General features: G+C 40.9%; 3 protein-coding genes across 9 annotated transcripts; 2 read left to right on the top strand and 1 right to left on the bottom strand.

The window, feature by feature from the left end:
- Nucleotides 1-14,509: 14,509 nt before the first annotated feature.
- On the bottom strand, nucleotides 14,510-17,297 carry MOCS3 (molybdenum cofactor synthesis 3). The gene has a single exon (XM_036064685.2). The coding sequence runs from the start codon at nucleotides 17,092-17,094 to the stop codon at nucleotides 15,685-15,687; it is 1,410 nt and encodes a 469-aa protein (XP_035920578.1). The 5' UTR covers nucleotides 17,095-17,297; the 3' UTR covers nucleotides 14,510-15,684.
- A 44-nt stretch (nucleotides 17,298-17,341) lies between these two features.
- DPM1 (dolichyl-phosphate mannosyltransferase subunit 1, catalytic) lies at nucleotides 17,342-37,015 on the top strand. 2 transcript variants are annotated; one of them, XM_078057308.1, is made up of 9 exons: nucleotides 17,345-17,548; nucleotides 20,330-20,429; nucleotides 25,489-25,522; nucleotides 27,064-27,140; nucleotides 27,225-27,250; nucleotides 29,551-29,646; nucleotides 32,336-32,404; nucleotides 33,910-34,024; nucleotides 35,102-37,015. In XM_078057308.1, exons 1-9 carry the CDS (start codon nucleotides 17,388-17,390, stop codon nucleotides 35,204-35,206), a joined length of 783 nt encoding a protein of 260 aa, XP_077913434.1. In that variant the 5' UTR covers nucleotides 17,345-17,387; the 3' UTR covers nucleotides 35,207-37,015. The 2 variants fall into 2 exon arrangements, with proteins under 2 accessions (XP_077913435.1, XP_077913434.1); XM_078057309.1 differs by lacking the exons at nucleotides 32,336-32,404; nucleotides 33,910-34,024; nucleotides 35,102-37,015 and adding an exon at nucleotides 31,966-32,306 and having other exon boundaries at nucleotides 17,342-17,548.
- A 132-nt stretch (nucleotides 37,016-37,147) lies between these two features.
- ADNP (activity dependent neuroprotector homeobox) lies at nucleotides 37,148-69,602 on the top strand. Of its 6 annotated transcripts, XM_078057307.1 has the most exons (6): nucleotides 38,961-39,080; nucleotides 41,084-41,257; nucleotides 42,601-42,672; nucleotides 61,300-61,412; nucleotides 63,198-63,290; nucleotides 65,174-69,602. In XM_078057307.1, the coding sequence occupies exons 4-6, from the start codon at nucleotides 61,305-61,307 to the stop codon at nucleotides 68,279-68,281; spliced, it is 3,309 nt and encodes a 1,102-aa protein (XP_077913433.1). In that variant the 5' UTR covers nucleotides 38,961-39,080; nucleotides 41,084-41,257; nucleotides 42,601-42,672; nucleotides 61,300-61,304; the 3' UTR covers nucleotides 68,282-69,602. The 6 variants fall into 6 exon arrangements, 5 of the variants coding, with proteins under 5 accessions (XP_077913433.1, XP_035920564.1, XP_035920566.1 ...); XM_036064671.2 differs by lacking the exon at nucleotides 42,601-42,672; XR_013442087.1 differs by lacking the exons at nucleotides 61,300-61,412; nucleotides 63,198-63,290; nucleotides 65,174-69,602 and adding an exon at nucleotides 37,148-37,830 and having other exon boundaries at nucleotides 38,669-39,080; nucleotides 42,601-42,666.
- Nucleotides 69,603-70,969: the final 1,367 nt, after the last annotated feature.

The raw sequence follows: 70,969 nt of genomic DNA, 5'->3' as shown, positions 1-70,969 counted from the left end.
CTTGGTGACCAGTAGAAATCATGGATATTTTTATAATGCGTTAGAGTTGTCACAGGTATTTCAAAATACTGCTTCTGCTCAGAGTTAGGGTGGTTGACCTTGCCATTGGATTGTTATTCAATGCATCAATAACACAAAAACAGGGCGCCTGGGTGGTTCAGTTGGTTAAGCGACTGCCTTCGGCTCAGGTCATGATCCTGGAGTCCCTGGATCGAGTCCCACATCGGGCTCCCTGCTCGGCGGGGAGTCTGCTTCTCCCTCTGATCCTCCCCCTCTCATGCTTTCTGTCTCCCATTCTCTCTCAGATAAATAAATAAAATCTTTAAAAAAAAACACACACAAAAACACAAGAAGCACAAATATTCCACCTCACAAATTTGTTTCTATAAAAATTTAACTGTGTTTCACTGGAAACCACACAGAGGCTTATGAAGGAAGCCAGCTGGATATTCTAAGGAGGGATTCATGGGCGGCCATAAACTGCCAAAGGCACCAGGGCACCCCCACAAAATTAAAAACCCCTGTTAGCAGAGTGTAGCCCACTCCTGCAAAAAAAAAGGGAGGCTGGAATATCCTCCTGCAGATGAAAAACCAGACCTTGACATAGGTTCTCACCAAGAGCCCAAGCCAGCTTCCCATAAAGGCTCTGGAAACACAAGGTTCAAAGGGGAAACAAACATAAAGAGGCTTTAGGCCAGCTCAGACTGCATGGTCCTATCTTTACCTCTACCTCCCAGTTGTGTAGACTTGGACCCAGTTATCTAACTGCTCTGTACTGTAGTTTCCTTCCCAGCAAAACTGGAATAATAACAGAATCTACTTAATAAGTTCTCATGAAAATCATTAAGTAAATAAGTATAAGGCACTTAGACCTGCACAGGTCCAATAGCTAGATCATTATTTGCTAAGTAGGAAGGAAAAGACCTCAAATAAGATCCTCATGTCTTAAAACTTGGCAAAAAAGAAACATTTAATGGTTACTCTCAGAGGAAGGAGTCACATGAGTTAATGGATTTGGCCCCCAGATATGGTAAATGGCTAGTGCCAAGAGTAACTTTTTGGTGGGTAATTCCTCCCAGTTAAAGGATTGGCGGATTACAGCCCATCCTGGTTTTATAAATAAAGTTTTATTGCAACACACTCATACCCTTTGGCTGAATACTGTCTGTTGGTGCTTTCACGCTGCAATGGCCAAGTTGAGTAGTTGCAAGGGAGACCATATGCCTTGCAAAGCCAAAAATATTCCCTTTCTTGTCCTTTACAGAACAAGCTTTCTGATTCTCTTTCCAAGTGGATTTACATTTACTAGCTGTGGGCATGTGGAAATTCAGCCTGGCTGCATTGCATCCTAAAGAAGCTGGTGTTTTCTGTTCTTGTCATTAGCAATAATAACGAGGGCCTGGGTGATGCCAGGAGGTGAGTTGTGGCACAATCATTCTGCTTGAAGAGCTGCTCAGAGTGGGAATTGGTTTCCTCAGAAAATGTTGTGGGCATGGGGCTGGTGCTGCCATATGCTGGTTTCACTTTCCCTCTTTTGGACCCTGAAGCAAGGGCCCCAGGAGACTAATTCAACCTGTGAGATCCTTCGGGAACTACACCTGTTCAGGAAGAAACAGCCCAGACCGCAGCTCCTGAAGGACCCCCAGCTCTACCTGCCATAGTAATGAGACCCCTCGCGGCTGAGACTGAACCGAGTAAGAAAGTAGGGAAAATGAATTTGGAGCTTAACTGCTTTGGTCTTACAACTTAGAAGGCAAGTGGATTGGAGCTCAGCCTTTAATTCCTTTGAATTTCGATTTATTTGCACTTCCAGTTACAAGGAATCTTTGGACATTCGTTCATTCCAGGGAATATAATAAAGACTTTATCTTCAAATGCGGGGGAACATAGTATCGGCTTTTATGCTGGGAGTATATATAACCTCATTACTGAACCCTCAATGAGCCACATTGGATAACAAGGCTGAACATAATTTGAGATAGAAAAATAAATAGGGAATTCATTTTTGGTGAGGAGTACTGAGTAAGCTTTGTGTGGTTTTAAAGACGATACTTTTCCCAGCCCCCTGCCGAGCCAGGAGGATCTTCAAGGAGCACTAGCTGATATTGGAGTTCAAGAAGGCAGGACTGGTCAGAGAGGCTGCTATCCCCCCATGGGGCGAGCCCAACCCTGGTTGTCCACAGGCTTAATAGTTATGTTTAATGGGTCAAGGGAACCAAAGGCAGGAAAATGTAGGACAACAATTTCCCATGCTTCCTGCTTCCTTGGTTTAGTGGGGCTTAAACTTGACTGCAGGTGGAAATCATCTGGGATCACAGGGTTGCCAGATTTAGCAAATAAAAATACGAGATGCCTAGTTAAATTTGCATTTCAGATGAACAACACATGCATTTATAGTCTAAGTCTGTCCCATGGGATCTTTGGGATATACTTGAACTAAAAAAATGTATGTGTTAGGGTGCATGGGTGGCTCAGTCGGTTAAGTGTCTGCCTTCAGCTCAGGTCATAATCCCAGGGTCCTGCGATCGAGCCCCACGTTGGGAGCCTGCTTGTCCTTCTCCCTCTGCTGCTCCCCCTGCTTATGTGCTCTCTCTCTCTCTCTGTCAAGTAAATTAAAAAAACCTTTAAAAAAATGTATGTGCTGCTTATCTGAAAGTTAACTGGGCATCGTGTGGTTTTTCTGACAACGCTGGGAGGGGGAGCTTTAAAAAAAAGTGCCTGACCCCTTAAATTCTGGCTTCATTGGGCTTGAATGCTGCCCCGGCAACAGGGCTTTTCAGAGGTCTCCAGGTTATTGTACTTCCCTTGACCTTCACTTACCCTCTCGCGCCAGCTGGTGAGTGGCAGGGGGCCGGCAGAGGGGGACTACTGGGCATATACGCCTTAGCCCCTTCCTGTCTCCTCTTTTTGAGACTGGTGGGGGGGTATACTCTGGTGACCACCAAGCAGCTCTGTCCCTCGGGGGGAGGCTGCCGGCTGGTACAACAAGTGCATGGCCGGAACAGCAGATTAGCAAGTGTGGTCCTACCAAAGCACAGTCCCCAAGGAGCTTTTCGAGTGTAAAGGTGGAAGTGTCACCTTTGTCTACCTAAACCCCGTGTCTCTTTCTTGCTTGGTTTTGAACCTCCGTAGGGATGAAAAGGATGTTAAGAATTGACACCCCCCCCCAAAGATCTCAATCGCTGCCATCCCCTCTCCCCTCGGGCTTGGCTAATTCATACCCATTCTTTGTGTCTCAATTTAAAGGGTCTTTCCTCCAAGAAGCCTTCCCCAGACTAAGGCAGGTACCCCGGCTGTATGTTGTCAATAAAACCCTCTGAGTTTTGGGGGGTTTTTCTGGCACATATTAAAACTGTCATTGACTGAAGCAGGATTTCTCAACCTTGACACAACTGAAATTTGGGGTCAGATAAATCTTTGTTGTGAGTCTGTCCTGTGCATGACGGTATGTTTAGCAACATCCCTGACCTGCCAAGAACCCACTCGCCCGCCCGTCCCCAGCTGTGACGTCCCACATAGCTTGCACACGGTATTTATGCTCAAGGCCTGCTGCAGGTGCAGTCTCGGAGTCCCACGTACGGTCTACTGCTCTCCCGTCTCCATTATGAAATTCTCGGCAGTGTTTAAATAAAGGGCCCCGTAAATTATATAGCTGGTTCTAGTTATGTGCCTGTTTTTTTTTTTTTAATTTTTTGGGGGGTTTTGTTTGTTCATTTTAGTGCTTCTCTCCCACTACAACATGAGCTTTGGGAGTGAAGAGTGTGTCTACCTTATTTACTGCTGGACCCCAGCGCTGGCACAGAGAAAGTGCTAAAAAAAAATATTTGAAGAAGACAAGGAGCAAGGCAGAAACTGAATGGAGGCCCTGCAGCCTCTCCTGGCTGAGGAACAGAAGGGAAATATAACCTCAGCCAACCTGCTTAAGTTGCTCTATTCAATAGCCTGCCTTCCCAAGGCTGCCGGAACATTCTTCCAAACTCCTCATGCGTGTCGAGTGGCAAGTGTACCCTGTGTGGTCTGGAGGTCTTTCACGTGGCCCTCCATATGCCGTGTCAGCTGGACTGAGCAGTAATCCCCAGATGTAAGGAGACAGGGCCGAGGCGAGAGTCCTAACGCTGAATTTCTAAACTCTGCCCGTTCAAAGCAGGCTTTCACTTTGCATTAATTCTGGCCAGTTTAGCTTGTGCCCCCATCCAAAAATCTGGGTCCACCAGGTTGCAATTCTGAGAGCCAGATGAGCTAAAGACAGCAGGCCCTTGTTAGGTGAGTATGGCTAGGACCAGGACAGGCTGTTGATAGTAAGTCTACTTAAAAGGGAGACCCGCATCTCAGAGTAAATAGTGGAGGGGAAGAAATGTGACTGGGGCTTTATCTTGAAAAATGAAAGCAAAATTTATTTAAAAAAAAATAAATCTATTTATGTTCACAGCAGCTTTCTTCATAATCGCCCCAGACTGGAAATAACCAGATGAACGATTAATCGAGCAGCTCTACCATCCGTGCCACAGACCCCACTCAGCAACGAAAGGGATCCTCGCAACAACTTGGATGGAGTTTCCGTCAGTTTCCTAAGGTGGCTGTAACCAATTACCATGAATTTAGTGGCTTTAAAAAGAGGAATTTTATCCTCATAGCTCTGGAGGCCAGAAATGCAATACAAGGTGTCGGCAGGGCTGGTTCTTACCCGAGGCTCTGAGGGAGAACCTGTCCAGGCCTGTGTCCCAGCTTCTGGTGGCCGCCAGGGACTCTTAGCATCCTTTGCCTTGTGGTTGCATCATGCCAATCTCTAGCTCTGCCTCCCCGTGGCCTTCCCGTCCGTGTGTCTCTGTGTCTCACATCTCCTTCCCTTTTCTCTTATAAGGACACCAGTCATAGGACTTAGGGCCCAACGTATATCCAGCATAATTTCATCCCAAGATCCTTAAATTAATGCTATCTGCCAAGACTCCATTTCCACATAAGGTCACATCCACAGGTTCCAAGGGTTAGGACTTAGACCTATCTTTTGCGGAAAAACTATTCAACCTGCTAGCGACCTCAGGGAAATTATTCGGAGTGAAAAAGAGCCAATTGCTAAAGGTTACATACTGTATATTCCGTGTATATAACATTCTTGAAATCACAAAATTATTGGTGGTTTCCAGGGTTGGCACTGGGGGAAGGTGGGTGTGGCTATAAAGGGGTAGCTGAAGGGATCCTGGTGGTAATTGAATAGCCTTGTATCTTCGCTGCTAAGAATCTACACCTGATAAAATGGCAGAGGTACACACAAATGAACGCAGGTATCTGGTGAATCTGAATGAGCCCTGTATTGTAATAATGTCATTTCCCAAGTTTTGATATTATTGAATAGTTATTTACGCAAGATGGAAACCGGGGAAGGGTATGTGGACTCCCTGTACATTTTCCACAACATCCTGTGCATCTATAATTCCTCCAAAATAAAAAATTCTTAAAATAATTTTATTTAATAAAAGTTAGGTTATTGCAGACTATGACCTCATTCTTAGAACAAAGGCTAGAATAAATCAGGAATAGATTTTTTTTTTTTTTTGTAAGTTTTCAACAAAAACCATCCCATGGTCCAACAAATTATCTGCTTCACTTTCGTAGCCCAAACAGAAGGAGGGTTGTTTCGGGAATATAATTTCTGGACACTCCTGGATATTACACGAAGGTTAGCTGATGTTCTAAAGGACTCCCTTAATTGTTATCACATCATTCTCCTAAAGAAGTGCCACTTGGAGCATCATCCATGTGGATTTCGTCTTTGCTGTTGTCTGCCAAATCCTCATGTAGTACCTTTGGGAGTTTCAAGCAGTTCTCCAACATCACCTTTATTAGCCTTATGAGATCCTGCATCTTTTGTGAGATATTTGCAGTAGATTTGATTTGCTGGGTGACTGTCATTGGTCAGTCTCTTGCTGACCATCCGATGTCCCCAGCATCCAGCCAAGCAAATCTGCCAGCCTGGAGCAGCAATGGGCATGAGAGGGCATTTGTTTCTGTCTGACCACTGCATTATTGAAGAAGCCAGTGATGGGACAGCTTCTGCCTCCCCATGCAACCTTGTGGCTGGGGGGCCCAGCCCAGGTATGGGGGGGAGCCCCAGCAGAAGTCCCTTCTGTGTGCTTCCTAGAGGCCCCAGGAATAAAGTTCCAGAGGAGAAGAAGTTCCAGTACCTGGCATGTAGAAGAAACCAGAGTATTTGTGGAGTGCATAAAATGTAATGCAGTCCATTCAGGTAAAATCTGGTGTGAACCAAGACAAATATACTCTCTAGTCCTCCTTTTAAAAAGTAAGTCAAAACCAAAACAAGAAGAAATGAAATCCTAAGCTTCCATGCCAGTCTTTCTCTATATACTTCAGCTGCCAGAGGCATTGGTTCAAAGGCTTTCTGGACACCTGCTGAGTGTCGGGTCCCAGAAGAGAGTTGAGTGAGAGGAGGGGTCCTGAGACAAGAATCTGGGGGAAGCCATTGCTGTGGGAGGAGATCCCAGATCTAGTAGGGCAATGGAGGAAAGAGACACAACGACTTGGAAAAGTGTTAAGTGCTAAGCCATTATCCTGGTATATCCAGCTTTCAGAAATCCAACCAATGAGAACCAGTTCCCACAATACGTTTGTTTTCAAATCAAGAAACTCAAGTGTGAAATTATATCATAAAGAGGTACATAGGGAATCTTAAATAAAGTAGTATATGCAACCCATGCATTGGAAATAAAGAATGTGTGTCAGAAATATCTGAGCTTAGCTAATGGTCTAAGTGTCCCAAGTGTCCTGACCCCAACCATCTCCTCTTAAATTAAGACCCAAGATGGCACTGACCTCATCAGGAAGCCATCAACAATGGACCAACAGGACACAAGCCTCATTACAGTGGCATTCATTGCTTACAATGACCCACTGTGGCTCCAAGAAAAAGATTTTCTGATGACGATCAGAACACATAAAACACTTGGGAACAGCTGAAAAATTCACCCAGGCTACAGTACAATCTTTTCTAAAATGCTATACAGGGACAAGAGAGGCTGACCTCATTAGTGATGGAAATGTTCCACTTTGAGAATAAGGCTCCCCACCAACTAAGTTATTTCAAGGAAATCTATTACTGGTAAGAACACGTAAGAGGAACCTCTGAACAAGAGATAGTTCTCTGTATCTCAGATAAAGGACTGAATCCCTGTTGAAGGATTGGATGAAACAATGTAGGTGGGAAAGGCTCTGTAAATTACATGTATAAAGTTGTAAAATGAGCTATGAACACCTGGAAGGCAAGCCTCACACCCTAACTATCTTGTACCCAGAATGTGGCCAGTGGCCTGGTACATAGTAGACTTTCAATATAAATCTGCAAAAATGAATTCATTCAAAACCGTTTTGCTAAGGAATACAGATTTTTTCCCCCGAGTGGTCTTTCTTAACTATATATGTCAATAAGAAGAGATCACACAACTCAGTAGAAAAGTGAGCTAAGAATAAATAAAATTTTTATTCGAAAGCACTTTTAAGCAAATGAAAAACTACTCAAACTTATAGTAAAACATGTAAAATAATACAATTAGATTTTTTTAAACCATCAGATTGGCAAAGATCTAAAAGTCTGAAAAGACTAAGTTGGCAAGGGTGTTGGGAAACAGCCTTTCTTGGGCATGTTGGGATACATTAATATAGCCCCTTGGGAAGGGAATTTGGCATGGCCTACCAAAATCAGGACTGGGCATACTCTGTGATACAATGCCATGGCAAGGAATTTATCCTACACGTATACTCTCACATCTGTTCCTAGAACCATACTAGGCACATGGTAAGCACTTGACTATTTGTTAAATGTATTTGTACAAAGATATAAATATCAAGATATTTTTGGAAGTACCATTACTAATAGCAAAAAGACTGTAAAAATCCTGACTGTCCTTCAGTGGGGGAACTGGTTAAAGAAATTGTAAGGCATGTATATCATGGTGTTCTAAATGTTGGATAAAAAGCATGAGGCTGGTCTATGTGAATGGAGAGCAAAGTGGCCAATATATAATACTTTTTTATAAAACAAAGTACAGGGGTGCCTGGGTGGCTCAGTTGGTTGAGTGTCTGATTCTTGATTTTGGCTCAGGTCATGATCTCAGGGTCTTGAGACCAAGCCCCACGTTGTGCTCTGTGCTGGGCATGGAGCCTGCTTGAGGTTCTCTCTCTCCCTCTCCCTCTGCCTCTCCCCTCCCTGGGTGTGCTCTCTCTCTCTCTCTCTAAAGAAAAACAAACAAAAAACCAAAGTATACAGGGGCGCCTGGGTGGCTCAGTCGGCTAAGCATCTGCCTTCAGCTCAGATCATGATCTCAGGATCCTGGGATCCAGCCCCATGTTGGGCTCCCTGCTCAGAAGGGGACCTGCTTCTCCCTCTGCTCCCTGCTTGTGCTCTCTCTCACTATCTCTGTCTCTCTCTCTCTCAAATAAATAAATAAAATCTTTTTTAAAAGTATAGAAACAATGTAAATACCATTCATATTTAAAAGGTATATGCACAGGGCGCCTGGGTGGCTCAGTTGGTTAAGCGACTGCCTTCAGCTCAGGTCATGATCCTGGAGTCCCGGGATCGAGTCCCGCATCGGGCTCCCTGCTCGGCAGGGGGTCTGCTTCTCCCTCTGCCCCTCCCCCCTCTCATGTGCTCTCTCTCTCTCTCATTCTCTCTGTCTCAAATAAATAAATAAAATCTTTAAAAATAAAAAAAAAAATAAAATAAAAATAAATAAAAGGTATATGCACAAAACGGTATATAGGAACACACCAAAATTGGTTACGGAGATGGTCTCTGGGGAAGGAACTGAGAATAGTTAGGAGTGGAAAGGAAGACACACTTTCTGTGTGTATAGCTGACCATCGAGCAACATGGGTTTGAACTGTGTGGGTCCACTTACACGCAGACTTTCTTCAATTAAGATACACTACAGTACTGCAAATGTATTTTCTCTTATGATTTTCTTAACATTTTCTATTCTCTAGCTTACTTTACTAGAAGAATATAGTATATAATGCATATAACGTACAAAATATGTGTTGATCAACTAAATATTGGTAAGGCTTCCAGTTAACAGTAGGCTATTAGTAAAGTTTTTGGAGAGTTTTTTTAACCGCACGGGGATTGGTGCCCCTAACTCCTGTGTTGTTCAAGGGTTAAATGTAGTACTATTTTTTGTTTTGTTGTTAAATTTTTATTTTCTAATAATTTTAGAGTGGCAAAGATAGTAACGAGAGTTCCCTTCTACCCAGCTTCTCCTAATGTTAATACCCTGTAACCCAGGGTGCATTTGTCAAATCTAAGAAATTAACTGAACTAAACCACAGACTTTACTTGGATTTCCCGTTTTTCCATTAATATCATTTTTCTGTTGCAGGATTCCATCCAGGATCCCACATGGCATTTAGTGTACATACTTTTGAGCTGTTCAAATTTTACCATGAGCATCAAGTATTTTTTTTAATTAAGCCTTTTTAAAAACTGAGTGTATGATCATATCACTCATGTTATATTGATGCTTTGAAGGTATATTTTGCTCTTTAAAATTAGAAGTAAGGGGCGCCTGGGTGGCTCAGTCGTTAGGTGTCTGCTTTCGGCTCAGGTCATGATCTCAGAGTCCTGAGATGGAGCCCCGCATCAGGCTCCCTGTTCGGTGAGAAGCCTGCTTCTCCCTCTCCCACTCCCCCTGCTTGTGCTCTCTCTCTCTCTCTGACAAATAAGTAACATCTTAAAAAAAAATAATAATAATAAAGGCTTTATCCAGCCTACATATGTTTCAACTGGTAAAACAGTTTTGGAATTTTAAAATTCATCTTTAACATTTTTTTTTAAAGATTTATTTATTTGAGAGAGAGAGAGAGCAAGTGGGAGGGTCAGGGAGAGGGAAAGAGAATCTCAAGCAGACTCCATGCTAAGCACTGAGCCCGAGGCGGGGCTCAGTCTCACGACCCTGAGATCATGACCCAAGCCCAAACCAAGAGTCGGATGCTTAACCGACTGAGCCACCCAGGCGCCCCTTCAACATTTTAAAATCAGAAGATTTCACAGAAAACTCCAAGAATCAGATTTCAGATCTACAAATGTCCAGATTTTTCCTTAATACAGAAAGACTTGGGAATATCCTACCCACATTCCTGCATGGCAAAGTCGGCTAAAGCTGTATCGGTACTTTAGATGTGCTGCGTGCTCTTGGTCCACCACCTTCCCTTGCTGGCCGCTCTTACTCATGTCTTTATTTGGCTAGCCCCTGTAGGTATTGAGCTTACAAATCTCTCTAAGCTCTGTGCAAAATAGATATTTAACTATTGTTCATTATGTCGAATGAAACTTGTGATCTTAAAGTCCAAGGACACTTACATTAACATAAATTTGAGTCTGTCGTCCCTGCTCTACAAAGGTACCTCTTTTATTATCTTAGGACCTAAGATCTATAGCACTCTTGGCACTCAACCGTGCAACTGATGGTGTGTGTGTGTTTCTAAAAGCTATACATTTGATGGAGAGATGGCTTGACTAGGGTGGCAGCCGTGGAGATAAGTGAGAAGTGAACAGATTTGAACTGTATTTGATGGAAGAAATTGTTTAGAAGGGTAGGTTCAGGGAGCCTGGGTGGCTCAGTTGGTTAAGCAACTGCCTTCGGCTCAGGTCATGATCCTGGAGTCCTTGGACCGAGTCCCGCATCGGGCTCCCTGCTCAGCGGGGAGTCCGCTTCTCCCTCTGCCCCTCCCCACCTCATGTGCTCTCTCCCTCTCTCATTCTCTCTCTCAAATAAATAAATAAAATCTTAAAAAGAAAAAAAATAGGACAGGTTCTTCAAAACTGCAGGGGAGGCTAAGAAGGGATATTTTCAGCCCTGCCAGCGAGGAGGAAAGTGGGAGTGGGGAGGCTGTTGGGTAGGCAAGCCAGAGTTTACCCCCAGGGGATGCTTAAGTCCAGGTTGTAAAATACTACTTCCCTTTGTTCCTACATAAAGCAAACCTTGCTTGGGAGTTTTACGGCACTTAAGAGTCCACTGTTTTAACTCATCTGAACTTTGGGCTGCTAAATTCTACTTCGTTTCTGGTCTCCCTCATCTGGGAAGCATCGGGGAAAGAAAGCACTGTTAATTTAAAAATATGCCCAAAACACCTTCCATCAATGTCACCCTACTCTGGCACCTTGGTTAAAAAGGGAAATTTTAAGACCTAACACTTTTCTCTTTCCTTACCTTTAGCACCCTGTCCAACAAATGGCATTAAGAGTAAGGAACGAAACACCTGAACAATTCATGATTCATTGTTATTGTTGTTTTTTACATTCTGAGTAATTGGGCTGAAGATTAAAAGCCAGAATCAGTATCACTACATAGGACTTCATAGTAAACGATATCCTATTTATCAGATAACCCCAATTCTGGGCTGGCTTAATTAGCTTTTCTCTCACATCCTGAGTGCTTCAGAGATTATAGTTCATCGAAGGCATGAATTAACCCTTTTTACCATTTTGTTTGCAAAATACTTTACCACCCTGCACCATTGTTTTCCTAATATTCCGAACTGACTCCAGAATTATCCTGAATCTGAAGGCAGATGCATGATTTCAAATGATGAGATTTTATTCTTACCTGGACAGGGCTACCTCCTGTTACATATGGAATCCTAAGATACAACCTACAAAAGCAAAGAAATTTTCTCCTGGGTAGAGCAAACTGGGCTACTTACCTGACCTCAGGCTCTGAGGGGCCCCTCTGCTGCTGTAGGAGGGAGCAGCTGATTAAAAATAAACAACCTTGAAAACAAATAATCCCTCCTCTCCGATGGGAACAGTCTCGGGAGATTTCCTGCCCTTTTTTGACCTCCCTCCTTGGCAACCCTTCTATTTACCAGCTGTGGCTCACGTTGAGACCTTATTTCTCAATTTCCTTGACCAAAATGGGTCATTATTAACTGGACATTACCTAGGTAACACATTGGTGTCAGCAGGCTCCCAGGGATTTCACTCTGGGTTTCCTTCCCTAGAGAGAAGTCTACAAGCCAAGTGCATTGGAGTACATTTCTGCATCTGAAATCCAAGCTCTTCTCATCCTGAAGCTTAGGGCATAGGTGAAAACATATAAAACATGTACAAAGTTTTTCAAAAGTGAAAACATATAAAACAAGTACAAAGTTCTCACCGAGAATCAGTACAGTATATTGCTTAGAGCATGGACTCTCTAGCCAGACCATCTGGGTTCAAGTTCCAAATCACATAGTAAGTGCCCAATAAATGTTAGCTGTTATTTCACTTGGAATAAAAACCAAACTTCTGGTCTACAACCTACTTGATGTGTTCCCAATCTCCATAAACCTCACCTTGTTCTATCTTCCTCAACTGTTCACAACCCACTTGCCTCTTCAGTTTCTCGAACATTATAAGTGTATTTGCCTCAGGGCCTTTCCACTTGTTTTTCTCCCAGTTAGGGGGGGTTCTCCCAAATCTAACTGGCTCCTTATCACCATTTAGGTTCTGGGTTTCATGTTAACCCTTCTGCAAAGAGCTTTCCTCTAATTAATCTACCCAAAATACATCCCCACCCCAATACATCAGTTTCATTTCTTTTATGACACTTAACACTAATTTATTTGTTGTCTCCCCCCATTTACATGTAAATTCCAAAATAGGAAATCTCTTGTTCATCTTTTTTTTTTCTTGTTCATCTGTATCCCAGAGTTTAGAATAGTAACTGGTACACTTCATGTCTGTTAAATGAAAAGGAAAATATTATGTATCCAGTTAAAAATCCCATCTGAATGTAAAAAAACTGGCCACAATCCCCAGAGAAAACAAAATTTCAAAGAATAAAAAAATTTGGATCCTGTAATAGATACCGGTCATACTAACATCCCAACTTTTGAAAAAAAAAAAAAATCTTTCACTAATTTGAGAAAATGCCAGATTGGGCTCTGTCTCCCAGTTGTAGATGTCAGGACCCAAATTCCCAGATGCTCTTGCAGGTAGGACGGAGTCATGTGACTAAGCTCTCCCTACCAGACACACCTCAGAAGACTGAATCAGAAGAGCAATTGATGTAAAGCGATTCTGCTTTCTGTCCCCTGAGCAGTGGCTAAAGTTCTGAGCTTTCTGGGAGAGCAGTGAGACTATGCTAGCAGTTTCCTCTAGTGCTAGATGGGGCAGCATAGCATAGAAAGTGTTCTCAGGTCAGTTCTGTGCATGGTTTGGGGCATCACTCCTGGAATTACAGCTTTAAGGCTGTCCCCAAAATTCTCAGAAGCACCGTCTTACTTTAATAAGTCCCTTTCCCTCTTAAGCAGCCAGAGTCGTCTTCTGTTGCCTGTCCTATTGAGAACCAAGTTTGCAGGAACTACCGAAACTGTTTAACTTTAATTTTTTTTTATTCATGAAAGTCAGAGAGAGAGAGAGAGGGAGGCAGAGGGAGAAGCAGGCTCCCCGCCTAGCAGGGAGCCCGATGCGGGACTCGATCCCAGGACCCTGGGACCATGACCTGAGCCGAAGGCAGACGCTTAACCATCTGAGCCACCCAGGCGCCCCGAAACTGTTTAACTTTAGGACGTCAGTCTTTAGAATAGGAAATAGTTCCCATGTCAGTCCCCTTTGTTTCTTGGTATGTATGAGAAGCGACTTTTGTCCTGGTAGTAAGAAGCTGGGACGCAGGCCAGCCATCTTTACTCTCCTCTCCTGGTCTCGGTCATTTATTTCCACAACTCCTTGGGAAAAACAGTCCAAAAAACCTGCTCCACCTTTACAAAAAAGGTTGAGGCATACCCATTCAAAACATGGGTTACAATGTTTCACAGTTAAAAGGCAAGGACTATCCTAATTTTGAATGTGAGTGTTAAATAATACCATCCTTTTATGATAAAATAAGAGTCTATATCAGAGGTTGCAAACTGAGTAATCTGACCAGCAAGGGTTTTGTCTGGTCCACAAGCTGTTAAACTTAAAAAAACTGTAGCCAGAGATACAAAGATTTCACATTTACATCCGTGATTTCTGAGGATTATAGACCTGCACGCAACAATCAGCTGAGAGTGGAGGCCCTTTTGACATGGCAGGTATTCTTCAACTTGCCATGGATACCGACCAAATCTTTGCTTTTAATTCTGTATAGATTAGAAGTTACGCAGACCTGCCATTTCATGAAAATGTTAATAAGTAAACATAAAAACACCTACATTGTGTACTACTATAAAATATGGGAATAAAATAGATGAAATAAAACAGAAAAGGCAAATTGAAGGGAAGAATTGGGGAGTGGTTTGGTGGGTGTCAAGGTTCAGCCATGCAGGATGGAAGGTTCTGTGATCTTTTGCACACCATGTGCATGTGGTTGACATTACCGTATTGCACACTTGGAAGTTACTGAGAGGGGAAATTGTGTGTGTGTGTATTTTGCCACCAAATAGAATCAATGTAATCCACTGCATTAACCAAAGAGAAAAAGGCAGCCTATAACGCAGAAAAAGCACTTGATGAATTCAACAAAAACTTAGCAAACTATAAAAGGAAGGAAATTTCTTTAATCTGATAAAGGGTTGTAGCTACAGTAAAGCAATAACAAGTAATATTGGCCAAATAGTCAGAAGTTTTTCACCTGAGATCGTGAAGGACATAAGAATGCCCACTATTCCACTTTAATTCAATATTGCATTTGGTGTACTTGGCCAGTAAAGCAAGAAAAAAAAAAAAATAACAGATTGGATTAGGAATAAAGGGCACGGGAGAGCAGAAGGTTGGGACTTAGGCTTGAAGACTCCAAAGCAAGCCAAAGCACAGTATACAGTGTGTACAATACTGTAAGAAATTTTTTTTTTAAATCAGCAATTTATAAGAGAAACTGACAGACTACAAAGGAGGTTTCCTTTATCTTACTAAATATCTCACTCTGATACTAATTCAAATACTTAATAGAATGACCCTTTCCCACATAATTAAAATAATTTACATGTTAAACATTTCTGTAGAATATATTCTATCATTTGAAACAGAAAGAAGACCCAAACAATGTCTTAGCGAACAATAAACTGACCTTAAGTATATCATCTGTGATCAATTCAGGAAGACTAAGTTTACTACACCTTTCCAAGCATAAAAATAGATGATTTAAAGTACTTTTGATTGGGGGAGGTGGGAAAAAAGCAGAACAGAGAAATGACCTGTCAAAACACAAAATCCTGTCACTTAACATTATAACTCACATGTTCAAGACATCTTTCAAGTGCTGAAAACACAAGACAGTTCTCAGAAATAGTATTAAAGCCCATTAATAGGGGCGCCTGGGTGGCTCAGCCGTTTAGCGACTGCCTTCGGCTCAGGTCATGATCCCAGGGTCCTGGGATCGAGCCCCACATCGGGTTCCTTGCTCGGCAGGGAAGCCTGCTTCTCCCTCTCCCACTCCCCCTGCTTGTGTTCCCTCTCTCGCTGTCTCTGTCAAAAAATAAATAAAAATCTTTTAAAAAATATATAAAAAAATAAAAAAAAAATAAAACCCATTAATAACAACAGCATCCAAGACATTACAACAAAAATGCCCTTAATAAAAAGGAGTCCATGTATTCAGTTATTGGACAATCCCAGTCTCTTCCATGCATTCCTGGAAAAAAAATGCAAATAAATGTATCTTTTGGGTAACATGGCAATCCACATCTGCCTCAGGTCAGACTCTCCCATCCACCTCAGTACTGCGGAAATGTTCCATCGATTTTGGCAGCCCAGGCCATGAGGCCCCCCACAACATCCTGAACTGTTAAAGATTCTAACTCCTGGACTGCTGTCAAGGACTGCAGGATCTTCACGGCTTTCTGGGAGTCATTGCCAAGTTTGCAAATCACATAAACTGGCAAAGCTACCCCTTCCTGTGTGCCCTGCTTCCTTTCCCGGATTGCTTCTCCTAGGAGTTCCATGCTCTCCGCATTCCTCCGTTCCAAATGTTGCAAAGGGATGTGTAGGGCATGAGGCAAACGACAGATGTCCACCTCCACTTGAGGCCTGACGTCCAGCAACAGGTGGGGTGAGCCTGAATCCAGAAGTCGCTTATAGTCGGAGACCGAAACTCGCTCCTCTGGGCTCAGCAACTGCAGAGAGCGGCACTTCTCAGTGGCTGAAGAGCCACAGAAGGCTTCGTAGTCCTGCAGGTCAGTCACGGTGGGCCGCTCGCCGCAAGCTGCACAGTCAGGCCTGCGGCTCCGAAGCTGAATACAGCGAAATTGTCCTCTGAGGGCATCAAAGATCAACAGGCTGCGACTGTAAGACGGACCCAGACCTGCTGCGATCTTCAACACTTCCAGCGCCTGCAAGCAGCCCAGGACCCCGGTTACGACACCGAGCACCCCGCCATCCGCGCAGTTGGTCACTGTCTCCGCTGGAGGTGGTTGGGGGAATATGCAGCGATAGCAAGGCCCGCCATCATAGTGGTACACTGTGATTTGGCCTTCAAAGCGCAGGGCGCTGGCTGACACGAGAGGCCGGCCGGCTAGCACACATGCGTCATTAACTAGGTAGCGAGTGGGCACGTTGTCAGAGCAGTCAGCCACCACGTCATAGCGGCGGATTAAGTCTAGCGCCGTGGCTGGCGTAAGCGCCTGAGCATAGGGCACGCACTCCACCGCAGAATTGAGGCGGCGCAGCGCGGCGGCGGCCGAAAAGACCTTGGCTTGGCCGGCCAGCGCCTCGCCATGTAGCACCTGGCGGGCCAAATTGCTCACTTCTACTACGTCGTAGTCCACAAGGCCAAGGCGGCCTACGCCGGCCGCTGCCAGGTACTGCGCCAGTGGGCAGCCGAGCCCACCGCAGCCCACGACTAGCACGGACGCGGTGGCCAAGCGCAGCTGTCCGTGCACGCCCAGCTCAGGCAGCACTAGCTGCCGGCTATAACGCAGAATCTCATCTCGAGACAGGGCGGCCTTCGGCGGCAGGGGCGACACCGGAACCAACCTCTCTGACTCCTGCTCCGCCAAAAGAGCCGCCGCCAGCCTCTGCTTCAGAGAACTTAGCTCTTCCTCACGCCGGGAAACTTCAGCCTGCAAGGCGAGCACCTCCTCCCTGGAAGCCATGGCGCCCCTCTCGGAAGTTGTCTTGAAAAGCATTTCCTTTTCCGGCTTAGCGTCTCCTAGCGACTGGAATAAACTAAAAAATTTTTACGGAGCATAGGAAAAAGTGATAAGTAAACATGTACTTCCTGGAGAAACCCGCAGATTCAACTTTAAAGATTCATAGTGCCTGGATATTTCCAATGGAACCACGAAGAGAGCCTTAGGAGAACTAGAACCCAACCAAATAGCCTGTACCCCCTCTTCCTGGATTTGGTACGGTCCGACCCATCCCCTTCCCGCGCGCCGCGTGACGTCATTCCGTTTCCGGCGTCTCGCGCAGTTCCACCATGGCCTCCGAGGAAGCGAGCGGTAGTCCTCGTAGGTCTCGGCGGGAGCCGGAGGGGCGCGCCCCGCGACAGGACAAGTATTCAGTGCTTTTGCCCACCTACAACGAGCGCGAGAACCTACCGCTCATCGTATGGCTGCTGGTGAAAAGCTTCTCCGAGAGGTAGCGTGCCCGGCCGCCCTCCCTGAGGAATGAGATGAGCTGGCTTCGCCGGCCTGGGTGTCGGCAGTTGGCTGCGCGAGGCGGCCCTGCGCGGCCTCCCTTCGGCTCTTGAGGGAATCCTTGGGGAGAAGGCCACCCTTGGAGAAAGCAGAGGCGGATACTTCTGGGGTTCTGTCCGTGTCTCGGGTTCATTCCTGCCCTTGGGTTTGTGAGACATTCCCTTATTGTACAGTTCCCACCACCTCCTTCCCCCCTCCCCCCCGGCTGCCCCCCCCCCCTTTTTTTAAAGTAGGGTTGGGCATCCTTTGACTTGGAGCGAGGTTCAAAGCTTGACCCTCACTCCTACTTCTGGATGGTCAGGATGCGGCAGGAGCCGGGAGTCTAAATGAGCACGCTCACTCCCGCCCCCGTGCTGAGTGCTTATGTAAGCATGAGGTTTGATCTCTGTGGGTTAGGGAGCTGCTGCTGGGCTGGGCAACTTCGTTGGTCACTAGTGGATGTTTGATGTGGTTGTTAGAAACTAGGGCTTTTAGAGTTTGAATTTGAAAGTGTTATACAATATTTTTTAAATTTCGGAATCCTGGTATCAGTACGAAGTTACTTGTTTTAGGGTTATACCAATGGGATCATGTATAGATCCCTGAAGATCTTTCCAGATCAACATACACCAATTTGGAAAATTATTTTTTTTTAGTTCGATAATATTCCATATGACTTATAATTTAACTAACTGGGTCATCCCAGTGAACACAGATTATTTCTAGAGCTTTTTTTGTTTTTCTTTTTTGACTTTTGCTTTATAAATGAAAACAGAGACTTTGTTCACCCCATATTTTCCACCATTTAGAAAAGTGCTGGACACATAGTGAATGCTCCTTTAGAAGAATGTTGCAACAAACACGTTCGTACTTTTACTAGCGTACTGGGGATAAAGTCTTGAGGATGGAATTGCCGGGTCAACAGATGTGCTTAAGATTGACAGTTATTACCAAATTGCTTGCAAAAAAAAAAAAAAAAAAAGGATTGTACCGCCTTAGGACTGGCATTATTCGGAGAGTGCTTGTTTCCCCACCACCCAGCCAACCCGGGCTTTAGTAAACTTACATTTTTGGAAATGCTAATTGGTGAAAAACATTGCTGTTTTGACTATAATTCTTTGAATGACGTAACTATCATAATGTGCATGGCTCCTCACAGTTTTTTTTAAATTCATATCTTTTTCCTCTTTTATTTAGTTATCTTCTTATCTTGGTTTCTATAAGCACTTTCCACATGAGAGAAATTGTCATATAGTCTCGATCTTGTTCAATGGGTCCTCTGAGTCTCAAATATTTCTTGCTTTAACCAGAGTGAAGTTTAAGGAAGGAAACGATTTTCTTTTCAGATGTGGTCAAATTAAAGGCAGCTTAGCTGGATTCCGTTAGACTACCTTATCCTCAGGTGTTCTGGGCACGTTGAAGTGAGAGAAAGTATAATTTGCTAATGAATGACTTCATTTGTTTATGAAGTATATCTCTTTCAGCATATCAACCAGAATCAACATCTTACATATTTTGGCTTGTAAAGCAGTTGCCCAAATTGAAGCACCTCGGGGAGCTGAAGTCCTGGTATTTCCTCTTAACAGCCGAGTTTAGCTTTCTTCCTAGTTTGCTGGGCCTGACTTTTTTAAGCCTTTAACAGTGGAATGTGTTTTCTGGTTGATTTCCTTATATTTGTTTTTACTATGGACAAAGAGGAAACAGTGTTGTGGGAGTTCTGCTGTGCTTTCCTTTACTTTCTGCTTCTTAAGTTTCCAATAAAATTATAAAAAAAAATCTAAAATGAGGTGGGGGAAAACATAGTGATAACATATACAACCAAGTATGGTGTTGGCTTGTTCTTAGAATAGAAACTGTAACAAAGTTAATGGAAAACCAGTAGAGAGATGTTCATTTTGAAGCACGTTGACGTATTTCTCTGTGCTTTTTGTATGTAATAGTGTGAGGTAATGGGTACAACTATTTGAAATAGTGGTGTTAAGAGAATATGTCACCATTTTAAAGAGGGTTTTTTAAAGGATGAAATGAAATCTGATTTGTTCCTTATGTTATTCAAATCTATTTGGAATTAAATTTAAAAGAATATTCACTCAGCAATTCAGTCAACTTGAGAGATCTTTTAAATGTACTTTTGAAATATTTTTTATAACCAAGATTGATATTAAAGTCCTATAATTCCATTTCTAAAGTAGGTAAGTAAAATTTTATGATATTCCTATCATATATAATATACAATTGCTATGATTTTTTATTTTTTTATTTTTATTTTATTTTTTTTAAAGATTTTATTTATTTGACAGAGAGAGACACAGCGAGAGAGGGAACACAAGCAGGGGGAGTGGGAGAGGGAGAAGCAGAAGCAGGCTTCCCACTGAGCAGGGAGCCCGATGCAGGGCTCGATCCCAGGACCCTGGGTTCATGACCCAAGCTGAAGGCAGGCACTTAACGACTGAACCACCCAGGCGCCCCTGCTATGATTTTTTAAACTCGAGTATGTTTTCTGTGTGAGAATTTTTTAACATCTCAGGACTTCATTACAGCATTTTTCAGCAACACGCTGAGTTTGGAGGTGAAGTACTAAATGACATTTATTTCATTTGGTAATTGAAGTTTTCCTTAGTGATTAATATGACAATAAATTCCCACTTATACTGATGAGGAATTAGTAATTTTAAAATTATTTTCTTATTTTGAGAATACGGTCTCCAAACAATACAAACTTTCATTTTGTTTTTTATTTTAGTGGAATCAATTACGAAATTATAATCATAGATGATGGAAGCCCAGATGGAACAAGGGATGTTGCTGAACAGTTGGAGAAGATCTATGGGTCAGACAAAATTGTAAGTCATGTGAACATTTTTCTGTCAAATCACTTGTGTTTGTTTAGGGAAAAGATGAGAAATGACAATGCTTAAATTCAGTCTATTTTCTGGAAACTGAAATGATAAAAAGCATCTTATACACTTGGGATTCAGGTGCATTTTCATTGTGCTTGAAGTTATACATGACTTTGATATGTTGGATCAGTAGTAATTGTACAGCAAGGGGCACCTGGGTGGCTAAGTTGGTTAAGCATCTGCCTTCTGCTCAGGTCATGATCCCAGGGTCTTGGGATTGAGCCCCATATCGGGCTCCTTGCTCAGCAGGAAGCCTGCTTCTCCCTCTCCCTCTGCCTGCTGCTCCCCCTGCTTGTGCTCTCTGTCAAATAAATAAATTAAAATCTTAAAAAAAAAAAAAAAAGTAATTGTACAGCAAAATAGTTAGCCTTTAGATAAACTCTGTTTTTACAACTTACTCTGCAGGTAAGTTCTCTTGAAGGGCAAAATTAAAGCATGATACTGAATTGACAAGGAATATTACAGAACTAGATTGCAATTAGTAATGTGTGTCTTTATCTTTCTGGCTCCCTTTTTTGCAACTATAAAAGCTTGTAGCTGGGGAGGGTGATTGTTTCCATGGAAATTGGCATCTTTTTATTTTTCAGAGTACTTAGCATTTTTCTTCTTATCTGTAAAGCAGTCTTAATGGGAGTAGATTGACTTTCCAAGTCTTAAATTTTCCCACTGTACTTTGAAGGGTGTTGTTTTTCTACTGGAGAAACTTAGACAGATGTAGAATTCATTTTATAATGGCTTTATAATTTTTGTTTTTGATCACTGGTTTATTTTTATAATGGTTTGTATTTGTAAATGTGTGAATATACTTGTGAGCTCAACTTTAGATAATTCTTGGGCCGAAAGCATGCAGTTAAGTCCAGATTTAATTAGAAAACACATTCTAGGCATTGGGTATTTTATAATATGTATAGACTATAGAGTTTCTCAGTCTTGGCACTGTTGACATTTGGGACCTAATAATTCTTTGTGGGGGTGGGAGGGGTGTTGCAGGGGCGGTGGCTGCATCCTGTATGTTAGAGGACATTTAGCATCATCCCTGGACTCTTACCCACTAGATGCCATGTGCAGCCCCTCTCCCCAGGGTGGCAACCAAAAATGTCTCTGGGTATCATCAAATCAACCCTTATGGGCAAAATTGTCCTCTCCTCCCAAAAGAGAACCATCAGTATAGACATAAACGAAAGAAATCTCTTGGAGAACCTTTATTGATATTTGCATTTTAAGAAAAGGTAATTAAGCATTATAAAAAACTATCTCTGGGTACACATATTCTTGATTAATCCTGATAATGAAATAATTCCTATTCAGTTGGAGGAGATGGTGGTCAATAGGAAGAGTTTAAGGGAAACGTGTTACTCTTATACACATGGTAAATCTTTGCTAGGTATTCTTGCCATATCACACATGGGCAACTCAAAGATTACACCTCCAATCCTCTGAATATCTCCTGATATACAGGAGGAGATTAAAAATTGACAGATTTTCAACCTTCTAGCAGTGACTTCTGATGATGTCGGGTTCATTTTTTTAGCCAGCAGTTCCCCAGTTTTTCTTTCAGAGGTTGTGAGCCAAGGCACTGACTCACATTTGTTATTATATAGAATACTCTGACTTACGTTTTATTTAATCTGGGAACATTAACCTGACAATATTTTGAACACTTCTGTCATAGAACTCCATTCAGCCTTGAGGTGTAATTGATTGATCGATCCTAGGCTATGTCTACTAAATTGACCTTTTCAAATTCTAAAACAACGTGGCCCTCAAAAAGTTCCATTTTTCCCATCAACCCAATAAAATTCAAAATAATGAGAAAAAAATTATATTCACCATTACGATTTTCCTGTATTACCTGGGAAGTCCCGTGTTCCTTCATTATTTTATGACCTTTAAATCATTTAAAGTATAAAATTGCCCTTTTCCCCCACCCCAGACAATATCAGGCCATGCCGTGGATGGCGCTTACTTGCTTTTAAGTGATGTGTGTGGTTAGTTGGGAGAGAAGATGGAGACGAATTATTATTGAAGCTATTTTACAACATCTCAAAATATTCAGCATAGAGGCTTTGTTTGCTAGTCTTTAAAATTGGCTGAAATGGATGTTTCAGAAAACGAAGGAAGTTTTTTTTCTTTAAACTCTGTGAGGAAACTGAGATGAGAGTTTAAGTCATTTTCCAAGGTTACACAGCTAACAGATAGTGGAGGTGGGACGTAGAAAAATTGGAGATATGTATCCTGAACTGTTAACCATGGTTATAGGGCGGAGGGATCTGAGATTGGGCTTCAGCCTTTCCATGTTGAGTGCTTCTGTTACATTTGATGTGTGTCATCTGTTTCAACCTCCAACTTGAGATTAAAGTCACCTATGTTATTTCATAGGTTAGTATTTTTACAAATTGTTCTTTTAATAAAACGTAATGCATGTTCATTACTTTTAAAACATCTAATATAACTGTAGGATTGAAAGATTTGACTACTTAAAAAATACTGTTTATCCCTAAGTACGAAAATATTATCTCTAACAAAAAGATCAGTACGCTGGGGCTCCTTGGTGGCTCAGTCCGTTAAGCATCTGCCTTCGGCTCGGGTCATAGTCTCAGGGTCCTGGTATGATAGAGCCCCACATTGGGCTCCCCACTCAGAGGGGAGTCTGCTTCTCCCTCTCCCTCTGCTCCTTCCCGCGCCCCCCCCCGCTTGTGTTTTCTTTCGCGCTCTCTCTCTCAAATAAATAAATAAATAAAATCTTGAAAAAAAACCATAATTCATAAGAACTGTAAATGGCCAAAAATGAAAAAAATAAATAAAATGAAAAAATGTGAACCTCACTGATAAGGAATTTCAATATAGGAGGAGAGTACAATTAGCCTTTCTTAGCTGAAGACTTATTTTTATCTTCATTCTTCTTTCAACTTGTTGGATTTGAGAGTATGATGAAAACAGGTCTACTTAAATATTATGGATCCTAGGCTTCCTAAAATGTCATCACGATTTTCTGTGACAAAAAATTTTTTATAAAATAAGTTTTTTGTCAAAACAGATTATAACATTACAGGAAGTAGCTCATAAACAGTGTGGTAAGTGTTCTTCAGAGTGCGTTCGCGCACACTTTGTGTGAGTTCCTGCCGGCTCTCCTGTTGGCTGTGAGACGAGCTCTGTCGTGCCCTTCACTGCTTTCTGCCATCCTTACTGACGTGAGGCCTCAAAAACGGGAGGGGGTGGAACTAAGGATTTGAAAGTAAAACAGTGCAACAATGGGTACTTTTTATTGCATAAGAAATTTAAAACTACATTCTTGTTAGAAAATGAAAAAGTTGCTGATAAAACTGAAGTTGCCTTTGATGAGCATTTCGTGGTCCACCTCCTAATCTCTTCTCCAGGGGACACCCCAGTCAGCAGCTTGGTGTGGGTTGCCTCAGACCTTTGTGCATGTATGTGTACGTGTCTACATTTGTTAGAACTAGGCAATGTGGTGTTTTTTTGTTTTTAAACACAAATGTAATCTTTCTGTATCATTCTGTTGATTTTTAACTGTAGCTGAGAGATCTTTTATCACTAAATTATCTCATTCTTTTAACTGTTCCATAGTACTCTATCATGCAGCATGATTTATATTTTATAAAAACTTGAGAAAAAAATATTTTTCCAACTGAAACAGGTTTATAGAAAATCTAAGGTGAACTTTAAAGTATTTGTTTTTTCAGGGCAGATACCAGGTCATATATAAAACCTGATATATCTTGTTTGATTTTGTTCAGTGAATTATAATTACTATACATGATTGTCTAGTTCTTTTCTATATAAGAGCTCATTGAGCAGGAATGTATTTTATCTTTGTTCCTCCCCAAGACCTACAGCAGTTTGCATGAAGTTTAAAAAAAAAAGTCTATCCTGGTTGAATTGAACTGAAAATACTTTGTTTAGAGATTTGCAGTCTGAGGTGGCCTGCCTATACACTGGCAGATGCAGAAGGGGATAAGATGGGCTCGATAGGGAGTCTGTTTGAGCCCCGTACCTCAGAAACTTAGAGTCCAAATCCTGGCATTCTACTTTTTCAAAAATTTCCAGACAAAAGAAAAAAGCTAAACAAGAAGTCAAGGTTTATATATGAAGCAAAAAAAAAAAGGTAGAAAAACTAAGTGATTGACAAAAACTAAGAAAAGAAAAAAACAATTTAATTTTCTTGTTAGGCATGTAACCCTAAAGTCATGTCATTGGGCCAGCAGAGAGTGTAACGAGGTCTTCCAAGAATACAGTCAGGATACGTTGATGGAGTGATGTCAGCATTTAAAATCAGCCAAGGAATCCAGAGAAAAAAGTGTGCATACCCTTTCAGCCAGTGATTCCACTTTTGGGATGCTAATTACAGAAATGACAGGACCCCTACAAAAGGATATATGTACAAGTATCTTTATTGTAGCAATATTTGTAATGGCAAATACCTGGAACCAACCTGAATGCCTTAACTAATGAATGACCATATATTGTCTGACTTGTAACTGTAACCTGTATTATTTTTGTAACTGAAAAAAATAAAGGGGGGAATATCAAGAACATAAATAAATAATAAAATAAATAATAAAATCACAAGAGACTGAGAAAACAGACGTGGCTATCAAATACTCAAAGAAGGTATAAGATAAGTGAGTTAAATCCTTGATTTTCTTAGGAGAAGGAATCAACAGATATTGTTCAAAATGGTAAATCAAGTAATAGAGGTAACATTGTTTACATGCTGTTTTCTGGTGGATAGCACCAGAAAAAAATGTTTAAAATTTGACCTGCAGGGTTGGGGTAAAAGAATGTTGTTTTTCCAAGCTGTTAAACCATTTGATTTGTTACTAAACACTTTTTTACTTTGGCAAAAAATGTTAAACATGCTCTGCTGTAAGTTCTAATAAATGCAGCTATATTTCGGTTAAAAGGAGTAGACAGCTATAAAAAATTTTTTATTAGTGAGATTATTTTTAGTATTTGTGTTAAAATGCTTTTCTTCTTCTTGCAGCTTCTAAGACCACGGGAGAAAAAGTTAGGCCTAGGTAAGTAGAACCTCTCACCCCTCATACTTGCTTCTTGCCTTGGTAAGATTATCCAGTGTGTATTTTCCTAATTTGGAACAGGGCCAAAATACAGTGACCTCCTGTGATGGTTTTTAATGATTTTAATGACATGTATATGGTTTAACCTGAGTTGCCTGTATCAGTCAAGGTCCACTTGGGAAAACAGAAACCACTGTCAGTCTTTCAACGTAGGGAATTTAATACAAAGAATCTGGTTACACGGGTGAAGGAATGCTGAGAAGCCAAATGGAATGGAACAGTGAGGCTACTCAAATTAGTAATAGCTAGAGGTTGCTACCACCCCTAGAATGGAGCAACAATAGGAGGAGATGGTGTTTTTTGGAGCCCAGGAACCCAGGCTAGTTAGAAGGGGCTAGAATGATGGAGTGGGGGATACCTGTCAGGAGCTAGAGCTGTCGAGGATACCCAGTCAGTGCTGGGAGGCAGAGTAAGAGGGGGGACACACTTATACTTTTCCTTTTCCTCTCCTGGAAACTATCCCTCCTGCCTCCCAAAGCCATCTGACAACCAGTTGAGGAGATCACCCGGGAACTGTGGTTCCATGCAATGTAGAACAGAGTAGGGCAGGGCCAGAGAAGGGATCTGAGGGCAAGTGTTTTGGAAAACCAGCACGCTGCGTTAGCTGTAACTCTTTGAACATTTCTTTATAAGTAATGGCAAAATGTAAAAAGTTATTCTTTATTTTTAAAAAAGAAAACTTTTCTAGCTTTTAAACATAGGGGGTTATAGAAAATCTCAGATGAACTCAGTCATTCTGAGATGAGTATCTCAGTGCCTTTATTTCTGATGCTGGTTACAGTTGCTTATGTTGAGAAGTGGTATAATTTTACTGAAAAATTGAGCCAGCATGGAGGAAACACAGTTCTTAAAAATTGAGTATTTGCTGTCTTGAAGATCATCGGTTCTCGGGCATCATCAAGTGTTCTGAATATCTGAACCCAGAAGTTCTTTGGGATTGAAATAATCTGGAAACTGCCATGAAAGCAACCAGGAATTCCTGACCAGTCAGTGGAAATCCAAAAAGCTGTGATCGTCACTTTTTAGCAAAAGAAGTTAGAAGAGTTCAGCCTTGCTAATAAGACTGTGGGGTTTAGAACTAGGGAACTTTTAGGCATGCAAGTGGCTAAGTAATTGTTGGCTGTGCCTTTGACCCCAAATACCAGACCCATCTAGTGTACTAGGCTTACAGTGTTGACTACACTCAGGGGATAGCTTTTGTGGAAATGGGCTAGGAGTGAAGGGAAGAACAGAATCAGGGAAACACTTTTAGGTAGAGAACTGAGCATCAGAAGGTGGTGCCTGGGACTAAGGTGAAGTTGCAGATGAAAAAATGGAATGGAGAGATGTTTTTGATTGAGAATAAATAGAATTTAATTATAGGTTAGTATCACCTTTAAGGGACTGATGTATGCTTTTCGGATGCTTAATTTCTTCCCTGTTCATGTGTATATTTAAGCATTTCTGATGGCTTTCTTTAATGGATATATTTTCATTGTTAGGAACTGCATATATTCACGGAATGAAACATGCCACAGGAAACTACATAATTATTATGGATGCTGATCTCTCACACCATGTAAGTGGTATCATTCTTTATTAGCTATTCATGATAGTCTAAGTCTATTTTACTGACTTAATGTTTATTTTTTCTAAATTTCAGCCAAAATTTATTCCTGAATTCATTAGGTAGGTATTTTTAATATTTGAAAGAATTATTCAAATCATTTATCCTACGTTAATTTTGGACTTATTTTAATTAAAAATGCACATGCTATTTTAAGTTTGCTGTCAGAAATGAAACCAACATATAGATCTGAGGCTCGTGACTATAGATATGTGGCTAAATGATATATTTTAGGGACTAATCAACAGATAATTACTCCTTTATTATCTAAATTCTCCCAGACTACAGGAAAAGATGGAAGGTGACTTCCCTGTTAAATGGAATTAAGCTCTATATCATAAGGGTAAAACACCATGAACAAATAGGGTTTATTCCAAGAATGCCAGAATGGTTCATCATCAGGAATTCATCCACATAATTTATCACATTAGCAAAGAAAGCAGCATGATTAAGTCTATAGATGCTAAAAGGCATTTGATAAACTGTACTAGCCACTTTTAATAAAACTTGGAAGTGGAAATAAAAGGAAACCACTTAAACTTGATAAAGACAACCCAGTCCTAACACACACATCTTACTAAATGGTGAAATGTTGAATCATTAATAAACGCATCAAGGTAGGAATACTAGCTGTCATTATATGTGGACATTTTAGGTGATGTAAGAACAAGAATTTAGTATGAATATTGAGTAAGAATACAAAATGGTATTTATTTGCAGGCAATATAGTTGTATTTTTAGAGAATCCAAGACAACATGAAACTTCTCAGGATAAGAATTTGGAAACTGTTAATGTAAGCTAAATATACTAAAACAAAATTAAGTAATGTTACTCTCCTGTTTCAATCACTTCGGCGAGTTCTCATTAACAGATGGGAAGAAACTCTTTTCCTTGCCCCTCAAACCGCTATGTGATCTGGCCCCTGCCTCCCTTTCTGAGCTCATCTTGTGCCTCTCCCCTCCATTCCCTCTGCTGCAGGCGTACTCCTTCCATTTCTGTCACACGGAGCGCTGTGTTCTTTGCCTAAAATGCTCTTTTCCTGCTCCTTAATAGCCAGCTACTTCTCATCCTTTGATCTCTGCATAAAGTCACCTCAGAGATACCTTCTCTGCTTGTATATCTAATTCCCAAGAGCCCTTTGACCTGAGAAGGAAATGGAACCAGGGGAATAGAAAATGGGTGAAAGATACAAACAGGCCATATGTAGAAGAAAGACCAATGGCTAATAAGCCCGAGGGAAGACACCCTGGGGGATGTTGTCAGGGAAACACGAAGTGAAATAACTGTGGCAGTATTTTATTACCCATTAGTTTGTCATAATTACAAACTTACAGAGCAATACATCTAGCACCGATAAGATGGCGGGAAGTGGACACACACAAATCTAGCCGGAGGAAGTGTGAGTTGCTACAACCTTTTTGGAAAGTAATTTCTGGTGATAATCTGTTCAAAATACTTCTAAGCTTTGTTTTAGCAATTCTCTTATGTTCCACTCTGGGTTGTCTAAGCACCAGGATGTAAGTTTATAAGAACGTTGCCACACTATTCATTGTGGTTGTGTTGTTGGGGGTGGGGAGACCCACCATGAAAACAACCATGCAAGTATACAGGTCCATTGTTCCATGGGATATTTTTGCAGCTATTAGAAAGAATGGGGAGGGGCGCCTGGGTGGCTCAGTCGTTAAGCGTCTGCCTTCGGCTCAGGTCATGGTCCCAGGGTCCTGGGATCGAGCCCCACATCGGGCTCCCTGCTCAGCGGGAAGCCTGCTTCTCTCTCTCCCACTCCCCCTGATTGTGTTCCCTCTCTCGCTGTGTCTCTATCAAATAAATAAATAAAATCTTTAAAAAAAAAAAAAAAAAAAAAAGAAAGAATGGGGAAATTCTCTGTTGACCTCCAGGGATGTTCATGATTCCATTATGTATATTGTTAACTGACAAAAGGCAAGTTGCAGAATACACTTTCTTGGGTTCCAATTTTGTTAAAGCAACCAGAATCCCTGGGGTTATGTGTGTCTTTATTTTTCTGCAAAGAGAAAGGTCTGGAGAGTTACCAGGCTGTTTTAGCACTGTTTACTTATTAGTAGGGCCAAGAACAGAATGGAGGGGAATTACATTTTAGGACGGTTTCACATGGTGCAATCAGCAAGTACTACTATTTTTTAGTTTTAGAAATTAATAAAGGAAAAATATCAGGTTTGAAAATCTTACGTTGAAAGATTTCTGAGTGGTATCGTTCATTTGTTTTCTTGGCATAGTTTTTCCTATGCAAATCTTAAAAGTTCTTTTTGTGTAGCTCATGAAAATAACTATTGAAAGCTCAATAGCTTTTTCTAATTGACAGCTAATTTATTTTTTCTGCAGGAAGCAGAAGGAGGGTAATTTTGACATTGTCTCTGGAACTCGCTACAAAGGAAATGGAGGTGTATATGGCTGGGATTTGAAAAGAAAAATAATCAGGTATATACATGTGCTGCAGTTTGTCTAGTTTTTATTGTAACTATTGGGAATATGTTTATGATGGGTATTTGGATTACATTATCATGCTGCCTTGAGATTTCTGGGATTAGATTGTTAACTTCCAATATGTACTCACAGCTCCTTATGTACAATTTTTCCTATGATTAAAGTATTTTATTTTGGATATTTTTCACTAAGGAAAAATCAGCATAAACCTTTGTTAGAAATGGTCTAATTCAGCAAAATTTATTCTACTGTACCTTCAGCTTTAAATGAACTATTCATCTATATTTTGGGACTGAGTAGTACACACACACACACACACACACACACACACACACACACACAGCAAGCCCATAATCAAGGGATGGGGAAGGAGAATCCACTTCTTGATGGGAAGACCCACAAAGAATTTCTGACCATATTTAATCTATATCTAACCTTTTTGTGGTTGTTGAGATGATGAGATCTTTAAGGGATCTATGTAGCTTACTACTTAATATGTGACAGCATACCTTTATACATATTCTTAATAATATTAGTGTTTTTTATTACCCTTTTCATTCCCATTGAAGATTCTGTTAAGTTAATCACAGTTCTGCCTCTTAACTGTGGAACCTTGGGCAAGTCATTTAAGACCTGTAAGAGCCTCAATCTTCAGTGAAATGAAGGGGTTGGATAAAACAGTGGTTTTTAATCCTGCTGAATATTGGAAACATGTAAAGAGAAAATCATACATTACCGTTCCCTATCGTTTTCCCTTTCTTTGTGTGTGCGTGCACACACTGTAGACCATGCGAATGGATCTCCACGGGTGGGGCAAAACCATCAGTATTTTTCACAGGCTCTCCAAATGATTCTGTTGTGCAGCCAGTGTTGAGAACAAGTGAATGATCTCTCAGGCCCTCTGAATTTGGTCATCACAGCTCTTATTTTAAAATTAGGGAGTCCCAATCAGAGACCTTTTACAACTTTTAGTTGGATCATTAAGTTGTATTGAGTTGTGTGTGTCATTAGTTGTTAATGTCTGCACTGATTTAGAGTATATACTCCTGAGAAAGATTATGTAATCACTTGCCCACGGACTCATTTGTATGAACTAGAATTTCAGTCCAAGGCCATCTGCCTCTTGCTGCATTTTAATTTAAAAACCCCAATTTAGGGCTCCTGGGTGGCTCAGTTGGTTAGGCTACTGCCTTCGGCTCAGGTCATGATCCCGGAGTCCCAGGATCGAGTCCTGCATCGGGCTCCCTGCTTGGCAGGGAGTCTGCTTCTCCCTCTGACCCTCCCCCCTCTCATGTGCTCGCTCGCTCTCATTCTCTCTCTCTCAAATAAATAAATCTTTAAAAAAAATAAAAACTCCAATTTAGAAATATATTCACTTGATTAGAGATACAAATATATATGTACACATACACATATATACATATACACTCACTTTCCTTTGATTAAACCCATTTTGAGAGGTAAACTATGTCCTAGAATTATTTTGTTATTGGAAGCAATTTGAAAGGGAAAATGTTTTTGTTAGCTATTATCCCAGCTATATCCCTAACCATGTTATTTGTATAAAAATAATCTTTCCTAGGGAGGGCCTTGATAGTTACCTTGGTTTAGGAGAGAAACTGTTCTTTCCAGTCTGCCCCAGAAAACTTTTTTTTCTAAATCGGAGCTCACTAAAACAGCTGCAATGCAAAAGTCACTTTTTCCAAGGGCACTTCAGATCTTTTTGAAATGTTAATCATAGCTATTAGTAATAGCTTGAAATTGATACTTAGTTGTGTTTGAAGCACATACCCTGTCATTGTTACGGACTGGATGTCTCTGCTAAAATTTATGTGTTAAAATACCTTACCCTCAAAGTGTTGGTATTTGGAGGTGGGGCCTTTGGGAGGTAATTAAATTTAGTGACCATGGGGCACTTATGGTGGGATTAGTGCCCTTTCCAGAAGAGACCAGAGAGCTTGGCTTCTGTTGCCCTCCTCCCCTGTGAGAGCACACAGCAGGAAGGCAGCCCTCTAAGCCAAGAAGAGGGTTCTCACCAGGAACCAAGTCTGCTGCACCTTGATCTTGGACTTCCCAGCCTTCAGAACTGGGAGAAATAAGTATCTGTCGTTTAACCCACATAGTCTGTGGTATTTCGTTATAGTGGCCCAAGTAGACTGAAACAGTTTTGGAATGAACCTTTGTTCAATTTCCAGAGATTGCCAAAAACCAAAACCCTTGCCCACTTGCATACGTTCTTTTAAAAAAAAAGTGCCATTTTTATGTAGACTGACCTGTTGCTAATTGAAACCTGTGATCCCTTGTGCTTATTAGAATCTGAAAAGGAAACTCCAAATCCCTGATCCCTTTTGCTGTCTGAGAGATGTTCATAATTCTAAATGAGGACTGGTGGCAAATACGCAAGTTGAATTAAAAATCCGTTAACGTTTCTTACCTAAAGCTTAGAAGAATGATTGTTTTATAGGTCCCCTCTAAATGTCACATTCGAAGAATAAAAGACCCCATTTCCTCAAAAATGAGAATATCAGATCTTTTACTGACTAAAATTTCTGTAAAATTGACATTTTTGTGAAATAGTGTTGCATTTATGAAATTAGTGTAACAGTTTTAGCACTCTGGGATGTGTTTCTCTTGTTTAGAAAATGTATTATATAAAGAAAATCTAATTGTTTTATTTAAACAGCCGCGGGGCCAATTTTATAACTCAGATTTTGCTCAGACCAGGAGCATCTGATTTAACAGGAAGTTTCAGGTACAGTAAAAACTGTAATTTTACATTTGCTATTATTTACAACTTCTCGTCTGAATTTCTTGGTATACAGTGGCTTATTTTTAAGAAATGCTTTTCAGTTCTACCGCTTTTTTGTTCTGGAACACACAAAGACAGACTGAAGTTCCTTAGAAGTTGCTAATGAGGCTTGAGCATCTTCTTAAGGAAAAATGTACTTTCTAAAGAGCATCAAAGGTAGGGCTTAGGTTAGTTTGCTTGTTAACATTCACATTGGTGCTCAGCCCCTAGTGGGGGCTTCAGGGGCCAAGGTGGCTGCTCACTTCTTATTCAGAACATTGCTGTCACTGGTGATAGGCTCCAAAGAACAGCACCTCTTCCAGCAATTTTCTGCAATTCATATGAATATTTATAGCACTGTCCACAGAAGAGCTTAAAATAGTTAATGTTTAGGTTGTTTTCAGTTGCCTTGCTCTCCATGTTTTTAATTTTAAAAAAAATTCTTGTTTAATTGGAACAAAGTCTCCTTCAGGTTGGGGGAAGGGTAATTTTTGTTTGTTTTGGGGGGGTGGGTTATTTTTAATTTTAGACTTGGCCATAGAAGATGAACTGTTTTGTATGACCATGCCAAATGACTAAAGACTGCCACATTTTTTTAAATCTCTGAAACTGTAAGATGCCTGTTCATCTACGTTAAGGTCCAAACTTCATGCATTAGTTGATAATTTACTTTAGTTGGTATTTGCTTTTTTTCATTAAATAATGTTAATTCTTTGGTCTTTTGTTAGAATTGACACACAAGGTTAAGATAGGAACCTAGGCATTGCAGGATTGAGGCAGTCCTGGTAGGATACAGCTATCACCAATTGAGGTCACAGTTAGACGCCTGTAATGGGCAGATGTGCAGGCCAAACACGGAGCACATCAGATTTACAAAGTAAGAGAGAGGAGCTGGGAAGTCACTTTCTTCAGGAGCTCCCTGTTAAGTCCCCTAAAGGGACTTCGTTTATCTCAGGAAATTTATTTAGTACATCTTGGGAAATAGAAACTGCTCAGACATTTATGAGGAAACACCTGTTAATTACTGGGTTCGCTCTTGTCATCTACTTTATATTGTTGATTATTCATCATCTATCAACTCTATTGTTGCAGTATTTGGAATGGTTTCTCTTCGTTCAACTTTAAAAATAAATTTTAAGAAAATTTAAAAACTTAAAACAGTGGGTGGTTCTACTTCAAATGATTCACTTTACCCTATTACAATTTCTGGTAGTATAGTAGGAAAATAATTCTCTAAAAGATACTAAGAATTCATTTTCAAAATTATTCTAAATTATTTACCAAATATTTCATGACCATTCCAGTTCAGGACAAATGTATCATAATCATAAGCTGTGACAGTTTTTCTGCATGCAAATGTCTAGTGAAAGTTTTAGGTTTTATAAATACCAGTGAACTTTCAAAAAGTTAGGATACATATAGGTAAGTGTACTTACCTAGGTGTTCATATATATTTTAATTTCTCCCAGGTTATACCGAAAAGAAGTTCTACAGAAATTAATAGAAAAATGTGTTTCTAAAGGCTATGTGTTCCAGATGGAGATGATTGTTCGGGCAAGACAGCTGAATTATACTATTGGCGAGGTAGGCAAACTGATAGTAAATAGAATGTTGTATTCCTCATAAAGAAACAGTAGGTTTAGACTTTTTATAATAGAAAGTTTAACTTGCACAACTACTAAATAAATGTGGGAGGTTTCTAGTTAGAATGTCCACGCACTAAAGGGTGAAAATTCACTTTCAAATTAACTGCATTTGACCTACCAGGATTTAAAACATTAATAGAAGGCAGTATTCCCTTTTTTTTTTTTTAAAGATTTTTATTTATTTATTAGAATGAGAGGGGGGAGGGTCAGAGGGAGAAGCAGACTCCCCGCCGAGCAGGGACCCCGATGCGGGACTCATTCTTGGGACTCCAGGATCGTGACCTGAGCCAAAGGCAGTCACTTAACCAACTGAGCCACCCAGGCGCCCAGCAGTATTCCCTTTTAAAGAATTAAAAGTTACTGGTACCTTCTGCATCTTGCCCTTTCCTCTGACCACTCAGCACTGTGGGATGAGCGTGTTTGCTCCCTTTTCTCTTGCCATAACCAAGAGCCACTCTAATGATGAATCCATTTGCCATTTTCTATGAGTAAATGAAGAAGACAGGAGTTATGGGGGCGGCAGGTGGTCAGTAATATTTACGGCTAGCTATTGAGCTCTTAGGAAAGGCTCTCTTCCTCTAACACTAATGTTCTTACTTATAGCAAGAAAATAACTAGAATGCCATGTCTCCTGTGGAAGTGTCAAGATTTTTAACTTAACACTAAAACATAGTAACAGATAAATTTAATGGACTACTGAAAAAATTCAGTGAAAGGACATTTTACTTTGGAGTATAATTTTTTTTCTTGAAATACAGGTTGAAACTTTGGTCAACAGCTTAATATTCAGGGTCATTGCTTTTCAAATGGTTGTAGATTTGGTTCATATGACCTGTACTTAGATAGTGAAATGTTTAATTTTAAAGATTTGGAGGTACAGTTGCTGTAAGAATCACATAACTTCTGAACTTACCTGAAGGACTATCATAATACAAATCTTGTTTGTACTGTATTGTTGTATGCTTCCTTTCTAATATTTTTTGAAGACTGACTTAACATATATTTTTTTAACCAGGTTCCAATATCATTTGTGGATCGTGTTTATGGTGAATCCAAGTTGGGAGGAAATGAAATAGTCTCTTTCTTGAAAGGATTATTGACTCTCTTTGCTACTACATAAAAGAAAGTTGTTCATTATACTTATGTTGATTTCATTTAAACATAAAAGAAGCCTGGTTGCTGATTTTTATAAAATGTACTCTTAGAGCATAAATCATAAGGTAAGGTAAATTTCATACAAATCTTTTTTCTGAGGAAACTCTATTTTATATGTCAAATTAAATTAGAAAAATGAGCAGTGTTCTCAATTTCCATTTGATTTTGCTGTATTAAGACTTGTAAATAAATGTATTTGGGTTTTTTTCAGTAAATATTGCTGCTTTCATTAGAGTATATGAGTGCAGAATTTCTTACGTGGGAAAGATTTTGAAGTATATAAAGAACTGGATTCATAGCTCTTTGTAATAGATGTCATAAGTAAGAAAAATGTTAATTATATTCATGAAATATATATGCCTGTTTCTGTATGAATGAATAAGTAGACACCTCTGCCCCTTCTTTAAAAATGTATCTCAAATTTCTTAAACTAGATAAAACAGTATGTTTAGGTCACGAATTTAGAGTTGGGCTGTTTGTAGCTCTTGAATTGATGAAGCATTTCATCTGTCAAAGCAAGTCTATTTAAAATACATACTGTGAATTGGAAACTTGACATCCGTTGATTGCATAGCTACTTTTTTTTCTATCCTGAGCAATAACTTCTATCAGTAAGAAAAAGTACTGATGACATTAAGGCATCAGTATTTTGATGACTTCAAGACTTAGCTGCTATAGTAAGTTTTAAACATCTTATTACTAAGCTGTAAGTGTTCCGCCGGTTAAAATGCACATTAAAGCCAGCACAAATGTTCTGTTTACCTACTTTCTCTAACCTAAGTGTTTCAAAAAAAGATAAATTTCTAACTGTAGCATAGCTTACGAAACACATGGTATCTTTTAAATTTGGGGGAAGGCGTACTTTGAGCAAATAAGCTTAAGATCAAGTTGACTGTCCTTTGCAAGTAAAAGGAAGAGACATCTCTAAGTTATTTAATAAGCATATTTATTGAACAGTATTCCTAATTATATTTTCCTGGCTTAATTTGGCTGCTAAAAAAATTTAAAATCTGATTTTTCCATTGCATTTCTGACAGATCCTACCAGAAATAAATACCAGACTATAAAACCTTTGGTGTCATTTTGAACATTACCTACTGCCATAGTTGAATCCATAGGACACATTCCAGTAAGGGCCTCTACTATTTTGTTTCCCTTTTACACAGAGCTGTGTAGCCAGCCAGCACACCAGGGACCCACCTTCTTGGGGGAAATGACTTCTTTCATCATTAATAATAACTAGAAAATTCATCACTGTCTAATATAGAATTACCTAATGTAATAGAAATATAATACTCTTTTTTTGTTGTTGAGTGTTTAGATTCCCTTCTTCATCTAAACCCAAAGTTTTTATTGTCAAGTATGTGGAGCAGAGATTAAGTAACTACCTCAGAGAACTAAGTATTGCCTTCTCAGACCTCACTAGAGTAGATAGCAATCTTTTTGGTTCTTAATCCCATAGTCACAACACTGTCACTACTGGAATTGATAGTAAAGAAAGTATTTGAACAGTGAACACTTTCATCATGTAGAAGTTATTTAGAAAAGAATCTGGACTATTTAGATGCATTTTTGTAGTAAATCTGATGATTTGAGCACTAAAATCTTCTTAAACATTTACATGTGAACCTAGCATCTCCTTTTACTTTGTAAATTAGGCCAAGTATGAAATCCAGATGTCTTCCCTTTGTATTTATTTGTATTATCACTGTATGGAAATCTAAGTATATCTAAGGAAAACTAGACTTGTGATAAAATTATTTTGCTTATTTTATAGTAGCTTGCCTGTCTTCTGTAACATGTAATTAGATTCTTCATCTTTGTTTCTCTAAATCAGATGCTTTGGTGCCACTCCCTCCCCCCCCCCTTTTTTTTTTAACTTTTCCAGTTCTTGTTTCCCCTTGAAATAGTGATTTGTCTTTTAAAGATATATTTTGTCATAATTTCAGAAATTAATGAAATTCTGTGTTGGATGAAATGGCTTGTTTAAACCTGCTAACTGAAGTCTTCACTGAGCTATATGTAACCACAATTAGTACTATTTTCAATTAAGTCAGAATCTTTTGGGATGTTAAGTATGGTTTGAAACTATTTTAACTTGAAATTTAGAGAAACAGCCAAAGATCAGTGCATTTACAGAGCACACCTTAACAGGCTTGGTTAATCCTTCATGATGGTGTTCATTACTCTTCAGTATGTTTAGCCTATGACACTCTCAGATGCATCTACTCCAAAAGGTGGGTTCAAATGTTGAGATAATGTGTTGGTTGGGATTGACCTAAATTTGCACAAACTGTCCATGTGCTATCTTGTGCTATCCAGATTGTGGTAACACTAAAAGTGTCCCTGGGACCACAGTTGAAGTGTAGTTTTTGAGCATCTTGTGGAGGCCCATCAGCAACATCATTTCTCATGTTTAGGCTTCACCAGTCCGGTGGCCCCCAAACGCTAGGGTTCCCATTTGTTTTCTTCAGGCCAAAGAGAAGAGCCCATCACCGACTTGGAAGAATGTCAGCCCCTGTCCACTAAGTAACCCACCCCACCGGGAAGGAACCAGGGCTCCATGGGCTTGTGGCTCATCTCCAGTCGGTGTGTGAAGCACGAGGCCCTCACACCTCATATAAGGCAGGAGGCATCACGCACGACCGGCCAGGTGCCCTTGCCCTTCCCGCTGCTGCCCGGCCCGTGAGAGCGCAGGCCTCCCAGCACGTGGAGCCGCCGGGCTGCCCGCACGCCCCCTCCCGCCAGATGTAGTCCAGGCCCAGCTGGGCCCGCGCAGGGATCCCCAGCACGGCCACCTGACTGAGTGCAGGGCGTGCTGCGGCCCGCTGCTGGTGCCTCCGCCGCCGGCGCTGCGGCCAGAGGAAGGCGCCCGCCGTGCACACGGGCCCTGGAGGCGCACTGCGGCCATTATCCGCGGCGCCTCCTAGTGGGTCAATGGCAAATCCTCTTGGTTCTCGCGAGAGCTCCCCCTCAGTGGGGATTATATAATTTCCCTTAGGTGGGGGTGCTGGTGCTACTCTCCCTCCAAAAAAGTTCGGTGCAAGCACAGGTGGGAGTGAGAGAGTTGTCCTTGGGGGACATGGGGGTAAGGGGTACTGTCCCCCACTACCCCCCCTACTTAGCTGGACAATGAGTCCTCTTATGCTAATGAGGTATTTACGTCATTTCCGCTCTTTCTCGGCCGCCATTTTGGCTAGGGCAGGTTCGGGGACTCGCTCCGAGGCGCTTGTATTGTCTGCTGAGGGGAGACGCGGGATCAGCCCCCTCCCCCGCCCGTTGCCGCCGCCGCCTCCGCCGGCCCGGTCTCCCCTCCGCCGCCTGCCGGGATCCATGAGCTGAACTCCCGCCCCCCCCGGCCGCCGCCATCTTGTGCCCCCTCCCCCTCCCGCGGGCAGCGCTAAGGGGGATTTTGGCGTCTCCTCAGACACAGCTCCCTCTCTCGGTCCCCGCTGCTGAGGAGCGAGAGGAGCGCGGCCGCCGCCGCCCGCCTGCCCGCGCCGGTGAAGCCGCCTCTCCCACACCCTCCGTCTCCTCCCTCCGCCCCTCCTTTGTCTGCACCGCTCGACGACGCTGCCGCCGCCGCCCGCGCGGGGACTGGAGGGAGCCGCTCGCGCCGCCGCCGCCGCCCGCCGCTCTGCTGCGCCCGCCGCGCCCCCCGGCAGCAGCCGCGGCCGCGGCGCGAGCCGGAGCCCGCCGAGCCAGAGCGCGACGAGGCCCCGGGCGCGCCCTCGCCGCCGCCACCGCCGTGCCGCCGCCATCCGCCCGCCGCCGCCGCCGCCGCCGCCGCCCGGCCCCCGAGCACGCCGGCCCCGCGCGCGCCTCGAGGCCGAGTCAAGGTAAGCCCCGGCGGCCGCCGCGCGCCGACCCCGCGGCCCGGCCCCGCTCCCGCCGAGCCGGCCCCGCGGGCGCATTGTTGTTCCGACTGCCAGCCCTCCAGCCACACACGCTCCTTTGCATACTCCGGTGTTGACGGAGCGCCCGCCCCGGCGCGGACCGCTACCCGGGTTCTGCTCCGGGGTCCAGGCGCCTCCTCCTGCAGCCCGACCCCCCCCTTCCCCGCCCCGTGAGCCCGCCGAGGCCAGCAGCCAGCCTGGCCCCCAGAGCTTGTCCCGCTGATGGCATCTCCCTCCACCCCGCCCCCAGCAAGAACCGAGCTGCTCCCATCCCTGGAACTAATCCCTTCCTCCCGCCGCCCCCACCACACGAGCCCCCCACGCACACCCCCAGTGCCTGGGACGAGCCTTCTGCCAGGTCTACCCATCCTTAGCTGGGGGAGGGGGGACAGGTTGGGGGGCGGGGAGCATGCATGGCACAGAGTGGAAAGTCTTTGCCTCCGCCGTGCAACCCTTCCTCCCCAACATGCCACCTCCCCTCCTAACCACGGAGTCCACCACCACCCCCTTTTCTCAGTCGCAGCTGCCTGGTCAGCACGACCTCTTTTGAACATTCTGAACCCCAACTTTGCAATAAGGTGGGAAAAAATGGCAATCCAGAAAGCTGCGAAAAGATTTTTTTTTTAATGCAATGAATGGGGAGGAGTTCTTTGAGCACCCTTTTATTCACCTCTCTTTCCTTTGGGCTGCCTGCCTGCCCTCCCCTCCCCCCCAACCTGGATGCCTGTCTGCTGGAAAAGGCGCGATTGCTTCTCTTCCTCTTCTGCCCAAGATCAGGCGCTAAGGTCTAATATCCTTTTTAGCCACACTGAGTCTTCTTGATGTTCTTGCATTCACCAATTCCTCTGGGCAGTTCTTGCTATAACCCCATTTCTCAGACAAAGGCTTAGGAGGGAAAAAGAACCAAACTGTTTCCTGTGTTTGCCATTTTAATGCTGTCCATCCCCACACACCCAATTCCTATCCCTGATGCTTCTCGTGCCAGTGTCTTGAACCTTCAAGATGGGCGGGGGGGGGGAACCAACTCCTGGGTAGCTTGATACAGTTTCTTTATAAATCTGCATTGTTGCTTCTGGTTTATGGCCATCAAGAAAATACCAGCCCCCACCCAAAATGCACCGCAGCCAAGTCGGCTAAAGGCGATGAGTGTTGGAGTCAGTAGGGGGCGCATTCCCTGCACTGGGTAAGGCTGCAGAGGGGGGAAGGGCCCCAGAGCTAGAACAGGATGTGCTTCACAGCGCCTTCTACAGACCATGGGAAAATGGACCCAGCAAGACACACACTCTCGCACTTAGTTGGTGAGCTGACAGCAACATGGCGAAGGATTAAGTGAGTCAAGAGCGGTGATTTTATTTCTTTTAAAGAATCCACCCTGCATTTTAGAAGTTCTGTCTTTTTACTTTTTCAAAACTGTTGACCCTCAGACAATCCACATTTGTTCTTGGCACATCATTGGTACACAGATTTCCTATTCTCTGGAATTCTGGAATTCTTCCACCTTAAGCTTTGAATGTGTCACCATGTCTTTCCAAGGTCAGATGGTAAAAGGGAAAGTTTAAAACCTGAGAGTAATGGGTTTGGGGGTATTGCTGATTACCTCCTTTCTTCATGGCCCAAATCTTTCCAACTCTTTTGAGAGGTAAAAATCATTCTTGAAGGATGTTAGATTTTAGTGGGGTAGTAATTTTCATAAGCATGTAGATGGGTGTCATGATTTGCAAAGCCTTGTTGGTAAACATCAAACCCATGTTGAGTTCTTCATTGTCAAACTCAACAGAGTTGATTGTAAAATTTTGTTGCCTTCCAACTTTGGACTTGTAATTGCCATTCATTATCTCAGTAGCCAACCACCTTTGCAAAAGTGTTGACACCGGTCTTCTGTGAGCACCCACCTTCTTAGGGTGTGTTGATTTCTATAGATTTTACTCCTCTTGTTATTTCCATAGGTGTGAGATGCACAATGCGAAACCTAGGCCCCAGCTTTTGCACCATGATGCACAGGGTTGTACTTTTTGTACTGAACTGATAGGTGGCCTAGTGGTTATGCCCTGTACTACCATTTTGAGGATCTGGACTCCGTTCCTGCCTTGCTCTTTGGACCACATTGTCAATTCACACCGGTGGGTATATTCATTTTGGAGGGTGGGAACTGCAGCAACAGGGAAGCCAGAGATTTCTTCCTCCTTGGTCACCACCAAAGCCAGCACTTCCAAAATTTCAGCCTAGCCACATTCCTCAAGGAACCAGTTAGAGCTGGTTGCAGTCGTGGGTTCTGAACAGAGAAATGACTTACGGCTTGTTTAAGAGAAAATTTTTAAGTTGCTAATATTGTTTTAATCATTTGCATTCTGCACTCTTGTGTATAAAGTAAGTTCTCAATTATTGTTATCTTGATGACCCAATCTCAAGAGTTGCTAAGCTTCTATAAACCTTAACAGATTCTCTGATCAGAACAGGCCTTTCCATGAACATGTACTTGCTACCAATGATTGACAGTGGTTGTTGATACTCGGTACTTTTAAGACTTTGTTGCAAGTATTTTATATAGATACATCAAGGTAAATTCATGGGGAATGAATGGGTGTATTCTTTGATACATAGTTAACCAGTTGGTGCTTAAGGGAGAATTTTCATGGAACATTTGCTACCAAGTAACATTTTGGTGACTGAAAAGGAGGCAGCTTGGTTTAGGTATTCCAGTGGAGACTTTACTATATTGGTTTTGCAATTTTTTAGTAACCACAGAATCAGATTTTAAATCTAAATGGTAATATTTATAATTTTTAAACACTGCTTAGTATATGTTAAACAGATATAATTTTGACCTGTACTTGGTCTTTGATATATAGTTATATTGAGTTTTTAGAGGAGTAATTTGAAAACAACTTATTTGAGGGTATGTTTGAGGTGAGGCTTGTGAAGGTGCTATTGTTTGATTTGGCAAATTATACATAAGATACAGTGTTAACTGATATCCTTAGTGGTAATAGCCATTTTCCCCCTACAGGAAAACTTGCTATGAGCTCTTAGAAAGCATGTATTCTGCAGTTTCAAGGTTTCCTGGTTTTGGCATCAAAATAAATAAATAAACAAAAGGTGAAACAATTGGGCTTGAAAGCTGGAATTTAGGTAAACTGTGAGGGTTCCTTAAAAGTACGGTAAAAAGCCTCAACTAACCAGAGGGTGGGGATGGGTATTCTGTTTAATTGAACTTTAAGTAGAAATTCCTTCTTTATCTTGGCCATTGTTGTAAATTTCCTAAAATTACCTTATCAGAGGCTGCTATACATTGAACTAACTAAATCTTTGATTTTGGTTCTTACGGTCTCTATAGAAAATATAGGAGATTGGGCTTTGAATCTCTAAAGACCTCTGGCCCCGCCTGTCCTGGAAGTCATTGGTTGTAAACATACCCACTGTGAATTTGTTTTGCTTAAATTTCTCTTTTTTTTCCTTAAACCAGAGTGCAGGAAAAGTTCTAATACTATTTATGTTAAAAATAAAACGTCACCATGTTGAACAGATTAAGTGTCAAGTAAGTTCTCAATTATTGTTATTTTGATGACCCAATCTCAAGAGTTGCTAAGCTTTTAAAAACCTTAAAGATTCTCTGATCAAAATAGGCCTTTTCATTAACATGTAGTTGCTACTAGATAATCAGCTTAAATAGGCTTTTACCAAGTAAAAATGACTTCTGTTTTTTGTTCGATTTGATTACTAAAAGCATAATTAAATAAGGTACACTGTGTTAAAAATTGTTGCTTTCCTTGTAACTAAATGTAATTTCTAGTATTTTGAAAATTTAAGTATTCAGCAATCTGTCGGTTGATACACTCAAGGTGATGTACACATGCTGGCTACATGTTTAATTGTGGAAATTACTTTAATGAGGAAGATAGAGCTGATCAGTTACAAAGGAGCAGGTAGGGATCAATAGTTGGGTAGAGAGAGAGAAAAGAAAAATCTCAGAATTTCAGTAGTATTTTTGTCTTTTGGGAACTATATATAAATAACAAAATTGCATAAGTTGTAATAGACCTTGGCAGGTTGACTCCATCAATTGGTGTGTACATATATATACACATAAAATACAACTCACTTTTTTAGAGTTGGAAATAACTGTCATTAAATACAAAGTCCGAGCATCAGAGATGTGGTTGGGAAATAGTACATATAACTACAGAAAAAAATGTCGGAATTAGACATTGTAGTTTTTTAAAATAACCTGTTAAAATCTTAGTGAGATAACTTGCAAAATGATGTGAAAGTAGCCAAAAAAATGGAAATTTTTATAAGATTAGAAGCTAATTTGTAGTTTACACCAAGATGCCCAGTACTATTATGTAATAATCTATGTGTTCATGCTGAACTTCCAAAAGGGCTTTCCCTTTAAAGTCTGTTACGTCTTCCAGAAGATAAAATATTTTCCATGGGAGTTTAACTTTCATTTATTTGCCTAAATAGCATGAACATTAAGTAAAATGTTGCTCCCCTGAGTAAATAATTTAATTGTAGAGTCACAGAGCTTGACATGTTCTTAGCATCATGCAAACTTCCCCTAGTTTTGTAAGAGCTTGTGGCGTTAAATCTAGAACAAATGGCATATTTTGCTGGTGTGCATCACTGTCAGTTATACATTTTATGTTGTTAGTTTGGAAACTTGGCATTTGAAACTGGTAAGAACCAAAGCCCCACACTAACTGAATTGATACTTTGAATGTAGAAGCTGTTTCTTGTTTACTCATTTCTGCCTTAATCGTTGAGAGAGTTTATAAAAGAAGCCATCCTTGTTTTGCCCAGCATGAATGGCCATGGTTCCATTATGACTTCATGTTTTTTATAGTTTGTTTGCCTGATCCTGTTAATTACAAAGTGAGGGGAAGGATGATTGTGCTCCCTCAGTCTTTCTGTGTCTTAGTTCTCCTTGGACCTGTGTTTTGGTTGTGACCTACCTTTGATACCTGGCAGTTAAGGAGTCATCTTAAATGAGAATCCATATTCTCTTTCACTGGAAGAAGGCTCTCCTCACATATTATCAGGCTTCTCAGATTGGTATATATATATCAACTTGATTATAATGTGATGTGTTTGTCTATATTAGGAAGTCACAGATAAAATGTGAGCCAAGTATATACAGGAACTGTTTTGATTGAGGGCATACATTTTCTAATCAGTGTAAAATGCAAAGTTCTTTTCACTATTTCAGTTCTGAGTTCTCTCATCTCCATGTATGCATTCAGTTGTCCTCTGCCTGCAGTTCTTTGAAATGCACTCTCAAGCTTCCTTGCTTTTATGGATCCCTAGCTTAGTTCTAAGACCACAGCTTGAGAAATAATGAAATCTCCAGGATTGCAGCCGAGTTCCAGAAATAAAGGTGTGGAAATTAAGAGGAGAGCGTAAATGCTTTTGATAGAGTTTACTAAGGAAGACTGCCCTGAACACGTAGTGCAGTTTAAGATTTAAGGTTTAACTCAAAAACATGCATGCAATCTGTAGGAGACTTGTGCATTGTTTGACCATCCCTTAGAATTAAAAATAAATCCCTACCATCCTAACTCCCTCTCCAATAAGGGTATAGATTTGTAATTGAGTCACTCAGCTGTGGGTTGTTTCTGTTTATGTGTCACTTCTCCTATGACTTGGTTGATGCCTTTAAGAAGGGTGAGCTGTACGTGTAAAGGCCTCTTTGCTGGCCTTTAGGGTAATATTAATGGCATGCCCATTTTATTTGCCAAGCATTTTTTAAACCATTCTCAATTTTCTTAGGATTGTCCTTGTTTCACAAGTGGGGAAATCAAGGCACTGTGACATGCAATGATGAAGTGAGCCACAGAATGTGTTCATGCCAGGCCTGTGCTTGAACACAGGCTTTTGTAGGGTTCCCTTGTGCTCTTTGGCTCATGGGGGTCACACGAATGCTTCATAACTGGGTAGTGCTGTTTTGTGCTTGTGTGTCCGTGAATACCCAAGGATCCTAAATGGGCTTGACAGTCAGAGGCTGGCCACACCCCCAGCAAGAGAGTACTGGCAAAAATTGTGCTAGGGGTGGTTAGTTGAAGCAGCACATGTCTGGTTTGAAGTTGCCTGTACAAGGATCTAAAAAGAAAGTTTGTTTAGGGTCCTGTCGCTTTTCCCAATGTTTTGGTTTAGGGCAGTCTTGTTCTTTCTTTCCTCTGAACGGTTATTTTTGCTTAGACAGATAATTGCTGGCTTTTGCCCTTCTGCTTTTCCTTTTTCTGAACCCTCTAGGCTCTGTTTAGGAGTTTGTGGAAGGCTGTGCTTCCATTGAAAGATGCAGCTTTTTCTGGTGGGAACTGGCAACAAATGAGAACCTGAATGAGTGGTTTCTTTTGAAATCTGGTATATCTGAAGAAACTTCTATCTAGCAGAAATATGGAAGAATTCATTAAAATTTTAAATTGGGGGTTGTAAACGTAAGTCAACAGTTAGAATTCTTGCTCTTATGAAAGCGGTGGGGAGTGTCCTGTGCAGTCGGCTCAAAGTCCTGGTCCACAATCAGGTAGGCTTAAAAACAACACCAAGAAAAACTTCTCTGCAGAAAGTGTAAGAGTTGAGCCACCAAGTGGCAAAGCCTGCTACACGAATAATGCTTCTGCTACAAAGAAAGCTTTGCCTATTAGGCCTTGACTCCTAGGAGATCACTCAGAAAAACTTGAGGTGGTTCAAGTAAACTATTCTGTTATTCATGAATGAGGAGAAAAGAACCTTTCCCTTACTCTGGGAAAATTATTTCAGAGTAGTTTTGATAGAGCATGGAAGTTTTCTCGTTAAGGAATTAAAAATAACCTACTTTGTGTCTTATGCCATTTAGATGACCAGACCAGTGACGTGCTACTGGAATGATTATAAGTGGACATATCTGGATGTCTTCTTAGGCCCCCACTTGTGAATTGATTTCCCTTTTTCACATTTCTCTTTAGCCAGGTTGTCCCCCTGTATTGACAACAGCCGTGCTCCGCTGTGGAGTTCTTACGAGGGTGGCACGGTGTTGCGGTCATTCCCCATGGTATGTCCCTGCCTTGCTGGAATGCCTACTTCAAACAGAGCAAATTAGGAAATGCTCCCCATCTCATACTCTTTAAAGCTAGATTAAGGTGTTAGAGATAGTCTCAAACCTTTTTTTTTTTTTTTTTTTGGTAAGCTGTGAGGCATCTTTCTTCCTTTCAAGTAAAATTCTTTGTGAACTTCAGTATGTAAAATTGATAAAGGGTTAGGGAGCATACCTTCAGTTGCTCAGCTTTCATCTTGTCCCTCCAGCGTCATCTTCTCCTCCATGCATATATTCTATCATAGTCTCAGCACATTCTCAAAACACCCTGAAAGCCATTGGTTCCATTAGTGTTCTGTAAATTCTGGTGGTCACAGCTAGGATTCTCATCTAAAATCTGAATACTCCCAAGTAACGGGATAAACAGCAACATAATAGTTTCCGGTTGTAGGCACTAGTCTTTTAGTCTGAAAATCTTAGAAGTGACCCACATATTTTTTTTTTAAATGAATATGCAAAATCTAGATCATAACCTTGATGTTTCTTTGTGACTTTAAGTCACCTAGGTTTATTGTGGGTACTTGCAGATATTCTATTGCATAAGTGTTTTAAGTGCCACAGAGTTTATAAAGTTAAGAATATGCTAACTCACAAATGTAAAGTATTATGTGAAAACACTATTATGTGTGTGAATGCACATTATGATGTGTCTAGGAACAGATATATGGCAACCACATCTGATTATCAGGATTAATAGTCCATATTTTTTAAAAGATTATACCATAGCGTGAGCTCATAATTTTCAAAGTGACTATTCTAGTATCTGATCTGGTTTAGGATAATGATAACTGCTTTAAGTGTTAACTGGCAGCATCTCATTTAATCTTTCTGGCATTGGAGTTGAACAGTGGAATCGTGTCCTTCTGCATATACTATAAGGAAAGAGACCTCCGGAGGTTGAGTAACATTTTTGGGTTCACAAAGCTAGTAAGTGGCAGAGTAAGGATTAAGTAAGGACACAAATCTGCCCAGCTCTGGAACTGTGTTCTTAATAACTACATCATACCGTCTGTCTTGAGCAGAGGAAAGCTTTTACTGTGTTGTGTCACCCTACTTGTTAACAGAAATTTGAAGTTGTGAGGTAAAAATTTTACATGTAGCTGATAGGTCAGCTGAATTTTTATTCATGAAAACAATATAGCTTTACTGGGAAGCACAAATGTTGATGTAGGCTGTAGGCTTCACCCTTGAATTTCATCTTCCTTTTGCCATCACTTCAGCATCTTACTGTCTTACACCTAAGGCTCGGCTCCGGTGATCTTGCAGACCTTTCAGATTGTGTGGGTCTGAGGTGGGTGTAAACTCGGCTCTGGTGATTTTGACAGTTGCCTAGGTCAGGTACTCCACTCCACATGGACTTCCTCTAGGCCTTTTTGTAATGGGACCTGCCATACGGGCCAGATTAATTCTCTTAAAGTGCTGTTAGAATTGTATCCTTTCTCTCCTTCAGTGTCTGCAGCACCTCCTCAGTGCCTACCAGACACGGCAGCAGACTCTAGCTGCACACTCAAGGCTTCTGTCCTATCCCCAACCTACCCTCCCAACCCTGTCATTCATTATTACTCAGAAGCTTGGCATAGCAGCCGTTCTGGACTCTATATGTTGTTCGTAGAACTCCTTGCTGTCCCACCTCTAGAACTGTGCCAGCAAGTTTTGTTTTTTTGTTGTTTTTTTTTGTTTTGTTTTTTTGCAATGAATGCAGATTCTCAACTAACGTAGTGGCCCCAGCTTAGCATCTACTTCCACCTTCTCCTGAGCTCCCCTGCTGAGAGTGAATTCTCCCTCTTATGAAACCTCAGAGCATTCAGTTTGTGACACATCTGACACTTCGCTTCTTTTCCTGTAGATATTTATGGGGTGTCATCTCTGTAAGTCCTTTCTAGGTAGGGGCTTTTCCTTCGTCTACATTTACTGAGTGCCTGCCATGCGTCAGCCACGGCTGTAGATGCTGGATACCTAGCAAGGGGGAAAACAGCAAGGAGGACCTTCTTTGCTTTGGATCATGAGATGGCACCTTTGTGTTCCTGCACATTTTAAGGGTTCGTAATTCCATCATTTGAGATCAGGAAAATCAATCTCTGCTGAAAAACTATTCATAGTGGTTGTAATTTACAGACATAAGTACCTCTTTACCATACTGTATCAATTATAATTTCAGGTCATACTTTCCTAAATCTGAAGTCACCTGTGATGAGCATTTAAAATAAAACAAATTTTAAGTCACAGTGTAATTATAATTTTGGAGATTGATAATGTGGTGAATGGGGCTGCTTATTTCCCATTAGATTCTTGGTTTGATATTAATGAGCCACACCACATGAAAGAAAACAAAACTTGCCAAGATTAAATTGTCATCATTGTGTTACCTTTGAAAAAGTTTCTTATTTTTCCTAGGACCTCTCCTCTTTTGCAGTTCTATCCTTATAACTGTTTGAAAGAAACTTAAGGTTATTTAAAAATTTAATACATGGAAATTCTTTGAAAATCTTTACTGCTACGTGCTCTAGAATCATTTCACTTCTGCAAAACAAAAAATAGTTGAACTTATTAAAGTAACCCCAGCTGGATTAAATCTGTTAGTTAAGGCAGAGTGAATTGGAGCCTTTGACATTGACAGAAGTGATATATTCCTCTGTTCCTGGCCTCTTGGAGTAGAGCAGATTTGCTAGGAAAGGGAATTCTAAGATTTGGGGGCTGGGGGGAGCATTAATAATGTTACCATAGAGTCATCCATTTAATATTGTCCAAAATGGTCTGGAAATTATTTATAAAGTCCTTCAAAGTTCCTATGTTACATCCAGGACTTGCTCTTAGAGGATCTGTCCTGTTCAAAAAAAAACTTAACAGATGCTTAATATTCATAGTTTTGGCAGAGAGTCATCAATGATAAATGCCTCTAATTTTGAACCCACACTATCCTGCTGATAAAATTACGAGCAAACCTTATTTGGTTCCATATTCAGTACTATTGCCTTATATTTTCCAGTAGCCACATTGAAAAAAAAATTTTTTTTAATTGTGATAAAATTTACCATTTTAACGACTTTTAAGTGTAAAGTTCTTTGTTATTAAGTACACTCACATTGTCATGCAACCATTACCACTGCTCATCTCCAGAACTTTTTTCATCTTACAAAACTGAATCTTACACCCATTTAACACCAAGTCCCCATTCTTCTTTCCACCCAGCCCTTGGCAACCACCTTCTTCTTTCTGAATTTCACTTTCAGTATCTCATATGAGTAAAAGCACAGTATTTGTTCTTTTGTGGCCAGCTTAATTCAGTTAGCATATGTCTTCAAGGTTCATCTGTGTTTCCACTAGCCACATTTTAACATTTAATTTAAAGATGAAATTAATTTTAATATATTTTTAACCTGGTACATCCAAAGTATTATTTCAACATGCCAATATTTTGAAAAGGTATTTATGAGACGTTTTGCATTTTTTAATACTAAGCCTTGGAAATCCCAAGTATATTTTACATGTGAAAGCATATCTCAAATGGGCAAAGGACTTGAATAGACCTTTCTCCAAAGAAGACATACAAGTAGCCAATAAGCAAATGAAAAGATGCTCAGTATCACTAATCATTAGGGAAATGCAAATCACACCTAAAATGAAATACTACCTCATACACATTAAGATGGCTATTATAAAAAACATTAACAGGTGTTGGTGAGGATGTGGAGAAATAGGAAGCATTGTGCGCTGATGAGAATGTAAATGGTAGTACCACTATGGAAACATAGAATTACCATGTGAAGAGATATTTGTACATCCATGTTCACAGCAATATTTACAACAGCTAAAAGGTGGAAGCAATCCAAGTGTCCCATCACCTGCAAAATGTGTATACATATAGCATGGAATATTATTCAGCCTTAGAATAACAGATAAGCAAAATATGGTGCAAAGATGGTATAGAATATTATTCAGCCTTTAAAAGAAAGGGAATTCTGACATAGGCTCCAGCATGGATAAACCTTGAGGACACGATACTAAGTAAAATAAGCCAGTCACAAAAAGACAAGTACTTTGTGATTCCACTTACATGAAGTACTTAGAGTAGTCAGAATCATGGAGACAGTAGAATTGTGGTTATCCAGTGCACAAGGGAAGGGAGTTATTGTTTAATGTACAGAGTTTCAGTTTTGCAACATGAAAAGACTTCTGGAGATGGGTAGTGGTGATGGTAGCATGATAGTATGACTAAATACCACTGAACTATACACTTAAAATTTCTTTTTTTTTTTTTTTAAAGATTTTATTTATTTATTTGAGAGAGAGCATGAGGGGGGAGGGTCAGAGGGAGAAGCAGACTCCCCGCTGAGCAGGAAGCCTGATGTGGGACTCGATCCCGGGACTCCAGGATCATGACCTGAGCCGAAGGCAGTCGCTTAACCAGCTGAGCCACCCAGGTGCCCATACACTTAAAAATTCTTAAGATGGTAAATTTTATGTTATGTGTATTTTACCACAATAAAAATAAACTGGTTTAAAAGTATATCTCCATTCAGCTCAGACGAGCCACATTTTACGTGATGAAGAGCCGCTTGTGGCTAGCATCTACCTGTTAGAAGGAAAGCACAGTTCTTAAAAGTTAAAAACTTTTCAGGCAGCATTGGTTTTCTTGCTGCATGACTAAATGCTGAGATACCTAAGATTCATTTTCTTTTAAAAGAAAAATTACATGTGCATAAAAATCTGGAAGGATAAATATACCCAGTGTTAACTCTTTACATATAATTATTTGTGTTCCTTGCCTTATCTATAGTCTATTAGGCCCAATTGCAACAACTTTGCTGAGATGTAATTCATACACCATAAAATTCACCCCTTTAAAGTGTAGAATTTGATGTTTTTTAGTATATTCACAGAGTTGTGCAGCTATCACCACAGTCAATTTTAGAGTATTTTCATCATCCCACAAAAAAAAAAAAAAACCCGGTTCCCATGAGCAGTTAATTGCCCTCTGCTGTCCCCAATTCCTCTAGCCTTTGGCAGCTTTACTCTTTCTGTCTGTAGATTTGCATGTTCTGCACCTTTTATGTAAATGGAATCCTACAATAAGTGGTCTTTTGTGACTGACTTCTTTCACTGAGTATAATTTTTCAGGGTTCATCCATGTTGGAGCATATATCAGCACTTCATTTTTTTACGGCTGAATCATATTTCACTGTATAAATATACCACATTTTATTTATCATTTAATAGTTCATGGAGTTTGGGTTGTTTCTTCTTCTTGGGTATTAATGACTACTGTGAGACCATTCGTGTACAGGTTTTTTTGGTGTTTCTGTTTTTTTTAGGATTTTATTTGAGAGAGAGTGAGCCCATGGGGAAGGGCAGAGGCAGAGGCAGAGAATCTCAAGCCGACTCCCAAGCTGAGGGTGGAGCCCAACAAGGGGTTAGATCTCACCACCCGTGAGATTACCACCTGAGCCGAAATCAAGAATCAGTCACCTGACTGACTGTGAGCCACCCAGGCACCCTCGTGTACAGGTTTTTGTGTAGATGTATGTTTTTATTTCCCAATTGCTTTTGTAATAAAAACAAATGGAACTTTATTTGCAAAAAGGAGCCTAAAAGGTAGTTGAAAGCAGACTAGCCTCCTGCCTAACCCTGCTATCCAGAAAAAGAAGGATCACCGAAGCCTCTCTTTTCCCAAGCAATTTTTGGAATAGCATGTTTTGAGTATTGATAATGGGAAGGTGATAAAAGAGAGACATAGGATACATCTGTTTTTGAAAAGCTGTTGTTTTCTTTAGGGATACCAAGGTTGTGGTTTTCATATTGCAAGGTATTATTACAATTTGGATATCTTTCCGTTGTGACTATCTATTGACTGTTGGCATCCAGTGATGGTTAAGAGCACTTCGGGCAAGTGGTCTCAGAGCTCTGGATCTGATGGGACCGTCTGACCTGAGATGTGTATGTATTCTTAATCTGTTCCATCTCTTGAGCTAGTTTGGTTGAACTTGTTTAAGGTCATTTCAACCTTGAGTGTGAAGTTGTGGCACTTTCAGATGTATGTATTTAACATGCTCTTGTTTACCTTTAATGTCTGAGATCAGAGCTTCATCTACAACGGTAATGGGAGGAGCGCTGCATCCTAGATCTGGAGATGACCTTGAGACCCAGGTCTGTCACAGACAAGCTGATCACCCTTAGGCCAGTTGCTTCACCTCAGTTGCTAATCTGTAAAATGAGAAGAGTTTAGATGAGGCAATCCTTTGGTTCTCTCAGTGATTCACAGTGCTACATTTTGGAATCAAAATGTTCATGCCCCTTTAATTGAGAAGATATTTAAAGACTTGATAGTTAACTTCCCTTTTAACCAGACGTGGATTCAGTACAGAAAATTTTTGTTCCCACCAACTGAACCACCTAATACTGAAAAACGCAACACATATTTATTTTTTTAAAAAAAAAGAGATCTTGGTTGATTGTGTCATATGTGTAAAGTGGCTGCCACCAAAACAGTGCACCTTTCAGGAACATTAATTTAAAAATAATACCCAGGGCACATCTGGCTGGCTCAGTAGGTGGAACATGTGACTCTTGATCTCTCTGGGTCATGAGTTCAAGCCCCACGTTGGGCATAGAGATTACTTTTAAAAAAAATAATAAAATTTTAGGGATGTCTGGGTGGCCCAGTCAGTTAAGTACCCAACTCTTGATTTTGGCTCAGGTCATGATCTCAGGGTCGTGGGATCAAGCCCCGCATTGGGCCCTCCACCCGGCGCGGCACCTGCTTGGGATTCTCTCTCTCCCTTCCCCCACTCCCCACGTTCTCTTTCTCTCTAAAAATAATAAAAAAATAATAAAATTTTTAAGAAAATATCTAGAACTAGAGAAGTGTTGTCCCACTTGACCTTGTGATTGTGTCACATCTGGAATAAGTTTATTCAGGGCACCAGAGAGATTGACAGACTGGAGCCCATCCACTGGAGATTGGCTCCTGTGATAACAGAAGTAATGGTGGAAAGAACTGAGCGTGCTTAACTTGGAGAAGGGGGAAGACTTGGAAGGGAAGGAGGAAGGGTCTTAAAAATGTGAAAGGCTGTTCTGTGGCTAGGGAATTCGATTTCTGTAGCTGAACTGAGAACTGTGGGCTTGTGAACAGAGCTGTCCGGTGTGGAACAAGCTGCCTGGCGGGGTTTGTGCTCCGCTCACTTGAGGTGATCAGGCAGAGAAAGAGTCTTAGATTATGAGCAGGGCTACTTGTGGAAGGGATTCACACATTGTTTATAGACTGTGGCCAAAAGTATTCCTATGACCAAGCATTGCTTTACTGGATGCTATATTTAGGTAAATGTACTCATTTTGCCTTTCATAAATAACAAGTCTACTTACCAAAAAAAAAAAAAAAAATAGTATAAAAACTTACGGAATTTAATCATTGATTTGGGGAAAACTTGAAGAAAATCAAAGTGTCTTTTTCTGGAGACAGTTTTGTATTTGACACAATTAACTATTGGGATTTTTTTATTATTAGAGAATAGTAAAAGTCAGTGCAGTTAGTAGATAAGTATAGAAGAAAACAGAAGTTGGTTACATTTTCTGCTGGCTTCTTGTCTTTATTAACAGTGTTCTAATATGATTAACCTAAGCAAAATAATTGGTGTTCATTATTCACATTTGGCTTTTGGTACATGTGTGTCTTCATTTGCAAAGCAGTTTTCCTAATCCTCCTGGGCTTTCCAAATAAGCCCCCCTTTTTAGCCTCAACACTACTGCACGTTTTCCATTACTTAAGAGAAAGGAGTCTGAACTTTCTTTTCTTACCACTGTCATGCTGCACAGTTTTATCTGCTAATCCAGAAGAGCATTCTGCCTCTGGATTGTCAGTTACTTGTTCTGTGGTATTTGGGATTGAGAAAGAGAGGAGACAATTAGAGCTGCCTTTCTGTGGAGAGCCTGTGGCATCTGCAAGGTCTTTTACCCGAGCTTATAGGAAATTGAAAGATTAGCTGCTTCTGTTTAGGACTGTGGTGGTGGTTGTTGGCTGCTGCTGTTGTTTTTTAAAGATTGAGTAGGATGGTTACTTCCAGATCAAATGTAGGCGCTGGGCTCTGAACTTGCTCACTCATTGGAGGGTTCTAGAAAGGCTTTATAGGTTTATTTTTCAAAATACAAACATATAAACCTCTTTACAACTGGTTTAGTTTAAATGTAGGACTTAGTAACACCCTTAAAAAACAAATAAGGTATCTCTGGTCACTGCTTCTGATCCCAGAATAGTCAGGAAAGATAAGCACTTACTGATTATAAAAAGAAACAGTGTTTTACAATGACCACAGTTTTACTCAGTGATATTGACAGGTATTAAATATGTTGCTGAGCGGGTGGTAGGAGGAAAAGTGAGCACATAAATAAGGAAATGTTTTCTTTCTGCCTAGTTTTTATTTTAATGGATCCTAAATGTTTCCACAGAGACATCACAAAATCTGTTTTAAAAAAAAAGTACCATCATGAAGATTTAGGAGAATCTTCTTAAAATGTCTGTGCCTCTTAAAAAACAAAACAGTACTTTTTAGTTAGTGGTTTAAAGAAACTTCAAATATATCTGACCCTACACCCCAGTGCAGGCTTATAAGGTCTTTATAGAACTACTTGCATCTGCATGACATTAGAATACTTTGTTTTCTTGATTTAATATCAAGGATCTGAATTTCTTCTTACATGTTAATTTGTATTTATGATGTTACCAAAAATGAAACTGTCTATATTGTAGTAGTTTGAATGTCTTCCCAATTTTTATTAACATAGAAAATACAACTGCTCTTTTTCTTCACTGGTAATGGCATTATTTCCAGCCTTTGATCCCTCCCCCCACCCCCAGTAAAAGATTTTCTCAGATGTGTGTTTTTCCTTACAGCTTAATGTAGAAATGTTTAAAAGACAACACCAAAGTATAAACTGTATTCTAATCCTTAGGCTTACTGTGGGCTTCTGACAACCATACTCTGATCAGACTGTAATTTTACTTAGGGGAGATTTTCAGTAAACTTTTGGAATTCTGCTATAGCCATCAAACTTCCTGCTTTGGTTGATTGTCCACTAGGTCCCGATTCTACATTTCAGACTACTGTCACCTTGGCATAAATTTGCATTAGAAGCTTAGTTTAGACAAGTAACTATTTCAAGGAGATACTTAGGAACTGAGAACTTTTCCTTCTTCCTCTTTCCATTTCAACCTCTGAGCCCCTCCACTTTTTATCTTTTTTATAATTCAGCTAAGATTTGTTTAGAAACAAGGGTTTCCTCTTTAAAAGGGGGGTGGGGGAGTGTTGAAAACCACTGGTTTAGACTAAGCAGCTTATGTTTAGGTGTTACCGGGAAGAAGTAACCATTCCTGTCTAGCTCTCAATGCAGTGTAAGATTTCTTACGAAAATTGTAAATTTGTATTCACTGATAGAACTGATGCATTAGTTGTCACTCTGGTATACGTTCAGATTTCAGTTCCCAGATATGAGAAAGTTGCAGTTATACTTGCAGGTGATGGAAATTAGGGCATGCTATCATATTTACTTCTGTACTTGTTAGCATGTTAAATTAGTACTGTATGTTCTTATTAAGAACTTGGGAAACCCAAGAATGCACATAAAAATATGAAGAATTATATCCTGGAAGATGCCATGTTACATCCACACTTGCAGTAGCTTGAAATATAATCTGGAAAAGTTTGATCTGGAGGCTTTTTTTTCTCCTGGCTTGTTTGATTAACTGTGCCTGGTCAAAGGTTTAAGGTTAGGTTTTATGGGGTTTTTTGTTTTTTTGATTTAACTTTCTGTGGGCACAGTTATAAATGTTTTTCTGCTTTTTTTTCCTGCCCCTAAAAACAGACTAAATGATGTCATCCTTGATCCCTTTGCAAGGGACCTTATCAAATACATAGACAAACTTCACTGACTGTTGGTACATCAGGTCCTGCAAACCTTGCCTTGAGCCGGCTAAACTAGAACCGTCTGCTCTCAGGTTCCCCTCTGTCTTCCTGACCCAGAAGAGCCTCAGTACAACACCTGACTTGATCCAAGCCTTTTGGCAGAGCTGTTGTTTCATAAATGATTATAATTATGTTTCTCAGATAATGACTTCTTTGCTTAAGTGAAGTTCACTGTCACTGAGGTGCTGTTATCCTTTACCTGTACAGGTTCAGACTATAGATATTTCCTCATAAGACAGGCTCATTCTGCCTCATTTCTCTTCGTATGTGGAGTAAAGGAGTATTTTTGGTTTTGGAATTTGGAGGGGAAAGAGAAACCTGTGTTTGATCAGTCTTCTATATGTGTTTTCAATTCATCTCTAGCCTGGGGCTACAGATCTCAGATTTTCATTTCTGCCATCTGACTCTTGCTTTCTAAGAAAGCACATGAGTAGCAGTTTGGTCAGGATTATTAGTAAAATTTTAATGTTTTGGACCCAGTCAGTAGGTGTGGGTATAATTCGCAAAGATCAATAGGAAGGAATGTGGCTGAATCATTCAGCAATGAATTTAAATCATTCTCAAAAACTGGTATTTTTAAGTCTGGTTCATCAGATGGCATATGCTTACCCAAATGCTACTTATTTTCAGTTAATAAAATACTTGCAAATGTTAACTATTATTAATAGGTCATTGAGCTTTCCCCCAAATCTTGTAACGGTTCTTTTTTTATTATTTTTGAGTGGGGGAGGGGCAGAGGGTGAGGTTGAGAATCTTGAGCACACTCCACGCCAAGTGCAGAGCCCGACACTTAACCAACTGAGCCACCCAGGCGCCCCCTTTCTAATATTCTAAAAGATTTAGGGGAGGGGCATCTGGGTGGTTTAGTCTGTTAAGCATCCAACTCTTGATTTAGGCTTGGGTCATGATCCTGGGGTTGTGGGATCGAGCTCCATGTCGGTCTCTGCACTGTGCATGAGCCTGCTTGGGATTCTCTCTCTTCCTCTGCCCGTCCGCCTACACCGATCTGCCTGTCTCCTTCCCCCTGTCTCTAAAAAAAGGCGGGGGGTGGGGGGTTGACTGTTCATACAGTGTTTTTGTTTTTGATTAATGAAACCAGGGGCCAAAGCATCTTTCAGAAGAACTATGTCTTCCTAACAAACTGTTATTCTTCTACTAGACCTGATTCACAAGTGTAATTACTTAGCATAAAGTTCTCCATCTTTTCTCGTGTTCACTTCCTCTTCTGTGTCCCACTGCCCAGTGGGTCTACTAAGACTTTTGGGTGCAAGGAACATGAACCAAAGTTTAAGCAAAAGTGGTCATGTACTTGGCTCTTGTTTAGGAAAAGTCTTTGGAAGGGGCTGTCAGGCACAGCTGGATTGAGGACTTTAAGTGTTATTGAATAGGAGTCTTTCCCCTCCCTCTGCTTTCTCCATGTAGTAGCAGGTCCTGAGTCCTTTTCAGCATCACTATCAGCCTTGTTTGGGGCACACACCCAGTTCTTTCCGTCAGTGACTGTAGAGGTAGAATACTCTGATGGGTGGACCTGAGTCATATACACTCTGCTGTAATGGAGGAAGGGCCACCTAACAGCACATCATTTGCACCAGGGGTGGCTCCGAGAAGCAGTTTGGCAGAAACAGCCATCTTCTTGACTCCAGTGCGCAGGGGCCTGCTATGTGCTCTAGGTCCCGTCCCTTAGACGTGATGGACTGTTGCAGGGAAGAACTGTGTCCTGTTCATCTCTCTATTCCCAGCACATTGACAGAGTATAGGTTCTTCAAAAATGACTGATAAACAGGTGAACAGTGGTTCCATTCTATTAAATTGGATATTTTCCCCTTTTTTGTTATGAGCTGAAAGGTTTATGGTTTGACTGAAGGAGCTCTCCTTGGTGTTGGGATAATGGTGCTGACCTGGTGAAAATGGCCATTCTGACAGGCAAGGAGGCTCAAGAGAAAGGACTAGCCACATGGGGACAAATCTGGAGAGAAAGCCCATCTCTAGACAGTTTTTGACCTTAGTTTAAGGCATCTTGCTTCCTAAGAGTAGTTATTGTCAATATTTTGTTTTTAGCTCTCTTTCTGTTCAAAAGTGAGGAATCAGCCCTTAATCTCAGACAGTTGATTTCCTGTTTACTCTGTTCATGCCCCTCAGTCACTTTTATGGTATGGACCCCTTGTCCAGTTTCTAAACAGGACTTTTGAGTGGTGCAGAGGAGGCCAGGAGTAATTCTTGTAAAAGTTTTCAAGTATGAATCAAAGAGATAACATTGATGAACCCTGAAGCCAGCTGTTGATTTAAAGTTGTTTCCTTAAAAAAAAAAAAAGAAAAAAGAAAAGCTTTTATTTCACAGACTGGGAACACAAGGAGGCGGAGGGGAACAGGAGAGGGAGAAGCAGGCTCCCTGAGGGAGCCCGAAATGGGCCTTGATCCTAGGACCCTGGGATCCTGAGCAGAAGGCAGATGCTTAACTGACTGAGCCACCCAGGTACCCTTTGAAGTTCTTTCTTAACAGCAAGCCAGAGGCTGGGGAAAACAACATAGAGTCCTTGAGTTCTTTATCTTGTCACCCATAATAATCCTAACATTCACAGAGTTTGTTGGAGATGTTCTTTGAAGGAATCTTTGGTTTGTTGCAGAAAAGCTTGACATAACAGTGGCCCCTTCCAGAAGGGGAGCTCCATGGCTGGAGGATAGGAGTAGGAGGGATCCTTCTTTGCTTATATTTTTACACTGTATGCCTGTTTATAAAGAATGTTTAACTTAAACAAGGGTCTTTGTAAATGTTTTTGATGATGCTAACACATATGAATGAATGTGTTATTCTAGCTCCAGATGGACGAAATCTTAAGTGACCTCCATAAGCAAATACATAGAGGGTACCTCCCTCTGGGGAAGAGGGCACATAGAATTCCCCCAGATCCATTAACAATGCCACTAATCTTAACTCAGAGTATTCTACATCTTTCAGTGTAAACTTTAATTTAGGTTCCTCCTAGTTGCTAATCATAAAAAAAAAAAACTACATTTTTGTACAACATTTTCTGGTGAGCAGTGTTCACTATTTATATGCCTATTTAATTCAGCCTAAGTAAACTTGAGATTTACTCCATGGCTGAAATACCCACATTTTATAAATTACAAGTTTCTTGTAACTAAGCTTCTTCATGAGCATACTCACATTTTCAGAACTGTAGATGTATAAATTGGGTACCTACCATGCAGTGAGGTGCTTCAGTTGGAGGTCTTAAAACAACTTGGTTAGCTCTGGGTGGTGGGCACTTAGAATGCCCGGTGTATTGTCCATAGGAGAATGAGTTTTCCTTTATCCTCGGCTGCAATTTAATTCCCTGGGTGTTTTCTGTATAGACTGGTGACTTCAGTGGTGGCGACATTTCCAAATCATTGTGTATTTGTTTTTGCTGAGATGTTGAGCTGCGTATAAGCAGGAGGCGGGGGAAAGCAGTAATGGCTGTCTTCTGGGCTCATCTCTCCTCTGAAGTGAAGCAGGACTGACTTGGGAAGTTCCAAAAGAACTGCATTTGGGCCCACAGAGAGTTTATGAAATGAATAGAGAAACAAGCTCTCTCTTCTCAGGCTGGGGCATTTGTGGGCATCTGTTTTGATGCCCGGTCTCTTCACAATTAGCCTGTAACATTTTCAGTATTTCTGAAACATTGCTGTCAGGTAGTTCTCTCTAACTGACGTGGTTGTGGGAACAGTTTTATTAAGCAACTGATTTAAAACTTTCAGAAAGATGGTTTAAACAATTTAGCAATATAATTTCCACAAGGAATAATGGATTTGGCTTTGAGTGCACATTAATTAGTAACCAAAGTGACTTCTGAGTCCGCTATTAAGTCATACGCAGATTGTTGGATGGCAGAGTGTATAGAGGACACGTAGTCGTGCTTCTTAGCTGCTGAGGATGGGAAGGCTGATCTGTGTTTTTTAGTGAAATGCATTCTTTCTTGGCCTCAATTATACTTTGTACTTCATGTAGAATATTTTGAAACTTCTAAGTTCTGATGACATAGCCAAATTCAGAATTTGTAGGAGTTGTTTTGGTAGGCTTCACTCTTCCATTTTTCATAGTTAATATTGATTTTTGGATAAGAATAATAAAGGAGGTAAAATGATGCTGTGTTACGTTTAGATTAGTTGATTATGGTTGTACTTGCAAATGGTAGTGGTATTATAGAGTAACAGCCTTTATTAGAACACCAGATTTGCGTGTATTAAACTTTAATTCCTATTGCTTTGGCTTTTGGGTTTTTGCCTCTGGTTTTGGTTTTTGGAACTATTTTATATTCTACGAAATTTATTTGGATTATTACATTGATAAATTCTTACCGTATTTTATAGGATACATTTATGGTCACATGGAAGCCATACAAATACTAATTTTATTTTAACTTTTGTTTTTTAAGGAACTTGGGGAAGTGGATCTAAATTTGTGCTTTAATGTATTAGGTCATTTAAATAATTTTTCAGTTCCTTCACACATACATATAAGCTTTTCATTTTTCAAGAGGAGCCCCTAAAGTCTGTAACACAGTTATCATCTGCCCTGATGCTGAGTGCCTTTGTCCAGGTGTGGTGCTGGCTGGGGGGGCAAGGTACACAACCAGTAGTGTCTTTAGTTTGGATAGTATTTGGAAACACTGAAGGCTTTTTCTTTAAGATCATCACAGTAATGTGCAGGACAGTTCCCAGAAAACAAAAACTTCTTTTCCCTGGCACTCAAAATTTTGTGATAATGATGCTGAAATGGTGAACATTTTTCTATTTTCAGAGGTTCAACAACACAAGGAGAAAAGCACTCACACTCGATTTTAAGATAATCGGTTGGTATTATTAACCTAATTCTCAACTTTAAAAAAACCAGTTTGGTGATGAACTTAAACTCTAATTAGAATTGTGCCAGATTAAACTCATAGTTGATCTATAACATAAAATGTCCTGTTAAAAATAGAAAAGATCAGAGAGCACTTACTTTGCCTGCCTGCTTTAAGTAATCGGAACATACTAGATAAGAGTATCCACTCACCTTCTTGGTCAGCGGGCCAGGGTTTGTGGTCCTACCGTCAGTGGAACTAGGAAATATTACAAGTTGTACGTGTTTTGACTTGACTTAAATTTTTTTTTCCAATAGAAACTATGTTCCAACTTCCTGTCAACAATCTTGGCAGTTTAAGAAAAGCCCGGAAAACTGTGAAAAAAATACTTAGTGACATTGGGTTGGAATACTGTAAAGAACACATAGAAGTAAGTAGCATGCCATTTTTTAATTTTAACATGACTCAGCTTCTGATCCATTACTTTGTGTCAGCAGCCGGGATTGGTTAATTCTTAGTTGTGATTCTGAATTGTAACTGCAGCATTAGCTTCACCAGAGCTTTCTCAGTTGACTTAACTTGTTCCCTTCTCCCTAAAATGGGCTTTTTCATCTTTGCATCATGAAGCAAAAGCAGTTCTACTGGTGAGGATGTATCATGTCAGACACTTCAGGTGCTTTAGAATTGTCTCTAAATTCAGATTCTTAGAACAACCCCTGGGGGAGATGTAGGAATTCTTATCTCCAGTTTACAATGAAGAACCAGTAAAGATCTAGGTCCACCTCACAGCTAAGCATATGGCAGGGTCTGTCTGCGGGACTCCAGAGCCTGTTCTCATTCTGATATGCCTGAGTGTTCTGGTTGACCTTCTGATTGTTGAGGCATGGTGGTTTGGGTGCTTGTTGTCTCTTTGCTTAGGATTTGAGCATTTGTTGGCCCTTCTGACCCATCATACACTATTATCTTCCCCTTGTTATAACAGTTTGGACTTTTGAAAACTGTTTTTCTAACCTTTTGTCTATGAGCTTTATAACAGCCCTGTGGGATAGCCAGTGTACTGGTCTCCTTTTCCAGATCTCATTGCTCCAGGTCTTGCGGTTTAGTTGGTCAAAGCCTCTGACTGAAATATTTAAAGCTGTTTTCCCCACTAGCCTTTAAGTTCCAGCTGGCAAGGGACCATAACCACCTTGTCCATCCACGTATAACCAGCACCTAGCACAGTGCTGGGTACGTAATAGGCATTCAGTAAATGTTTGGATGGAATTGAAAGTTAAAAAACAGTTTCCTTCATGCAACAGGTTTTCTTTTCCTGATTCCCATGAATAATACTTGAGGGGTATATCATGAAGACTGAAGCTTCTCAAAAGTGGGCTTCTCTAGTTATGTTATCCCCAGTGTGGAAGTTCACTGCCTCTCCAGCCCCTCAGATTCAGGTAGATCTGCCCGATGAAACAGTCCATCTACTTCCACTTTGCACTCAGTGGAGTAATCTGCACAAGGATAAATAATGCAAATGTTAAGGTAGCTTTTCTATCCTGCATTTGACGTGTTCCTCCCATTATTATACCCATTACATACTCTGGAATTTATATGTATTTGATTTTGCCACACTGAACTGTGAATCTTTTAGCAGCCAAGGGGAATTTTCTCCTAAGACTTTTTATCTTCCTGGCCTGGGGGGAAAATGGGCCATTAAATTTTTATGTAAGAGTATAAATTTAACGTAATACTGCTTACTTTTCTTCGAATAGCTTTCTTTCTTCCTTTTGCGGATTCAGAAATCCTGAGTTTTCTTCCCAGTCCATTTCGACCCCTTTTTTCCCCTCAGAAACAGAATATCGCATCCATGGTGCTGTAAGCAAACATTGCTAGCTTATACTCCATTCTAATACGACAACTGATGAGCTACAATACTCTAATGAAAGGAGCTTTGGTATTAATATGTGGCTGAATTTTTTACTTAATTAGAACTTCCAGTAGTTTCCTTGGAAACCTGGCTGACCATTAGGGGAATGTTTGGTTGTTAGAAAATGTAGAATGCAACTTCCATATGCCTTTTTGTATTTCCTAAGAGCCTCATCATTCCTAGTTTAGTTCTTGGTGGGGTTGGTTTTTCTGTGTGTCTTAGCTCTAGCTAAGAGATGGGATTTCTAAGTAAGGTTGGGCTAGAGTTAGTATCACTGTGTTTTTGTAAACTTCTTTCACTGTTTTCTAGGATTTTAAACAGTTTGAACCTAATGACTTTTATTTGAAAAACACTACATGGGAGGATGTAGGACTGTGGGACCCTTCACTTACAAAAAATCAGGTAAGTAGCACAGGGGACTTCCCCAAATGGCTACATCCTTGGTATACTCCCTTTTCAGCTCTAGGCCTGTCATAGTGAAGCATTGTTTTGTGGGCAGCAACCTTGTATGGAAAATGTCAAAATTGATTATTTGTTTTCCTAAGTGGCAGGGAAAACTAGGAAGAATTTGTCTTTTTTGTTGTTGGACTGAAACTTCAAGTGTAAGAATAGGAAACTTTGTTACTTAAATATTCTAAGGTCTGCTGTATGTCAACAATGTATCAGCAGTACTTTGGCTCTTCTGTTTCTGAAATGTACCCTCCAACATTCTGTTCATCTAGGCCATCCATCATTTTTTCGTGTCTGTCACAATTCATGTTATTTCTGGAGAGGGTGTTTTTTTCTGTGTTGGTATCATCCAACCCCTGGGGTTGCTAAGCCAGCACATGGGGAAGGGGAAGGGAATGGGTGGCTTTATAGGACAGTAGTGACAGAAAGGTATAACTTAAATTTTTACAAAGTGGTATTAAAAACACTATTAGGTAGTCCAAGGCACCAGTGATGCCAGCAAGTGTCAGCAGGTGAAAAAATGTGACAGAGAAGGTGGTATAGGTAGGTGGTGTTTCCTGTCTTACAGGGAGAAGTGATTGTCACTGCAGACTTTACTATTACCTATTTCAGTAGTGATTGTAGTTCTGTAATTATTGATCTGTTTATCGGAATATATTTGGGCAGGGATTTTAAACATTGGCAGTACTTTTAAACTCTGCCTCAGAAATTTGAGAGTATAGTTACCTCGTTTTTTCTTATCCATACCCCAGGGAAAAAAGGTATGCACCAGAAGTCTTTGAATGTAAAAGCTTTCCAGTGGGACATACCACTTAATTCGTTTTTACGAATCCCAAAGCTTTACATTCTAACACATTTAGATAGGGGGTTGAGCTTTAAGGAGAAGCGGAGTATTTTATTTTGTGTCAAACCAGTATCTGAAACAAAGTAGGTTTCTAGGGAGGAAAGATAATCTCTTGCCCAGCTTGTGTTTCACCGGTCTTCAAAGGACAAACTGCGCAAGTGCTAATGAGCATAATTCTGGAAGTTGCTCTTTGATATCAGTATATTCTGCAGTACTTTACTGGATTTTTAACATCATGCACTCCTCATAGTCTGTAGGAAAGAAATTTTTATTTAACTTCTTAATTTGAATCAAAGCAGCTATCACTTCATTAGTTCTTTTGAAGCTGCTCTTGCTTGAGAAAAGAGATCATGGTTTATAGAAGAAAGCCAGCCAACTCTTCAAATCAGTAGCTTTTTGATCAGTAATGAAATCTAAATACTACACTGTACTTCGATCAGAGGGAAAAAGTTTTGAGATTTTTGAAGATTTTCCATGATGGGAGGGACAAAAGGCGTATCTTTATATCTTACTGCCTAATTGCACTACAGCACTCTGGGCCCTGAGTTTTACCGAACAGTAAATCTGAACAGCCTTTCGCAACTTTACTGATTCTCATGGAGTGAGTGATTTCACAGTGTTTATTCTTGTTGTTTCTAACTGTAAAATGTTTATCTTTGAAGCCATTTGTCTTTGGCTTCTCTAAAACCAGTCAGCAAATGTGACTTTGATCTTTTTTAAGCATTGAGGGGAAACTTAGAATCGAGGGGTTTTTTAATACTCTGGGACCCACATAAAAATTTGGTTTAAAACAGCTTTCTCATTTGGGTTTATATTTTACAAATTAGTTTTGCAAAAGGAAAAAAATTATATCAGTGCATTACAGAGTTTTGGTTCTAAAGATAGCATTATATCTCTATTAAAAATAGAGAACATCTGGGGGAAAAAGTCTAGAACCTGTTACTACCTTTCTGAAGTGGCATTCTAATTCCAGTTTTTGTCTTTTCTGTAGGACTACCGGACGAAACCTTTTTGCTGCAGTGCTTGTCCATTTTCTTCAAAATTCTTCTCTGCCTACAAAAGTCATTTCCGGAATGTCCATAGTGAAGACTTTGAAAATAGGATTCTCCTTAATTGCCCCTACTGTACCTTCAATGCAGACAAAAAGACTTTGGAAACACACATTAAAATATTTCATGCTCCAAATGCCAGCGCACCAAGTAGCAGCCTCAGCACTTTCAAAGATAAAAGCAAAAATGATGGCCTTAAACCTAAGCAGGCTGACAGTGTAGAACAAGCTGTTTATTACTGTAAGAAGTGCACTTACCGAGATCCTCTTTATGAAATCGTTAGGAAGCACATTTACAGGGAACATTTTCAGCACGTGGCAGCGCCTTACATAGCAAAGGCAGGTGAGAAGTCACTCAACGGTGCAGTCCCTTTAGGTTCAAATGCCCGGGAAGAGAGTAGTATTCACTGCAAGAGATGCCTTTTCATGCCAAAGTCCTACGAAGCTTTGGTACAACACGTCATCGAAGACCATGAACGCATAGGCTATCAGGTCACTGCCATGATTGGGCACACAAATGTGGTGGTTCCCCGATCCAAACCCTTGATGCTAATTGCTCCCAAACCTCAAGAGAAGAAGGGCATGGGACTCCAGTCAAGAATTGGTTCCCTTGCTTCTGGAAATGTCCGGTCTTTGCCATCACAGCAGATGGTAAATCGACTCTCAATACCAAAGCCTAACTTAAATTCTACAGGAGTCAACATGATGTCCAATGTTCACCTACAGCAAAATAACTATGGAGTCAAATCTGTAGGCCAGGGCTATGGCGTTGGTCAGTCAATGAGACTGGGTCTAGGTGGCAACGCACCAGTTTCCATCCCTCAACAGTCTCAGTCTGTGAAGCAGTTACTTCCAAGTGGAAATGGAAGATCTTACGGGCTTGGGTCAGAGCAGAGGTCCCAGGCACCAGCAAGATACTCCCTGCAGTCTGCTAATGCCTCTTCTCTCTCATCAGGCCAGTTAAAGTCTCCCTCCCTCTCCCAGTCACAGGCATCCAGAGTATTAGGTCAGTCCAGTTCCAAACCTACTGCAGCTGCCACGGGCCCTCCCCCAGCCAATACTTCCTCAACTCAAAAGTGGAAAATATGTACAATCTGTAATGAGCTTTTTCCTGAAAATGTGTATAGTGTGCACTTCGAAAAAGAACATAAAGCTGAGAAAGTCCCAGCAGTAGCCAACTACATTATGAAAATACACAATTTTACTAGCAAATGCCTCTACTGTAATCGCTATTTGCCCACAGATACCCTGCTCAACCATATGTTAATTCATGGTCTGTCTTGTCCATATTGCCGTTCAACTTTCAATGATGTGGAAAAGATGGCGGCACACATGCGGATGGTTCACATTGATGAAGAGATGGGACCTAAAACAGATTCCACTTTGAGTTTTGATTTGACATTGCAGCAGGGTAGTCACACTAATATCCATCTCCTGGTAACCACATACAACCTGAGGGATGCCCCGGCTGAATCTGTTGCTTACCATGCCCAAAATAACCCTCCAGTCCCTCCAAAGCCACAGCCAAAAGTTCAGGAAAAGGCAGATATCCCTGTTAAAAGTTCACCTCAAGCTGCAGTGCCCTATAAAAAAGATGTTGGGAAAACCCTTTGCCCTCTTTGCTTTTCAATCCTAAAAGGACCCATATCTGATGCACTTGCACATCACCTACGAGAGAGGCACCAAGTTATTCAGACGGTTCATCCCGTGGAAAAAAAGCTCACCTACAAATGCATCCATTGCCTTGGTGTGTACACCAGCAACATGACCGCCTCGACTATCACTCTGCATCTCGTTCACTGCAGGGGTGTTGGAAAGACCCAGAATGGCCAGGATAAGACAAATGCACCCTCTCGGCTTAATCAGTCACCGGGCCTGGCACCTGTCAAGCGCACTTACGAGCAAGTGGAATTTCCCTTGCTGAAAAAGCGAAAGTTAGACGATGATAGCGATTCGCCCAGCTTCTTTGAAGAGAAGCCCGAGGAGCCTGTTGTTTTAGCTTTAGACCCCAAGGGTCATGAAGATGATTCCTATGAAGCCAGGAAAAGCTTCCTAACGAAGTATTTTAACAAACAGCCCTATCCCAGCAGGAGAGAAATTGAGAAGCTGGCCGCCAGTTTGTGGTTGTGGAAGAGTGACATTGCTTCCCATTTTAGTAACAAGAGGAAGAAGTGTGTCCGAGACTGTGAAAAGTACAAGCCTGGTGTGTTACTGGGCTTCAACATGAAAGAACTAAACAAAGTGAAGCACGAGATGGATTTTGATGCTGAGTGGCTGTTTGAGAATCATGACGAGAAGGATTCCAGAGTCAATGCTAGTAAAACTGCTGACAAAAAGCTCAGCCTTGGGAAGGAGGAGGACAGCTCCTCAGACAGTTTTGAAAATTTGGAGGAAGAATCCAATGGAAGTGGTAGCCCTTTTGACCCTGTGTTTGAAGTTGAGCCTAAAATCTCTAACAACCCAGAGGAACACATACCGAAGGTCATTTCTGAGGATGCTTTAGAATCTGAGGAGAAGCTAGACCAAAAAGAGGAGGATGGTTCAAAATATGAAACTATTCATTTGACTGAGGAACCAACCAAACTAATGCATGATGCTTCTGACAGTGAGGTTGACCAGGATGATGTTGTTGAGTGGAAAGATGGTGCTTCTCCATCTGAGAGTGGCCCTGGTTCCCAACAAGTGTCAGACTTTGAGGACAACACATGTGAAATGAAAGCAGGAACCTGGTCTGATGAGTCTTCCCAGAGTGAAGATGCAAGAAGCAGTAAGCCAGCTGCCAAAAAAAAGGCTACCATGCAAGGTGACAGAGAGCAGTTGAAATGGAAGAATAGTTCCTATGGAAAAGTTGAAGGGTTTTGGTCCAAGGACCAGTCACAGTGGAAGAACGCATCTGAAAATGATGAGCGCTTATCTAACCCACAGATTGAGTGGCAGAATAGCACAATTGACAGTGAGGATGGGGAGCAGTTTGACAACATGACTGATGGGGTTGCTGAGCCGATGCATGGCAGCCTAACCGGAGTGAAACTGAGCAGCCAGCAGGCCTAAGTACCAGGTTCTCAGGCATCGGTGACATGCTGCAGCCTGGAGCTCTGCTCTCCTTTCGGTAGGACTGCAAAGCTGTATTCTAACTGGTACTGCCTTTTGAGTACTGGGTCATCGGGCTGTAGGGATACATGGCCACTGCTAATCCCAGTGGTTATTTCTAAGTCTATGACACACGATTGGCTGATCTTGCTTCAGAACTTGCTGTGACAGACACAGTAAATAAATGTGAAAAACCAATAAGCTGGTGGCTCACGAACGCACATGAGGAAAAGCAGAGGTTTATTTTATCTGCCTTCTCGACATTTCTTTCCCTCTGTAAAATGTTTGGTTGGATGTTCTTGGGAAGCGTTACCCTGATTCACACGGTAGTGTAGGGCCAACATTCAAGCTACCAGTCCAATGTGTATAGTAGACTTTGGGGAAAATCAATTTTTTTTCATGTATTCATTCTGAATAGTTGAAATGTATATTTGTACAGTCTTTTAGACCTATTCAAGTGATGCCTATGATATTGTTATTGTGTACCCATCCTAGATTTGTTTCTTTTTTTAGTGTTGCCCTTGCTGTGTAATAAACGCTCTATCTAGTTTACCTAGCAAAAGCTTGAAACTGCGCTAGTATGGACTTTTGGACAGACTTAGTTTTTGCACATAACCTTGTACAATCTTGCAACAGAGGCCAGCCACATAAGATATATATCTGGACTCTCTTGTATTATAGAATTTTTCTTGTTCTGAATATCCTTGACATTACAGCTGACAGAAACAAAAACTGGTATTTCAGATCTGTTTTCTGAAATCTTTTAAGCTAAAAAAATCACATGCAAGAATTGACTTTGCAGCTACTAATTTTGACACCTTTTAGATCTGTATGAAAGTGTGTTGTGTTGAAGCAGCAAACCAATGAGTGCTGCATTTTGGATATTTAGTTTTATCTTTAGTTAAACACCACCCTGGTGTATTCATTTATACCATCTAATATATGACACACTGTTGTAGTATGTATAATTTTGTGATCTTTATTTCCCTTTGTATTCATTTTAAGCATCTAAATAAATTGCTGTATTGTGCTTAATGTAAATACTTGCTTTATTACACATTACAGTCCTATGTGTCCATTATGTCTTGTACCAGCTGATGCCATGGCTCACTTTCATCAGAGGCGGAAGCCACAGCCACTGAGGAAACTTACAGAAGACCAAGATGTGCCACTGGCATTAAGAATGCTTTCTCTCAAGGCACCTGTTAACAAATTCTTTTGGTTTGGTTTTGTCTTTTTACTTTTTAACTGCAAAAATAAACATTCATGAGTTTTTCAGTTCCCCTTTTGTTAAGGAGCAGAGCCTGCTTATATATGTAAATGTCTCAATGATAAAAGGATGTAAACAAATTGGCATTAATTTGCAAGCAGAATATTAATGCCCTGGCGTTCTTTCTTATAAAAGGAAGTAAATGTTAGTTTTCACCTTATAATGGGAACAATTGTACTAAACAGGCAACTACTCTCTGCTTTTGTTGTAATTCTCTTGACCATCTTGCTATTAAAAAGGCTTTGGAGATCACACACTTGAAGGGCTGTTAAGATGGAAAGAGCTAGTATATTTACTACATAGATTCCCAAGAGCAGCTTGGACTAAAGAATGGAAGAGTACGAGGAGGCAGTATTAGGCCACTGTTTCAGTAATTACAACAATGATGGAAAGCGCCAATCCGTGCAGAGGACAGAAGCCTAGCAAGCACCTCTCGGGGACGTTGGTCTAAAGAGGTCTTCAGTGGGTGGCATCCGTAATTTCTAAGACTCCTTCCCAAAGATAGCTGTGACAAAAGCATTAACAAGACCAAAGAAAGTTGACCAATCTCCTCCTAAAATGTTAACATCCTGCTTCTCAGAAACTACAGGAGAAAGTGTAAGAATAGACCAGGCGGGACCTTTAGGGCATTCGGGGCTGACATGGAGTTATTTTAAGTCTGTTCTACAAGGAGATTATAAATTCTACAGACACCAGCTAATAATATTTAGGACAGGATGTCCCCAAATTAAGATGCCACGGATTATCAAATCAGAAGAACTGGCATTGAGAAAGCTTTTCTCTTACTTAAGGATAGTAATAGCTGAACTGAAGCCCTCTCACCCTTGGTTTGAAATTAGTCTGCCTAATCAATTACTAGGTGGGAAAGGACAGAGTCTGGGCTTAGGAGGCCTAAGGAGACTTGTATAGAATAGCGGAGGGGGACATACATTCCTGATTGAACATTTAAGCAGAGACCATGTGCTTCCTCGCTAAGGTGGTGGGAATGGGCGTTGTAGGCATTCAGAGACGAATTTAGCCACCTAAGAATTGGAAATAAAGAAGATCCCCAACTAGCGATGTTGCAGAAGCCCTAAAAGTGTCTCAATAAAAGCCATTTTAAAAGAATGTCGTTGCTGTTTGCTTTTGGAATAATCTGGAAATAAAGCTGTGGCAACCTGCCACCTTCTAATTAGATAACGTCTATAACTGTAGACCGAACAATTCTGTAAATTTTCTTCCCAGGAGGCTTTTATGTCCTTCCGATTTTCTTGCGGCCCTGACTTCCAGACTCAGACTGATGAGCAGCATGATTTCTCTCCCTTTTCAGCACATCGAGGCACTTTCTTCTCCCATCGTTCGTCTCCATCAAACAGCTCTTTGTCCCTCTCTTAAGATCT

This window comes from Halichoerus grypus, chromosome 10 (genome assembly GCF_964656455.1).
Source record: "Halichoerus grypus chromosome 10, mHalGry1.hap1.1, whole genome shotgun sequence".
NCBI lineage: Eukaryota > Metazoa > Chordata > Mammalia > Carnivora > Phocidae > Halichoerus > Halichoerus grypus.
Note: the sequence above shows the minus strand (reverse complement) of the source record. Positions and strands in the feature narration are given on the sequence as shown.

Excerpts from the sequence above, each read along its gene's own strand:
- DPM1 (XM_078057308.1), top strand. The coding sequence starts at position 17,388 with ATGGCCTCCGAGGAAGCGAGCGGTAGTCCTCGTAGGTCTCGGCGGGAG. Across the intron at positions 17,549-20,329 it reads GTGAAAAGCTTCTCCGAGAG|TGGAATCAATTACGAAATTA; the intron begins GTAGCGTGCCCG and ends TTTTTATTTTAG. Across the intron at positions 20,430-25,488 it reads TCTATGGGTCAGACAAAATT|CTTCTAAGACCACGGGAGAA; the intron begins GTAAGTCATGTG and ends TTCTTCTTGCAG.
- ADNP (XM_036064671.2), top strand. The coding sequence starts at position 61,305 with ATGTTCCAACTTCCTGTCAACAATCTTGGCAGTTTAAGAAAAGCCCGG. Across the intron at positions 61,413-63,197 it reads ACTGTAAAGAACACATAGAA|GATTTTAAACAGTTTGAACC; the intron begins GTAAGTAGCATG and ends ACTGTTTTCTAG. Across the intron at positions 63,291-65,173 it reads CTTCACTTACAAAAAATCAG|GACTACCGGACGAAACCTTT; the intron begins GTAAGTAGCACA and ends TCTTTTCTGTAG.
- MOCS3 (XM_036064685.2), bottom strand. The coding sequence starts at position 17,094 with ATGCTTTTCAAGACAACTTCCGAGAGGGGCGCCATGGCTTCCAGGGAG.